General features: G+C 47.1%; 7 non-coding genes across 7 annotated transcripts; 4 read left to right on the top strand and 3 right to left on the bottom strand.

The window, feature by feature from the left end:
• Nucleotides 1–40884: 40884 nt before the first annotated feature.
• TRNAT-CGU (transfer RNA threonine (anticodon CGU)) lies at nucleotides 40885–40957 on the bottom strand. The gene has a single exon. It is a non-coding gene; the product is annotated as a tRNA-Thr (tRNA).
• A 446-nt stretch (nucleotides 40958–41403) lies between these two features.
• Nucleotides 41404–41476, bottom strand: TRNAT-CGU (transfer RNA threonine (anticodon CGU)). The gene has a single exon. It is a non-coding gene; the product is annotated as a tRNA-Thr (tRNA).
• A 427-nt stretch (nucleotides 41477–41903) lies between these two features.
• Nucleotides 41904–41976, bottom strand: TRNAT-CGU (transfer RNA threonine (anticodon CGU)). The gene has a single exon. It is a non-coding gene; the product is annotated as a tRNA-Thr (tRNA).
• Nucleotides 41977–42808: 832 nt separating this feature from the next.
• On the top strand, nucleotides 42809–42881 carry TRNAT-CGU (transfer RNA threonine (anticodon CGU)). Its single transcript has one exon. It is a non-coding gene; the product is annotated as a tRNA-Thr (tRNA).
• A 428-nt stretch (nucleotides 42882–43309) lies between these two features.
• TRNAT-CGU (transfer RNA threonine (anticodon CGU)) lies at nucleotides 43310–43382 on the top strand. Its single transcript has one exon. It is a non-coding gene; the product is annotated as a tRNA-Thr (tRNA).
• A 446-nt stretch (nucleotides 43383–43828) lies between these two features.
• On the top strand, nucleotides 43829–43901 carry TRNAT-CGU (transfer RNA threonine (anticodon CGU)). Its single transcript has one exon. It is a non-coding gene; the product is annotated as a tRNA-Thr (tRNA).
• Nucleotides 43902–44329: 428 nt separating this feature from the next.
• Nucleotides 44330–44402, top strand: TRNAT-CGU (transfer RNA threonine (anticodon CGU)). Its single transcript has one exon. It is a non-coding gene; the product is annotated as a tRNA-Thr (tRNA).
• Nucleotides 44403–72089: the final 27687 nt, after the last annotated feature.

The raw sequence follows: 72089 nt of genomic DNA, 5'->3' as shown, positions 1-72089 counted from the left end.
AAGCTAGCCCGACCGTGCGAGCATAATCGGCGACCGTTTTAGCGCCTGCCTGGAGAGCGGCTTCCATCTCACCAAGATTGCCGGTAGTCACCCAGAGGGTGATATCATCAGCGTAGAAAGCATGGGAGAGGTTAGGAATGCTAGCTAGAGCACGTGCCATCGGAAAAAGGGTGATGTTGAAGAGAAGGGGAGAGAGAACAGAACCCTGGGGGGTACCTCGATTTCCAAGAGGGAAAGTAGGAGAGGAGAGGGCGCCGAATGAGATCTCAGCCGTGCGATGGGCAAGAAAAGTAGAAAGGTAGGCTTGAAAATCAATATGCAGAAGACTAAGGTAATGTTCAACAGCCTCGGGAAGGAACAGCAATTTACATTAGGTAGCGAAGTATTGGAAGTAGTAGGCGAATATGTCTACTTAGGACAGGTAGTAACCGCAGATCCGGACCATGAAAAGGAAATAACAAGAAGAATAAGATTGGGATGGAGCGCATTTGGCAAGCACTCGCAGATTATGTCTAGCAGCTTACCGGTATCGCTAAAGAGGAAAGTATATAACAACTGCATCTTACCTGTACTCACCTATGGCGCTGAAACGTGGAGGCTAACCAAAAGAGTTCTACTTAAGTTGAGGACAACCCAGAGGGCTATGGAACGAAAAATGGTAGGGAGTGGTAAGACGCCCGACTACTGTGCCGGAGTTCCCGGGTTCGAACCCGACCACGGCGGCTGCGTTTCGATGAAGGCGAAACGAAGAGGCGTCGTGTGCTGTGCGATGTCAGCGCACGTTAAAGATCCCCAGGTGGTCGAAATTACTCCGTAGCCCTCCACTACGGCTCCTCTTTCTCTCTTTCCACTTTCATTCCCACCTTCCTCCCTTCCCTTACGGCGCGGTTCGGGTGTCCACAGAGCAAGTGTGACAGTTACTGCGCCTTTCCCTTCCTGTGAACCAATTTATTATTATTAACATTAAGAGATAGGAAGCGTGCAGAGTGGGTCAGAGAAATAACTCAAGTTACCGACATTCTAGTGGACATTAAGAAGAAGAAATGGACATGGGCAGGACATTTAGTGCGAAGAGAGGATAACCGATGGTTGCTGAGGGTCACAAACTGGATTCCAAGGGAAGGAAAGCGTAGCAGGGGGCGGCAGAAAGTTAGGTGGGCGGATGAGATTAAGAAGTTCGCAGGGGTCAAGTGGATGCAGCTAGCACAGAACCGGGTTAAGTGGAGAAATATGGGAGAGGCCTTCGCCATGCAGTGGGTATAGTCAGGCTGATGATGATGATGATATATTTAGAAATTGATAGAAACATTGTCAATTCAAAGCATCTGATAAATGAGTTCAGTCTTCGCTCACACAGGAATTCAACTTATTTATTACAGGCATACACGATGCTTCGACATTAATAAATATGTTGTCATTTGTGTAAACAGTGTTTTATAGTTTGTGGCTTCACGTGTCTGGAACCACGCGACTATAAAATGGCCTGGAAACCATAAATACGAGATGTTAGAAAATGTTACACACAGTGCTGCTTGATGCGGAATATGCCGAAAAGAATCATAGTTCTGCGCGGGCCTACGTACATGCACGAGGATCCATTGTAAAATAAGCATCATCCATCTAGAAATCCCTGTTAAAGCTATGGAAGCAGTAGCAGACAAGCACCGTCTGCCAACTGTCTAGAGTGGCCTGCTCCGACAAGATTACCGCCAAATGCCATTTGATGAAGCTAGCATGCGGCTGGGGTACAAAGAACCAAAATAAGGCAGGTTACCCAGGTGCGTAGGTGCAGTGTTCACCCCAGCCAACTGACGAGGTCATCTAATGTTGCCACCTGTGTGTTCTACTCAAAACCGAAATGGATTCAAAAGCAAACGGAATTTGAAAGCAAAACCACAGCGTATTTCAGACCCCTTTTCAGTAAAATAGGGCATTTTTGGGCACCGACGTCGGAAATTGGCATTTATAGGCACTGACACCCAAAATAGGCATTTATAGGCACTATAAAAAGAGTATTAAACATATTGTCAATACCTAATTCGTGCTCAGATGTAAAAAATGGTGCGCCTACGAAGCGTTGAAAAAAAAAAAAAAAAAATAGGCACCTGCCTAAAATCCGGTCTCTAGTCATGACTATCTTTCGTTCGGTTACACCAGCAAAGGCACCAAAGGCTACGCGGCTCGACCACAGAACTGGTGTATGAGAGCTACGCTCTAATGAGACGGCCGAGAATAATAGCTAATAGAGATTGTTTGGGGTGCTTGGCGGAGATTCATAAGATGGAAACATCACAAGCGCTAGTGTACTTCGTGCACTGTGTGCACTTAGTACAGTCAAGCGCGATTTGAAGGTTATCGCGCGAGCGTCGACCAGCCTTGCACTCTAGGCACCTGGCGGCCGGGTTTGGAACAGGAAAAATCATGATTTCGCACTCTTCTCTCCCTCGTTCGCTGTTCCATGCAACAACCATCACCCCCGCGACATACTCACCGCCCTTTCTCTCTATTCTAAGCTTCCCATTTGTTGCGATAAAGTGTCCAATTTCAGATAATAACGAAGAATAGGTCGTGCTCACAACGATAACTGCCTGTTCGTGGAACCAAACGAAAAAAAAAATGAAAGTGATGTCCCAGCAGGGAGTGACGGCTACTAAAGGAACAGCACAAAGAGTGAGGGAAGCTGGCTTGATACCTCCCTCGCCTCGGCAGAGAATTCTGGGCCATGGCGCTGTTCATGTACCCGATCGACACTCGCGCGATAACCTTCAAATCGCGCTCGACTGTACACTTCGTCCTTCGTGCTTCTAAGCACCGGTGGTGCTTCCTTCTTGTGCTCTGTCTTGTGTCTAGTGCGCTTTTTTTTTTTCATTATGTAATTGCAAGCTCGACATCAACTTTTCAAGTACCGAGCCCTGTGTTAGAGTGTAAATGCGAAAAAGAAAATAACGTTGCAGCAACCACGTAAATAAATACCACCAGCCCGAGTAGGTAAGTAATTCAAAAAATATACGACACAAAAATGGCAGAAAAGCCAGGACCCGTTAAACACAGATATGACATGAATAAAGCAAAAGAACGACCAACTTAACCGAACGCCCCAAAAACATACCTGTCTGCGCGTGAACTCCGAAGATACATCTCTGTACACGAGACCCTTCTGAAGAATGAAGTGAAGAAGCTTTCCTAAGATAACATTTTCCAGCGTGCAATGCCTTCGAATTTCAACAAGCGTAAATTGCGGATGATCGCAGCTCTGATTTATTTCAAGCTTACGTGAAGCGAGACCGCGAAGGAACGCTTTCGCATCGGTTCCTTGCTAGGACGCAGTGAATACCGCGCACTTCCCAGAAGCACTCGCGAAATGCTTCTGCCGTCGCGTAAGCAGCTGATGGGGTGCAAGATCGAAGAAGTATAACTATTGACGCTGATGATGAATTTATATGAGGTTAGGCCAGCTTTAGCCAAAGAGCGCGCGCGCACCAAAAACTTCACGACTACGCAAGCCAGCGTCAAAAAACAATTTCTTAAGCATTTCACTTGTGTATAAACAGATCCCGGGGCCAGGGGGAACACTGTCATACGTAACACTAGTGGGATATCATGCGACAGTGGGAATCGAACCACGCACCTACCCCGCGCGCGAGGCAGATGCTCAAATCCCCAAGCCCATTGCGACGATAAAACTCGATAATTACTTTCCCCTGCCCCCTTTGTTGCCATGTGCAAGAAAACACGAGGTGACACCAGTCTTTCTTCACTGAGATAACATAATTTGGACGGGCTACGACAAGATACTCTAACGATCTTCTATATGGTGCTTAGCAGACATAGCAGAGCTATGTAGATGATAAATGACAGCTCTAGACATAAGATTTGTCTAATTTATCTGCCAATAAGCGTTCCCTACACTCTGCTGCAAATGAAGTACATGCGATGGGACACAAGCGCCAAAGGCGAACGCTCAGACGAGCACTGCCGAAGGAGCGCGCGCGCAACACATGCAGGTGCTTCCTTCGGAGAAGTATCGGGTAATCTACTGACGTGGAAAAGGGTGGCGGTAAAGTAAAGTACGCGAGGGAAAGCGAGGAGTAAAAGGCAAAGAGGTTGAAAGAAACCTAAAAAACCCGACGCATCAGAGCTTCCTCGCCAGCCCTGCTTGGACGAGTGTCGAGACCGCAGAGCCGAGTCCCAGAGACAGAGATAGGATAGAGCCCGAACTTATAATTCTTTCATCGCCCATCGCAGCGGCCCAAGTATCGGCCGCTCGCTCGCACCTAGCGCACTCCGCAACCACGCTCGAGCTGGCGGGAAGACGTCGTCACAGCGAGCATGCTCCCCCATGGCATTCGCGCATCACGGCCATCCGCTCACGGCTTGTTTCTTTTCAATCGAAGGGCGCCACATCCAGAGCGGAGGCCAGAGGGAGAAGGAGGTGTCGGTGAGAAACGAGCCGCATTTCGCATTCATAGACGCCGGTATGCAAATTGCTCGCGCGCGCGAGCGCTCAGCTATATGAGCCGAATAACACGCACACGCGCCTGCACACGCGCCGGCACACAAGCGTGGCTAGGCAAAACCGCGGCGAGAAGCTCGACGCACGCGGCAACGGGTATAGGCGAGAGGATCGCTTTAGTTCCCCACTCCATCCGTCGCTCAACCCTATCGTTTCTCGTTTTGTTTGTTTCGTCTTTTCGCTCTGACGAACGCTTCTGAGATTTCCATGACGCAAAGACAGGGCAGGGCGGCTTGTTTTGAGGAAAGCGCACAATCGACTAGGAAGGAAGGGTAACACGGAAAACGGAAGCACAAGTTAAAAAAGAGGGGGGGGGGGGGGGGGGGGACAGATTCCTCCCGGGAGGTCGACTCTTCTATGTCAGAGCACACGCACCCATTCCCTAAAGAAATGCAAAAAAAAAAAAGGGAAGAATGAAATTTACAGGCCGGTTACTTCAATGCCTGCAAAACACGGCAGGCAATCGAGAAAAGCTGCTTTTGAGGCGGTAAGTGCGATACCGTTAATTCGTTAATATATTTCCCTTCTCCTGTAAAAGTATATGAAGTCACAGTGTTCGGCCCAATCAGTGCGGCGCACAACGGCGCCTTTAAAGTGACGTCACAGTATCTTGTCGAAAAAAGTGTAGCGCATTGTTACCCTGCCGATGCCGCCCAATCAAGAATCTTCCTCTTAATCAGCAGCTCTCGCTGCGTAAACGAGGGGTTCTAAACTTAATGCGCAAAGGCCATTTTGAGAAACAGCAGGTGAGCATTCTTCCTATCCGTCATGCGGTGTCGGTTCGTCACTGCTGCTGGACGGCCGCAACGGGGGTAATTGTTAAATGTGTCCGCAAGCAGGGCATTCGAGAAACGCGCAGATTATATACAAGCGATGACGCGATGCAAGTAGATAGAGACTCGCATCATCTCATAATAGGCTATCCGATATCGGCTTTTCGCCGTGCAGCCAGAAAGGAAACACGAAAGCACTGACAGAGAAGATTACGCTGTTTCCGCGCCACGCGCGAAAAATGAATGACCAGCGATAATCGGAGAATAAATCTATGTTCGTACTTTCCGCTCCACGAGCGCACGTGCGTTCCCTCTAGGGCTGGTACCTTTCATAACCAAAACGGCGGTAGTGTCTACCTCTCTTCCATGAATTCTTATCAACCACCGACCAAAGGCGCATCACTAAAAAAACACGCCCACAAAAGTTCCGGACGCTATCAGCATATATGTAGTTTCAAGGATATAACTCAATCTGAAACAACCACTGCAACAACTCACGACTAAAACTATAGCGTTACGAACGTGAAAGCTATCATCTAGCCAGATTCAATTAGCCACGGAGTATACAGCACACAAAAGGTTATCTCGGGTTGCAGGCATGCGGTTGATGCGGTATCAGGAGGAAGGCCTGGCCCATCATGCCTTCGAGTTAATATAGCGATCACAGAGCATCTCTCCCTTTCTCACAAGGCCGTCGCACATCACAGCCTGGCCGACCACGTGCAGTACACAGCCTGGGGGCTCTTTGTGGCCCAAGGATAAACAGCAAGAAATAATGAGCCATTAGAGCGGCGACTGCAGTTCCGAGTTGCACCTGCGCGTGTTTTAAGAGCCCTGGGCTGGAGCCGAGGGCTTACACAAAGCGACTGAAGCGAGGCCCGCAGAGCGCTGGTAGAACGGCAGCCAAAACAGGCCAGCGATGGCGGTCCGCGCGTTTCGACGTAATTAGCTTTGTTCTAGATAGGCGTTCGCCAATTGCGCCTGCCACGTCCGCCGCTGGACGAGGTGGGGAGGGGGAGGTGAATCAGCGCTAGCACCGACGCCTAACTTGGCGAGCTACCGTTGGATGAAAAAAAAAAAAAAAAAGATAGGATTCAGCAGGGAAGAAGAAAGACGCACGTTGCGGGTCTGCTAGAAATGAAGGCCCGCTTGCAATTCATGGCAGGCGTGCACCAAGACGTACCAATTACCGCCCCATTCCCGGCTGCGCAGCAGGCAGCCGCTAACTCGACCAAGTTTGAGACCGAAGCGCATACCGAACGGGCTGCGGGGCGAAAGCTGCGTCTAGAAAGTTAGGCGGTAGTCCATTAGGCTATGCTCTTGAATAGACGCTGTTTCACGGAGTAACGCCTCTTAGGAGTAACCCGCTGTTTTTTTTTTTTAAATTTTTTATTTTTTAGCGCGCGCCCGGGGTTGGTGCAAATAATTTGGTCCCGAACTGTTGAGTGCCTGATGCGCGTACATATAGGAGAATTATTTGGTGGTTCCGTGAGGTTGCCAAGAAAGGAAAAGCGCGATAACTGTCTCATTCTGGGCAGACACCTAGAACAGAGCCGTAAGGCGGGCGACGAACGGCGTCAAGAAGGGGAAGACAGCAAACAAGTGCCGAGACAAGCAACGTCTTTCGCTCGACCCTCGGAGCTGTCCATCCCAGTGCATAATATAGATGCTCCTTTCGAACTATTCTGAAAGGGTCTAGGCATTCGCAATATAAGGGTCTTCCGGGCCCTGCCATGTTGCTCGTTGGAACGTTGCGTGCGCCTTGAACTGGCACGGTGGAAACGGCAGTACGTCAAAAAGGTCCAGACAGGAGAACGATCAACGTCTCTACCGCCAGTGGCAAGGCCCGTGGAGCACGCGCGGATGGCCTACATCCACATCTGCACGAGAATAAATAATTTCACCAACAATTTACCAGCCACGGCACGCACCTCCGGGGTGGCGCAGTGGTTACGGCGCTCGTCTACTGTTCCCAAGGACGCGGGATCGTATCCCGGCCTCGGCGGCCGCTTTTCGATGAAGGCGAAAAGCAAGGCGCCCGTGTGCTGTGCGATGTCAGTGCACGTTAAAGAACCCCAGGTGGTCGAAATTTCCGGAGTCCTCCACTACGGCGTCTCTCGTAGCCCGAGTCGCTTTGGGACGTTAAACCACACAAACCACAAACCGTACCTCAGCTGAGTTAACATGAAGAGCAGTGAATGAGAACGCGTGTTTGAGAGAGAGAGAAAAAAAGAAAGAGAGTGAATGATGAGTGAGTAAGTGAGTGAGAGAAAAACATGCCCTCCACCACACGAAAACCGTTCCTTTCCGTAGAATCCCACTACGACTCCTCTTTCTCTCATTCCACTTTCACTCCCATCTAACCCCTTCCCTCACGGCGCGGTTCAGGTGTCCACAGAAATAAGTGTTACAGATACTGCACCTTTTCCTTCCTGTGAACCAATTATTATTATTATGACTCGCCAAACCCACCAATGAAAACAATCGTCCCCAAAGAACACAAAAAGTATATTGACAGCGTGCGAAAATCGCAGTGCGCGTACTGCTCCGCGATGACGTTCCACACTTTAAACAGCTGCGGAGCTGTAGCGCTCCATCCTGGGAGAAGAGCTGCGGTTCGTTCTTTCGACGCGCGGTCAATAATTACGCTGGCACCGCGAGCTGTGGCACTTGTTCGATAACCTACTTCGGCAGCTCGGTTTCCTGGGAATGGAGGGGAAGAAGGTTCAGGAAAAAAAAAAAAAAAAAACCGCACTCGCTGGCCTCAGACGGCGGCTCGCTTAAGCTAAACAATGTGATTCTTTAGTTCACAAGACACGAGGTCAGCTTAGGTCGCAAAGAGCAGATTGGTTGGAGGGAGTTAATGCTGTGACTTTTTGCTGTGTGACGATAGATAATGGGATACGAGGCCACTTTGGCGTCCATGCATGCTCTAGTTGCCTAACCAAGTAGTTCAGTTCTGGGGCCGTCTTCATTAATGCATTTAAATAATAAACGAGTCCAGATTATAACTCTGCGGTAACCACAGTCCGCACTCAAGTTACGATGGGTTTTACGGTGCATGAAAAACTAAAGCCGTCTAATGCTAGGCATAACGCTGTACGTTCGCGGTACCATGTTTTGATTTTATTGCAGCAACACTAATGTACTTAATTCAGATTATGGATTCTTTGCAACGTCAGCTTCTCATATCAAGACGAGAAAAAGCCAGACGTTCCACGGAGAGCATGTTCCATGTTCTGTGTGCCATTAATTATTGCAAAAGAAGCACTCTTAATGAAACGTGAGTTAATTACAGCGACCTCTCTCGCCGAGGCATAGTCAGGGCTAAGTAAGCAATTTAGAAGCAAAAAAAAGAAAAATAAGCAGCAAGGATTACACATCCTAAATATATTACCCAGACGTAAATTTAGGTAGATTTATACACTTTAGGAACACCCATGCAAAACTGAAAAAAAAAAAAAAGTAGCAAGAATACACCCTAAAAAAAAAAGAGGAAAAAACGCTCGAAGAAAAAATAGAGAGAGACGGCTAGGTCATGTAAACGAAAGATAATTGAATGCTTAAGGTGGGAGTATGATATTATGAAAGGAAGCAGCAGTGAAGAATCCAGAATATGCACACTTGAACTAAACAAACTAACAAAAATGCGAGAAAAAATAAACCTTACGACACCGTAATTAACATAAATAAGTCACTACACTTGACAGGAAAAACAGAGAAGGGTCAAAACAAGCCATACATGCTCGGTGATATCCCTTGAACATTTCCGAATAAAAAGGTCACAGTCTCGTCTTATAGAAACGATGCATGTTAGAACGATCCTTGTCGAGCAAAATGACCAAACAAATGAGACAAATAGAACGAAGCCTATGCTTACATCCCCTGCCCCCCTCCTTCTATTCCTGAATTCGTAAGGGTAGCATTTAATCCTGCGCCTAGTCAAGCCGGGTTATATTATAGAGTCATGGGCAATGACACCGCCTCGTCTCCCTACTCGTTTTGTTAAGATGAACTAGACCGGGCTTGAGAAGCACTAGAACGTGAATTATCCTCGGACCGGAACACAAATACGGTTCGGTGACGAATCACGATAAGCGCTTCCGCGTCCGTCCTCATATTTGAGCGGCACTCCTGCCCGCGAGGCGGAAGACAAGGAAATTCCATTTCGCCCGTCGAAAGCAAGCACCCGGCGCCAGTTCTCCATCAGACGACGGTCGCTGAACTGGAAACGACCGAGCCGAGATCGAGGCCCAGTAGTAGCGTTTCCAATATTTCTCGAATTACTCGCGCGCCTCGCAATAAAACTGCGCGGAGTACTGAAGGAACAGTACGCTAACCCCTGAAGGAGCATGTTTGGTCCATTACATCGAGGCACAAAGAGTAAAAGAAATAGCCGATGTAAAATTTTGTTTGCAGGCACGTCAGAAGGTCTGTTTAAAGAAGCGGGCGGTGGGGCTACAACTATTACCTCGGTAAAAAAATTATTTGCCATTACCTGGGAATGTCAAAGTTTACAGACATCAAATGAGACATTAATCACCAAGACAGTTTTGAATATTTTGCTGCCAGTAGATTCAAACTCAGAAAATCCCTATCGGTAAACGACGGGAGAGTCATATAGCATAGCGCGACCACCGGTCTGCTGCTGTGATCAGCTACCACGCTTTCCACTGCGCGTGCGCAGGTCATCCCGAGTGCGCCAGATGGCGCTACATGCTAGACGGCGGCGCGTATGCTCTACACGCCGGGATCAATCAGCGCTTGCGCCGTGGCGGCGCGCGGCACCTTCTAATGGCAGTGAAATGTAAACACTGGGGTTAGAGACCTCAATTTGGCGTCGACGCATGAGTTTTACTTCTGGAATGGAATTAGGTGATGGAGACATCTATATATTGTTTATCGTGTTTCTCTTTTTTCCGACAAAAATTCTATTTTCGGCGAGGATGGGCTCTTGTGATTAGAACGCGGAGTCCTTTCGGTGTCAGGTCAAATTCAATTTGTCTTCAGCATGTTTGACGAGACTTGACCAAAATGAGGACGACACAGACAAGTACACTTGGGAGCGACCGGTATTGCCAAATAATGCTCAGCTAGAATGTTTGGGCAGTATAATCAATCCCAAATGAAAAAAAAAAAAATACGGCTGCGGACGGAGCGGGGTCAGATGACGAAATGTAGTCAGGGTAATTGCCAGGACTGGAGCTACTTTTTTTTTATGGCAGTGTTAAGAAAGATATCTGCATCCTAGAGTGGATTTAAATCCATTATAGTAGCTTACAGCTTCAATAAAAGATGCAAAGCTGCTTGTAATCACGGCGATTATAATAGCACAATAACGTATGATGTGTGACATGAAGTAATAATATCTTTACGCAGATTTTTCTGGACACGCGCACTACTCGCCTTTGCTAAAGAAAATTATTTTTAAGGCGCATTCAGTTTAGTTCAGTTTATAGGATTTAACGTCCCAGGCTATGAGGGATGCCGTCGCTGAGGGCTCTGAAAATTTCGTCCAACTGGGATATTTAGCGAGCACTGATATCGCACAGTACACCAACGCATTGCTTTTCGCCTTCGTCGAAAAGCGGCTGTCGCTGCCGGAATTCGACACCGCGTCCTTGGGTTCAACGATCGAGCGCCCTAACCACAGAGCCACCGCGGCGGACCTGGCGCGTCTGATGCGGCGGCCTAGATCAAAAAGTTTTTTTTTTTTCCAAATCTGTTCGCTGTTTTTCTCTGTGATGTGGAGAAATGCTCAGAGAAAGTACCTCTGCAGGTGCAGACAAACGCAAGAAAGCTGCACATTCCAGCTCCTGGATGTGCGTGCGTTGTTCTTTGGGACAAAGCGAGGTTAAGCACGAAGTGAACTTCAGTACGTGTTCCGAAAAAAATCTTTTCAGTTCGTAAAGCAAGCATACGCGGCAACCGAGGCATTCGCGACGTATACACTGTTTTGCAAAGCCTCCCCCGAATTTTCCCGTTCACTGCGCAATCTCTCTCCGAACGCTGTCCACCCAGTAGCAGTGAGCAATATCGATCATCATCATCATCAGCCTGACTATGCCCACTGCAGGGCGAGGTCCTCTCCCATATTTCTCCAATTAACCCGGTTCTGCGCTAGTTGCATTCACTTGACCCCTGCAAACTTCTTAACCTCATCCGCCCACCTAACTTTCTGCCGCCCCCTGCTACGCTTTCCTTCCCTTGGAATCCATTTTGTTACCCCAAGCGACCATCGGTTATCCTCTCTTCGCGCTACATGTCCTGCACATGCCAATTTCTTCTTCTTGATTTCCACTAGAATGTCGGTAACTTGAGTTATTTCTCTGACCCAATCTGCACGCTTCCTATCTCTTAATGTTACCCTTACCATTTTTCTTTCCATGGCCCTCTGCGTTGTCCTCAACTTAAGTAGAACCCTCTTGGTTAGTGTCCACGTTTCCAGGGCAATATCAGAGTAACACCAGATGTGATCAAAACGCACATGACCCAGGGAGTCGTGTGCAGTTGGATTATACAGACCGAAAACAGGAGGCGCCACGCGAACGGCTTGAAATGGGAGAGGCAGGGCGCGTCAAACACGCGATGACGCCAGGTGGTGACCTGATGTGGTGCTAAATGACGTCACCGGATCGCTCCACCTCACCAGCTGCGTGATACGAGGACGCGTGCAATGCAGTTGCCTGGAATATCGTTCGCGAAGTGCGGCATTGCTCGAACCACCCAGGACAGCTAAGACTACACCTTTAATCTGCCGCACATCTAACGTTTCGCGTCAAGTGGTCTATTGCATCAAAATCAACTTTTCTCAGCAAAAAGAAAAGAAAAAAAAAACACAGAGAGAGAGAGAGAGAGAGAGAGAGAGAGAGAGAGAGAGAGAGAGAGAGAGAGAGAGAGAGAGAGAGAGAGAGAGAGAGAGAGAGAGAGAGAGAGAGAGAGAGAGAGAGAGAGAAATCTGTCAAGATACAAGCCCCGCATAACAAAATGAAAAACACTACTAGACTTGCAACATGCTGAGCATTTCTCGCTCGGTGCCGTAATTCGTTAAGATACGATTCTGTTTCTGACGCCGGAATTAAAAAGAAAATACAGCAAAGTGGACCAAAACTTGCACTTCTGAGATCAATGCTTCAAAGCACATATGACGCAAGTTTATCGTTCAAAAAATCCAACTATGAGCGCTGCTTTCCTTTTACGAGATGCGTCGGACATGCGCGTCTCAGACAGGTGTTCGGAAAAAGAGGAGTTTGATCAGGTTGGTTTAGAAGTTAAGCTGGGGACTTCACCCGAGTATACTTAAGAAATATGCAGTCCAGAACACGAAGAGGCACCACCCTCGAGCCGTCAAGCGAGCAAAAATATAAATAGATGCTTAGATCTACGTAGCTTGGCAGAAGGTCGATACGATCCTGCCAATGACTTCAGCCGTTCCGAAAAACGCATCGCTCTAGAGTGACGAATATTGTTAAACTAGACTAGGCAACAAGACGATCGGTGAAAGCGCCCCGGGCTGTTACTGCACGCATCAAACGAGTCCTTTCTGGCGGCATTTTTCTTTTCTTTTTTGAGCCTGTTCGCATTTCGGATGCTTTCAACTCGAAAGAGTTAAACATCACGCTGGAAGCATAACCCTGTGCTCAAGTTGCCGTTGTACCCTGAAAATCCGAGCTAGTTTAGAGAGTCGTGACGCCTCAACCACTTGACCTTGTGCGGGTAATTCAAACACTACATCGATCATGGAGTACAATACAGCGATGACGTAGGCAAAAAAATTCCTCATTCGTCGACAGCGATGTGACGTCATTCGACCACCGCTACGTAGCACCCCTGAAGAAAGAACAACGACTGCGCTGAAAAGAAATTATATTATATTATATTATATTATATTATATTATATTATATTATATTATATTATATTATATTATATTATATTATATTATATTATATTAAGAAATATATATATATATATATATATATATTATGGAATGGAAGTAGTTTAAGCCCAATCTAACCAATCCCGCAACCTGTCATATACTGTCACACCAGCATCAAGCTCTCACTTTGCCCACGCATCCAAATTGTGGGAGACATATACATGCATCTAGTAAAAACATACGCTGCGTGAGATAGTTTGAGAGTGTTATGCTAGCACTTAATAGCGCCTAGTTAGCGGAAAATGCATAATGGCAAGTATAAGTATTTTATGTGGTAAAAAAGTCAGAGTCCGTGCAATGCGAAATTGTTATTTAAAAAGGACGCGAGGCCAGCTAATGGACTAACATCATCGCGTGATGCGCTTATGATTCAATGATTAACGAGCAAGTGGCACGTGATAGCACAACAGGAAGACCGACGGCATCGACCGCAACGCATCTCAAGGTTCTTCCATTTGTGAAGTAATTACCAATTGTTAACGCCGAACCAACGCTGGGCAGAATCAGCGAAATTTTCCTTTTCAAAAGCATTCATTCACTCTCTTATCCAAGTATTTTCAAATCGCTATAATAACTTGGTTCCCATTTACTAAAGAACACATTCACAAACTAGAGCGAGTGCAAAGGAAGGCAGTAAGATTCATCTTTAATAAATACAAACTGACAGACTCTCCTACTGAGCTACTCAAGAACACTAACATTTTGACTCTCGAAAGCAGAGCCAAATTAGCGCGTTCAAAGTTTTTCTATCAGCTAATTCGCAAGCAGATAAACATAGATACTTCGAGGTACCTTAGCTATGATATATCAAGGACCACAAGACATAAGGATTCACAAACACTCACCGAACAATCATTTCGTACTGACTGCTTCAACTTCTCATATTTTTCGCGAGCCATAAGAGAACGGAATAGCCTGGATCGATAAGTTCTTAACAGTCCTTCCCCTGATTGCTTTGTTTCAGTACTGGTGAATCATTTATAAGAAAACTCATTACAAAAAATGCCATTGTTATTTTGCTTTCCCCAGAGTTTGGTCATGCGATCTAGTTATCTTTTCCTGTTTTTATCAAACTGTATAACTAATACGAACATATGCATCTGTGAACCCATTCTCCCTTTTCGCGCTTTATTACCCCGTTGCTCAAACCGATACACGTTTGCTGCTACCATTTACATGTTGTCGAACCTGGCCCACTCCATTGTGTTTTTAAATGTGCCCTCCCTGCAGTTTTATATGTGCCCTTCCTGCAATAATCTCGGACGGGATTCACAGTACCTGCAAATAAAAAAAAAAATATTTCCTATCAAACATTATATTGCCCATAAACAACGCTTAGTCGCCATCCTCTGCATCTTCACAATAGGCCAAATTACTACTAGCTCCTTCTGCCTTAAACGCAGAGCGGAGGAGGTGGAAGATGAAGTGATCGGCGTTAGAAATGGGACAAGCGGCCTCGTGATGACAGGCACGGAACGACCGCAAAAACGCCGGACGCTCCAACCTCCAGGCGTCATTCGTTTCACAGTGCGCCGTCCCGTTCAGCCACGCAGCAGCGAATACATGCCGACTAGAATAAAAAGAAGGTGCTGAGAGGAGGTGGTCGCGATAAGAGGCAGTAAGCAAACTGGGACGAGACGATGTCCCCGCCACGTCCGTACACGGGCACAAAAAGCAGCCCGTCGCTTCGCATGCGAAAGAAAAACAGATCAATACGTGCTCGGCACACGCAAACCGCAGCACACGCGCGACATACGTTCACGAACACGGAAGCGACGAACCTTTCCACGCGTCAAATTCGCGTCGGCGTCGCGCCATCGAGTCATGAAAGAAGCGCGGCGCGAAATGGTCCTAACGGCCGCTCGGCTCTGCCTCTTTCGGCGTGTACGTGGATTCGCGTTGGAGCAAAAAGCGAGATAGCATTCTAGCAAGGAGTGTAAACGACGTGTCTGAAGGAGACACGTACGTAGGATCGAAACTTTTGCAACGGTGTTGCTAACGTCGTGAGAATCCCGCTTGATTCCGAGCATCCAAACAAACACCAAAAATTTTCGTTTCTGCTCAAAAAAGAGAGAGAGAGAGAGAGAGAGAGAGAGAGAGAGAGAGAGAGAGAGAGAGAGAGAGAGAGAGAGAGAGCGTAATATATTACCATACTTAAACCTAGCAGGACTTGGGAAAGCTTTTTGCGCACAGCTAGAAGTTGATGAAGACGACGCGCTTCTGTCTCAGGAGCGACAGAAGACTCGCGCACGGCGCAATTGTGTATGTTGGAGAGTCTGTACACGAGGCGACCGGCTGCGGTAGCGGCTACAACGTCCAGTGCTAGTTTTCAGTGTGAAATTCATGAGCTTGAATTCCCCTCGCTCCAACGACTTTTTTTTTTTTTTTTTTTAATGTCAAAGCGCGTTAGAGAACGCGTACAAGCGTGAGACGATATCGCTAGGCTTGACCGATCACATGGTGTGAAAGCACTCTTTAAATTACCCGCCATTCAACAAGTAGACGGTGACGTTACGGCGTGGCGGGCCAATCGGGAGTCAGGCGCAAGAAAGATCGGTGGTCGTCTCCGACGTCCGTAGGAGTTATTATCGCACTAAAGCGACAATGTGGCACACCGCTTACACAAACTGCACTCCCGAACATATATCTCTCTTAGAGCAAGATTATTTTAGTTGTCACGTGCATGAACGAAAACATGGAGACATCTGATTTAGAACGTATATAATTAGGTTTGGTTTAAGGGATTTATCCGATTTTTAAGGCCCCAAGCGACTTCGGATAAGCTAGACGCCGTAGTGAAGACCTCCGGAAATTTCAACCCACCTGGAGTTCTTTAACGTGCACTGACATCGCACAGCACACGGGCTGCCTTGCTTTGCGGCTCCACCAAAAGGCGGCCGCAGCGGTCCGGATTCGATCGCGCGTCCTTAAGTACAGCAGTCTAGCGCCCTAACCACTGTGCCACCACGGCGGGACAGAACATATATCCTTAAAACGCTAACCTGTTACTTGATGATCACACACAGGCGGAGGTCGCGAACTCCGAGATTGAGAGAGTTCGTCAAGTCACTAACAACAAAAAAGTAATCATGGGGAAAAACCAATTTAAAAGCTAAATACGAAAATTCCTAAGTCAGCAGGAGACTGCACAACAATTTACCGCTAAAACTTCAACGAATTAAAATTTTTGGAATAATATCATGCTTTTTTTTTTCGCTTCGTGGAGAAAAAAAAGGGGACTATATATACAGCGATGATGAAAGGTTGAGATTGTCGCCTGGGCATTGTTGAACTAGCACAATCGTGAAGGTTTCAATACACGCTTACAGTATCGAAGCTCTACATGTGCTTGCGGTTACAGCTCGCAAGCTGAGGATGCCGTAATAGGTATATATATATATATATATATATATATATATATATATATATATATATATATATATATATATATATATATATATATATATATATATATATATATATATAAAATAATGCGATGCGGGGCGCAATGAGAAGACAGAGAGAAACAAATCTCTGAACTACTGCGATACTTGTTGATGGTCTCATGGGTTGTCACTATTTCCAGGGCGGAACTTGCGAAGAAGTATCTCGCACCCTCAAATGAAAAACGTTAATCGAAAAAAACTAAAAAGCAAGTAACGAAGAATTCTGCCACACCTCAGTAGCAGAAGGCAGACGCGACATAATCATCAGCATATGACACACATAACCCGTAATATTCAGAATATCAGCGACATCGAGACTGAAATGACGATCTATACAGTGACCTCTTTGATTTCCTGCGCCTCTTCCTCACTATCCCTTTATTTCTGCTGCCCCAATTGAAGTGATTCAGATATCAGAGAGCAGATACCGGGGCTGGCAAACATATTTTCCTTCCTTTTGTATATATAATAATATACCCACCACCCCTACTATTACAGACAGAGACTCTAATTAATGAACCGCTCCGCCGAGGTGGCGCACTGGTTAGAGCGTTCGAGTCCGGAACTCCCTTAAGGATTCGGGAAAGAATCTCGGCCGCGGCGGCCGCTTTTCGGTTGAGGCGAAAAGCTAGGCGCCCGTGTGTTGTGCGATGTCAGTGGCCGGCAAAAACCCCAGCTGGTCGAAATTCCCAGAGCACTCCACTATGCCCTCTCTCAGACTGAGTCGCTTTGTGGCGCCAAAAAAAAACAAATCAACGAAACATTCTCTCCGCCTTTTTCACTTGGCTCAATATCAGGAAGAAGAAGAAAAAAAAAATATCCGCGCGCATCTCAAGCAAGCATGCGCGTACTGATAAACTAAGCTAATGGAAAAACGAATGCGCCACTCGCGAAATAGCAATAAGCCGCAACACCAAAGACACGCAGTTGTGACTGCAGAACATCCGACTGAAAGGAGAATTGTAATGCACTGAGAATCACTAACATGCTCTGGAAATGAATCAACATGAATCAAATTGGCAACGTCAGTACGAAAAATATGACTGGCTGCCTCTGTCTCCCAAGGTGTTCTGACTGCTCACTGCCCGAAGGACTCGCTGAGCCCAGAGAAGTTCCGCATATAGCAATCTGAGAAAAAAAAAAAAAAAAGAGAAAAAAAAAAACATTTTTAAAGCGAGGAGCTATCTTTGACAATCTCACCTCAGCCGTTTCCTCGGAGAAGACAGTCCCAGGGGCTGAAGAGCAAGCTCAGGGACGAGATGCACTCAACTCCAAACAGTTTGACACAGTCGTCGGTAGCGAGGATCAGCGAAGCACACAGAGTTTCACGAATCCCACGAGGGAGCCGCAAACGAACGACCAGGACACTGTTTCCGTTATGCGACGACAAATCCCGGGGTAGACGTCACTCGAGACCGTAAAGCACGCAAAACGCTAAGCACCAATGTATACACAGCAGTCCACCAGCACACACACCTCACAAGAAACGGGGTAACAAAGATGGTCCGGACCAGAGACGCCGTTTCGAGAAGCTTCCACGATAAGCACTCGAAAGTGGTCCCGAAAAAAAAATTGTCTCCACAGTTCACAAGAAAGAATCCTTCTACTGGCGCGAAACTCAATACGACAAGCCAGGGACGACGATCTGGACGTAAGATTCGCCGCAGCTCGCACGAAAGATCACCGTTGTCGTTGTCTGCGCGAACTCGATGCAGCCTTCAAAGACGACCGGCCGAACAACTCACCAGCGCTCACTGGCCCGACAGGGCTCCCTTTCGTGCAACAGAAAACAGCACGACTCCGGTGAAAGCGGACATCTGCACGTACGGCAGTTTCCACGAGGCCAAGCTAAAACGATTGCACGTCTATCCTGTGAGCTGCACATTTGGAAGAGCCGAGTTTCAGCTCGTCAATCACCCAACCTAAAAAAATGTCCGCAAGGAAGGACGATTGAAACAGGACATTATGTTCGTCGTCCGCGAACTCTTGAAATAAGATACTTCCCACATAGACAGAAACTAGAACTGGCAGTACACGCATTTTTTTTTTTCACACAAAAAATGCCTTAGCCTAACTCGCAACGAAACTTCGCTGCGTTGTCAAAAATTCATAATAACTACCGTTTCGCTTTCCCCTACTAGTTAATAATTACGCCCTGACGCGGACCCACAGGTAAAGAGCTAGGAGACAGTTTCCTACCTTGTTGCTAATATGCTGGGGGGGGGGGGGGGGGGGGGGGGGGGGGGGGTGCCGCAACTGCTAACAAACAATGAACTGTGTTAAGCGGAGGCCCGTAATTGCGCGTGTAAACACGATGCGCGAATCGTTACAAGTCCCAACGATGCAACGCGCCCGCGATGAGGAAACAAAAATTAAAAAACAAACAAAAAAAAAAACCCGCGCACCACGACGGTCGCGTATTCCACTCGAAGCTTCCACCGCTAACAACACACACCGCTGAAACCGCGCGCGAAAAAAAACGGTCTACTCCTCTACCGCGAAATCGTGCGCTTATCCCCGGAACAAAGCTGCTTGCACACAATGCCCTACACGAGCGAGCGATAAAAGCGAAGTTCGGGCACTTAAGTTCTGCTTTGAAAACTATGCGAAAATGCGACGATGCTTTCAATGGAAACACCGGGAGCAACACAGCCACGCGCTGACAGCACTCCGCAAGCTCGGAAACCACCGTTCCCCGAGGGATTTATCGAGAACGTTCACACTTTCGTTGCGGCAGCGCATCACAGGCAAAAAAAAAAAAAAAAAAAAGAAATGCAGCGCAAAGTAGCTGCTGCACTAGCTCGAACGGGTTCCCTGAAAGCGGTAACAAACAAAGAGAACTAAACCAAACGTAGTAGCTGGTAGACTGTTTCAGTCACAAGCTTAGCAACAGGGTGTGTGTTTCAGAGCACACTCTCAAACGAATCTGGATAAACTGAGCGCATCGCTCACCTAATGGCGGAGACAGTTGGGTCGGCCACAAAGTGCAGACGACGCTTAGAGTTCAAAGCTTCTGCGCAATAAAACTTTTGTAAACCGCGAAAATGACGGCCCTGTGGTGCGGATAATTTGTAACGCGTAACTAATTGCTTAGACTGTGATAACCAAGTGTAACTAAATATAACTAGCTTGTAACTAATGCTCTACATTTTCATTCTTGACCACGCAAAAGTGTAAAAGCCGGGGAGAATACAATGAAGCAAATATCAGTGACAGCAAATGCTGCGCTGAAAAAAAAAAATCACCCCATTATCGCAACAATCGCATGAACAGAACACATTTGTCTGGGCTTGCCGGTCACCTAATGGCTAAGCTGGCAATTCAAGCTTCACAAACCGACGGCATCGGCACTCTAGTGAATTGCGGCGAGCACAAAATGTACACCCATTTTACTCGCCTTCTCACTACACTCGAAGGAGTCCTCTTTGGGCAACGGTTTGGAAGTCCGCAGATAAGCGGCGTTATGTCTCGCCCACTGCTGCCCACAACCTGTGAGCAGACGAACGGCTGGCTGGTTATCAGGCCGGCTTCGAGACTTCCTGCACCATTGACGAATCAAGGACACGATCACTCCCGAATCACAAGGGTAGCCAGCAAACAAACTAGAGCCCACGGTGAAGTTACTGGCCCAGACGGAACAGCAAGTATACACTTGGGCGGACTCCGAATTGGGGAGCGTCGTGGCGGGAGCAGCGCGCTAGCAGACGACGCTGACAGAAAAAGCGCCGAGGGCCGCGCGCGGACGACGACGGGCGCGTCGACGCTGGGACCGGAAACCGGAAGCCGTGCCGACGAGCGGCCCGCCTCCTGGCGGAGCTTAGTGGAAACGTCGTCCGCTGCTCGGCAAGCCCAGTGTGCGCGCCAGAGACGAGAATTCGGAGATGGAGTAGGGAGATGGAGAACTCGCCCGCAGGCGCAAAGATCGCGAAACTCCAAAATGACAGAATAAAAAAAAAAAAATGTAAACACGATGCCACACCGCATGACCAGAAGAACGCAGTAGTTGCGAATACGCCCTCTTTATATTCAGCAGAATAAGCGAACTGGTCGAGCGACGCTGCTTCAAAAGTGCTATGCCGTGCAGATAAAGAATATCGGGATAGTGGCGGTGCGGTCTTACACTATATCATTATTAGGCTGTCACGATGACATTTTACCCAAACCCTTCTACTTGAAGAAACACCAATTTAGAAACACGAGGCTTCAGTGCGGTACGTGTAAACAAACATCGCAGTTTTATTGTGTTGTCCAGCGTAAACAAAGAACGACGGCAGTATGCAGAAAATATTTGCCAGAAACAGAAAATAGAGGAAGTACCTCGAGGGTAGAATGGCTGAACTAAAAAAGCAAAAGTGGGTAGGGGTAAGCATGCGCGTTCCACCCCAGGGACTGGTGTGAACTCAACCCAACCGCTATCACCCAGAACGCCTATCAACACCACCCAGAGAATAACGAAAGGACCCGACAAGTGGGTATTCGCAAGTGGCATCACATTTAAAAAAGTGCAGACATCAGAGAAGCAACGATGCAGACGGAGAAAATTGCAAGCCCAAAGACACGAAAATCAACCCACAGGCTAACCAGAGGGCAAATGTACTCTGCAAAGCCGAAAGTAAAAGAAAGAAAAAAATATCTGAAAGCACTGGGGTGAGTAGTGCCTGTTGTCATTATGCAAATATGAAGCGCGTGTGCGCGCCAACTCACTCGTTTTACAAGTTATTTTTTTTATTCGCGCTTGTTTGTTGCTCACCTCAGCTGTCTTTCACTAGACGTCGCTTTTTACGCCATTTTTACCAGCCACCTTTCTTCCCTCAACAATGTTTTCTTCTTCTTCTTTTTTTCTTTTTTTTTTCAGCGAGGAACCTAGGGGAATTCCTTAGGGGGAAAAAAGTTCAGAGCTGAAGAGCAATCTTCTTTAAGAAAGACGTCGTGTTCGTCGCGTCACTGTTGACGATTAATTTTCTTGTTTTTTCCAAGCCTTTAGTCCGGGGTACACGATAGAGGTACCCCGGCTAATGAGCACACGACAAGGTGGAGAAGTAAAAGAACAACAACAAAAAAACTGAGCCACGCTTTTCTCAGGGCGTTTTTGTTCTCCTCGTCCTCCTCACCTTGTCTCATTGTTCCTTCTCGAACGCAATCATCTCTCCCAGAGTAATAAAGTGAAAAAGGAAAAAAAAATCGGAGGCGCTAACAGATGAACGGGTGTACGTGGCTCGGGGGCCTTCGGCCAGGAATTGTTGGTGGCGGGAAAAAGCATGGCGAAGGCATCAAAGGCAAAACAAACAAAAATATTGTGTCCGGGAAAGTAATAGGCACCGGTCTCGGAAACCCCGTGCCTCGCGGATTAAAAATTCTCTTCTCCCAGTTGAACGGCGCCCGGCACTGTGCGAACAGGCTTTGCCGTTGTTCCCGTGGGCACTGAGAAGTTGGTCCCACTCAATTTTCTGACCATCTTGTAGAGTAAAAAACAAATAGCTAGAAGATGGACAAAAAGGAAAGAAAAGAGAACGTTTTTCGCGTGCTAGAAGATATAAAAAAAGAAAAAAAAAGTTTTTCGCGCCTGGGAAGATAACCACCAGGATGACTTCACTTTTCTGTCAAAATAAACAAACCGAAGAGGCGGTGGCTTTACCACGAAGACTAAACTATAGGCTTAGATGCCACAATTGAGGCTACGGGTTTGACTTGACCAGGGGCCGTATTCCCTAAGTTCTCATCTTCCATTTTCGGGCGGCAGCGGCAGACGAAAGGAGAGAGCGGGCATGTCAGAGAAATCACGAGATAACGCTAAACTCAAAAAGAACGTCTACCCACTAGACATCGCCATGGGAGCCAGGGGCGCATTGTAATGAAATCTGAATAGCTATAGGAGAGTTTTTCCGCCCGCAACTCACACCAAACTCACTATAATGGGTCGCATTATTCCTGGGGTCATAGCGTTAAAAACAGAGGTCAACGTTATATACTCTATTAACGTGTCTATATTCCATTTACGTTTATACATATAAGGTGCTTAATTGTATGGTGGTTCGGTGTTTTAACGGTATCGGCACACTTTAGTTAGTGCTTTCAGGTTTAGTTCACCCGTAAAAAAGTACAAGAAAAACAAGCGGGCATGGGTCCACAGTAAACCTGAGTTTTGAAGCGTGAACTTTTTTTTCCCGTCACGAGCACCGCACAACAAGCAAACATGCGGTGAAGCGCGCGTAATTTAAAACGGAAAAACCATACCAGCGGTTGATCCAGCACGTCACTGTTGCTACTGAATCAGCTTCGAACTGCAGAAATTCCCAGGTCCAAATATATTGTCCCCACATATCTAAGACAGTTTTTCAAAGCAGCCGTGGTGGTCGCGGCTACGGTGTGGACGATGGCTAGGACGCACGTATACATTTCTTCACCGTTGCTTCCGTCTCCTCTCCATGCACCTCCAAACTGCACACAGCAGCAACAGTGGCCCGGTTCGCACCAGCGGCATGGACAGGCCCGCGTTGCTGCATTTTCGCTTTCTTGCGGTCGCTTAATGCAGGCTAGTCCCGATATACTAAATCGTGCTATATAGAATTACTGGCTACATCGAACAGGCAAACTTTCCGCTTGAAGATACTGTATAAATGTACAAGCTAACCCACTGCATATATCGAACAGAAATATATCCGGCCATTTCATATATCGAACTGCACGCCGCACCTTGGGATGCAGCTTGTATTCCCGTAACAGCCCCCTTCGATTCTTTACCGCGCGTGACGACTGGTTGGTTAAGCTGTCTTGGAGACCGGCGCATGACGAGGTGACGGTGGAACGTGCTCCTGTGTAGTCATTTACGACGCCCCATTGCTGCGTGCCGTGAATTCAGATTTCAGTTGGGAAGACGAAACACACGTTTTTTTGTTTTTTTTTTTAGGCAATATATTATTTACCGCGTACACTGGCAACAGAATTAGACATTTTATGCTAACAATTGACTTGTTAAGAAGCGGTTTCTATACGCAGCAGCCTAGAGCCAGCAACGCCCGGCGAGCGTAGCGCGCTGTTAAAAAAACCTGCGTGAGACACGCCGTTGCAAGAAGCGCTAAGCTGCCGTGGGTATGATGTATTTTCTGCGCGACAAATAAGCCTACCTAATGCTATTGTATATATCGAATTATTTCGCTACTCCCTTTGGCACCGATATAACCAGGTAACACTAAGATATGTCCACCTGTTCACGTATGTAGTTTCACGCAGCAGGGCTTTGAAAATGAGGGCTGTCGGTGACTCGGAGACCGGGACGCGATGGTCCTTCACAAAGCGGCTCTTACTGACATGTTGTTGTTGCTGTGGCTGTAGGACGAAGGAAAAGATGATGCATGGGCCTGCTAGTGGCTCTGTAGCTGAGTCACCTCCGCTGCCTCGTACAGACAGAAGAGAGAAAGTAGAGAAAAAAGAAAACGAAGAGGGAGAGAAAGACGCGCGCAGCAACAGCCGTCGTCCACCACCTAAGCAGCGGCGGGTGCAATGACGGCCTACAACAGATAAAAGTTCGGTGGCTGGCTAGTCCCCGCCGCAAGCGACGTTGACCTACCATCCCAGCCCTGTAGGGCCAGGAACAGCCCCCCCGCTGACATCACAGGTCGCCAGAGAGCGAATGTCCTCCGAGCGAAGCACGCGCAAGAGGGCACCAGGTGAAGCGCCAGTGCCCCAGCCGCCAAGTTCATCCGGCAGCGCACGTAATTAATCCAATCAGGGCGAGACGAACCTGCCTTGGGGCGTACCACGCTCCTCCCTTTAACCCATACTCTCTTATAATAGGGTTGTCACGCACTCTGCGCATAACCGAGTCAACTCCTGATATTATTTTTTTTTTTCGTCGTCTCACGCCTGGTCCCAAGGGAGCGCCGGCTGATGCGATATGGTCTGGAAACAGCCAGCATCGTGAAACTAGCAACACAGGGTGTGCTATTAACAGTCAAGATAGTAAACACAGCGTCCGGCTCACACCGGAGAGTGCGCTAAGTATATTTGCACCGGACGTGCGTGACGCCTAGAGGCTTCACGTAAAAATGTACTCCACAGATACTCAGTACTCCAGATATTGTGATAAGGGCACGCATTACACTAAGGCAACACTACGCCTTGGCGTAAAATTAAGAAGTGAAAGTAGTCGCTGACAATTAGTCTTTCATGGGGAAAGCTGGAGAGTGTAAGAGAGTGTAAGGGCCCCGGAGAGTCGAACGAGCAAGCTGCACCGGGTGCGAAATTCATGGAAGAAGCTGCAATCACTCGAGGAAAGGCCGATCGCAGGAGCCGACCATAGATGTTCGTGACTGCGCGAAGCCGTGAAGCTCGATTGCAGAGGGAAGCGAAATGCAGTAGCAAGAGGGCAATAGTTGTCTTCCAGGGTTGGAAAATGGTCACAGCCTCCCCATTACTATATTTCCAAAAGGAAAAAAGAAAAATAGGCCACGCCATACGGGTTATGACATAGACAAACGTTGTACTATTGCGCAGCTCATATATAACCACACTATCCGCATGCGCAGCGCATTTCCCGCTGGTAAGCGATGATGCTGCCCTCCAGAACCGACAGCCGCGTCCGTTGCAGTGCAAGCAGCCGCACGAGCATCCGCGGGACACAATTTAACATGGGCGCTTTATACCTTATACGCTTGTTGGTACTGACTGAGCGGATCACTCCTTCACTTTTTGTCTCCCATCCTTCATTGTTCTGCTCACCTCTCTTGCTCACCCTCCCCATCAGTTCCTTTTGCAGCCGTGAACCTATTTGTCATGACGGTCTCGGTGTCACGAAGGAGAGGAACAAGAGGAGTGGTGGTAGAGAGAATAGAGAGAGAGAGGAGGAGGGGGGGGGGGGGAGATCTAATAAAGAAAATCCTTTTCTCATGTTTTCGCGGGACGAACTTTGATACGCGATGGTGCGAGTGTCATGACCGCGGACGGATGTTACAGTGCGAACGGAGATCCATGCGACATCGCCCGCCGAGCGGGGGAAAAAAAATGACTTTCCACCCCCTTCTCTCCCCTTCCGTTTAAGCCGCGATAGAATTTATATATAAAAACTGTAACGAAAGTGAAAACAAGATTGCAAGCAAGACAAACAACGAAAAGAGAAGAAAGGGAAGGGAAAAAAAAAAGTACGAGGCAGAATCTTTGAGACAAACCAATTAGGTAAATGGACACTGAACCACGCCACTTGACGACATGGATGTTCAGGTTCGTTGCCGACCCCCTTCCCCTCCCTTTTCCGCCCGTTCTTTTTTTTTTTCTTTCTCAGCGAACACTGCTTTATTTACACCATTCTTTTCTTTTGTTTTCTTTCTCGGTTGTGTGCATCCTTGTTCCACGCACCTATCTTCCTTAAATAACACCTGATTAATGGTTTCGCTGCCCTTCGCTCTGACGTTTAGAAGAAAAGAAAGTCGTTTTAATAGTTGCCTTTGTAACGCGCGTTAATTCCATAGTCATCACACCGCTGCAATCGGTCTTGCTGTAGTTATGAATGATTTAAGGTCTAAAAGCATTTTTATCAAATAAAAAGCTACTTGTCTGCTGAAGTCGACGCAGTGAGCCACGTCAACACACACACACACACACACACACACACACACACACACACACACACACACACACACACACACACACACACACACACACACACACACACACACACACACACACACACACACACACACACACACACACAAAAAAAAAAAAAAAGGTTTCCCTCCCAAATTTTTACACGGGACACCATCTCATAAAATATACTAAGACAGCGCCATTAGAGCTCATTCCTATATGAAATCAGGGGAAAGCAGCGGGTCTTTTATAGCGCCTAACGCCGTCAGCGCGAGAAGAATCGAACAAAGGTTATCTTTTTCAACAGAAAAAAAAAAAAAAACAGTCCTCTGAGTCACCAAGGCAAATAAACAAAGAAACCAAAGAGGAGACAAACGAAAACACTGGCAACATCTCAAGCTCACAATGAATACCTGGCTGCCGAAGTAGTAGAGCTTTTTATAAAGTGGATTCCGAGCGAGAAAGCCACGGACATCACATAATCCGTCAAATTCGACGTTGGACTCTAGTATTTGATCCACGAAAAAGAAAGAGAGAGAGAGAGAGATCGAAAGGACTGTCGCACTCATTCACACGCGCACGCACGCACACACACACACACACACACGCACACACACACACACACACACACACACACACACACACACACACACACACACACACACACACACACACACACACACACACACACACACACACACACAAACGCGAAGAAAACGTGAAAAAAAAGTAGTTGGCCGCAACGACCGGTATCAAAGTAGGTAAAAAAAAAAACTGAAATGGGGGAAAAAAAGAAAAAGAAAGAAGGGAAAAGAAGGTAGCTGTGGCAACGACAGGCAGAGGACGGTTTAACCCGGCTTACGAAGTCGCCGCGGCCCAGCGGCGCGAACAAGCGTCGAATACAAGCTTACGCACGCGCGCGCCTCTGCTAGCATGACATGATGCGGAAAAGAGGGAAAGTAAACGTCGCAATATGGGGAGAAAGACGTGCAAGCACGCGGTGATCAGCTTATATCACGTTCTCCCTAGGCCGGCAGTCGTATACTGGAGCGGAGCCACGGAATGAGGGCAAGGGGGCGTCATAATCAGCCCTTGCGCTTCTGTGAAGCCCTGCCTTCCTATCTCCCTTCTCGTCTCTCAGGTTCTTTCCCTGCCCCCGAAAAGGGAAACACAAAGAAACAGCACACGAAAAATGAAAAGACAGAAAGCTAACAAACCTTCCAAACGAAGCACGGGATTGGAGGGAGGAAGAGTAGAAGAAAAAGCCCGGGAAGGAAAGTAAGGAGGCAAAACGGGAGAATAGGGAAAATAACGGCAAAGGCCGGAAATTGCCGTCATTCCTCGTCATTCCGCAAGGAAGGCATCGAACGCGAGCTGCGGGAACGACAGGAGCTACGCACGAAACGTCTTTCTTTTTTTTTTCTCCCCTCCTTCTCGACGTTTCGCGTCCCGCGCATACCCTTACACTTCGCGCTCTTGCTTGGCCTCCCTCCTTGCTGGCTCCCCAATCTTCATCGTGCCACATCTCCCCAATACTAAGCCATTTCTCTTTCTTTCACAACACACGTGCAGCCCGGAAAAAAGCAGTCGTGCGATACGCGTTACCTGGTTCATATAAGGAGTCCTATACGGCCAGGCTCTTGGCTTCGGAATTTTGTTTTTTATTTGTTTCATCTCTATGTACCTTTAACCTTCAGAACCCATGCACTGAAGACACTGACTCATTCCACTGTGCCGTTCTACTTCTCTTCGCAGACGCCTCGCTTTGAATCAGGGGTTCGATAGTAAGGCAGGATAAAAGTAGAAATAACCAATCAAAAAAGAAAAGGGGGAAACCCGGAAGACCGTCCAGAATACGCAGTGATGAATGAAATTCAAATCTGATGCTTTCTGACCTTCGGCGAACGAAGAAATACGGAGCCAAGAGAATACATTCGTCCTTGAAGAAAGGAAGTCCCGGAAAATAACTTTTTTGCTTGCCTATATACCTTCATTTCCTTTGGCCTCTGTCGCGCATTCGCATATTTCAGTTCCAAAGGTCGAAAGCGCTAGTTTGACGCCAAGCAAATGCCTGGCTGAAAGAAATACATCATCTGGTTGCGCTCAATGTGACCTTACCACTGCCGGCGAAATCTCCGTGGCAACGAACGTGCTGAGTCATTAAAACAAATAAAAAAAAAAACCCTGTAAACGGTTAAAAAGAGCAGGGTGGATGTTCGGGCGAGTTGGTTCATCTTCACAGAAAAACAGCGCTTTTCAGACAAGGACAACACAAGAGTGGACAGCACGTGTGCTGACTTTCAGCTCTGTTTTATTCGATGCATTACAGGCTTTTAAAATGCTGAGAACGATAACTGTAATATTGCCAAGCGCTGTTTAAATTGCCAGCTATCTGGTTGCCACCCCATTTTCAAAGACTGCAAAATCATAAGCAGAAATAAAGAACAACTGACACGCGAGATTGTAGAAGCCAAAAAAATAACAGAAATGAAAGAAGATTGTGTAAGCGATCCATCGATATCACTCTCGCCGAAGGAGATAGAGTCCTCGGAAAAATAGGCGTTAAGTTGTGCGATATGTGGTGACGTACTTCGCGATAGCATGTTATAGTAATGTGTTTTGTCTATGCTCCTACAATGTATAAAAACTTATAATGCATCGAATAAAACAGAGTTGAAAGTTAGCGCACGTGCTGTCCACTCTTGTGTCGTCCTTGTCTGAAAAGCGCTATTTATCCGTGAAGGTTAAAAAGAACACCTCATAACTTCCTGAAAGGGTAAACTCCTGCGTGCCTCCTGTTCGCCAAGGCTGTACTCAAATGCATTCACCTGGTTTCGAATACTTTATTCAAAGCAAAGCAAAGCTAGAACGCCCAACAGCTCCTTGCATGAGTTCGTGCTTTCCACACAAAAGCGTAGCCGGTTAATGAAGTGAAAAGTCCGCGATTAGCTTGGACACCAAAAAGATTCATCAATGACTGAATTAGATTTTATTTATTTTTTCTTAAATTTAGCGCCGTCTGGTGAGTGGGCGAAAATTTGGTCGCGACATAGAGAGCTGGCTCGAAACCGTAGATGGAGGTGGAAAATGCGTCCCTGACAACTGTCGCCATCTGTCGTCTGCATCGGTGACTAGCATTAACTGCGCGTGTGCCCTATAACTTGGTTCTTTTGGGTCAGTAGATCTCGGGAGCGGCTAATGGGAAGAAGTGCGCATGTGCGAAGAAGGCGGATACGTGCACAAGTAAATTCTAGTCTTAAATGTGTACGTTGACGAAAAGGTGGTGGAAGGAGCCACTTCATTTTGGTCGCTATGGGCGTCTCAGACGCCCACAGCTTGCCGCGACGAATGTCAGTCTGTCTTGGAAAAGTGAAAAGACGTCTAAGCATGGATTTAAATTTCTCACCTCATTTTAAAGCAAATAATGTTCTCTTCACCCTTTCTTTATTTTTCATTTTCGTACGGCACGAAGCTGAATCCTCACAACCTCCAGTGCGCCCAGCCATAAAATCCCGCACGAGAAGCATTCGCATCTATCCTTCTTTACTAAACGCGGACATGGCAACTATCTCAGACTGCGGCTTCTACAAGAAAAAAAAAAAAAAGAGCAAAATGACCAAAATGCTGAAAGTCAGCCGATGAACTGCTATTAGTTGGAACAAGGTTTTACTTCGGTTTCCTTTCTTAAAAAGAAGTGCCCATTAGCACGGCCGCGCTCTTCTCTCGGTTTTACATTTTTTAGTGTAGGGCCGCTGTCACGAGGAAGTTTTCTTTTTTTTTTTTCCCCTAGGAATCGGTTTCGTCTGGTAAATATCACTTTACGTAGTTTTACCTTGATGAAAAACAATGTAGCAAGTAGTTTTTGGAGTAGATCTACAACTTTTGAATTGAACCTTTTTCTCTCAAGATATTTTAAAATTCCCCGTATTTTTTCAAACCTTTGTTAAATTTAGCTGCAGAACCTTGAATATTGTATTGAAAGCTGTAAAGTTCGCTATAATATGCTGAAGGGCGATATGTTATCTTGGTGAACAAAAAATACAGCAGCTTAGCATAGGCGACACCGAACAGCTCTTAACTAATTTAACTGGGCTAGGGCTCCCCGTATTTTTTTAAAACCTTGGTTACATTTAGTTGGGGATCATTGCATATTGCATTCAAAGCTGTCTAAAGTTCGCGATAATATGCTAAAGGGCGATCACATATTCATGCACTGTTGTTGCTTACCCGGAAAAACCATATAAAATACAACTCTACTAATCGTTGACAAGTTAAACTCAGAGCTAAGTCGTGGTTTTATGTTTCTCTTCGGTGCGGATTTCCTCTTCCCTTTATGAGGATTACAGTCCAAACACTCCCCTTTCCCCTTCTCCATTTTGACTCCCATTTTTATTTCGCCCTTATACAGATATTTGCCGCTATAAGCTGGGAGTTCTTGCCAGTGATTTCCCTTCATTCGCATTAGTCGGTCTGAATCGTTTTACGTAGCATTGGATGAAATTTCTTTTATGCTTTTTGCTAACATGCATTCTTTCAAATTAAAAAGAATTGGGGCCCCCACTACTCAAGCTATTCACTAATCGGCATTCCATGTCCTTTCAGTGCCCGCCATATGCAGCTTGCATTTGTGTTTTAAGGTTTTCGTGTGACCGATTGATAACCAGCTAATGTACTAGGGGAAACGAAAACAAATGAAATAAAACTGACGATAACACAATAAGCTAAAAAAATGATAACAGACGGTGTGTTTACGCCATTTACCGCACTGATATATAGATTCGCTTTACCAGGCGCCCGTGAACTGCAGCACGCTCTACAGTCCTAATCCCAGTGAAGTGTCAAAAAGGACGTGAGCGCTGCGCTGCGAATCGCAGTGCTGTGCCACCCATTTAATTTTACGCTCTCTCCTCTGTCGCCTCCTCTTCATATGTCGAGGAAACAAGTTTCCATCACCCGTTGTTTTTCGTCCCGTGCGCTTTATCGCCAGCCGCGTGGAAAGCGACCCCCGACGCTGCTTGGAGAGTCGCATGACGTCCCGTTTTACGGGCTCTTTCCGTAACTACATCGCTTTCCAGCGTGAAAGGGCAGAGGAGAGAACCAACTAGGGCTAAACGCTCGACTCCTTATTTGTAGGTGGGGGGGGGGGGGGGGGGGGGGGGGGGACTGAAAGCGCTCGTCTTCGGCCAATCACGAAATGCAAACACGAGAAAGCGGGAAACGGAACAGGGCGCGCCGCTGGCAGTATAGGCGGCTGTAAACACGTGCACGATGAAAGAAAAGAAAAATGAAAAAGGAAAGAAAACAGAGGGAAAATTGAGGGAACGACAGAATGAGTCTCTGACGAAACGAAAAGAATGAAAACAGGCACGTTACCCCGCTGTGTGTGAAGAGCCGTAAAGACGCGGGGGTGATGCAAAAAATCTACAGACCGCGCTCGGCCGGTTCCGTTTAAGGCCACCGAATAAAGCCGCGACATAGTGTAATCCCTCGCGTCTTTAGGCGCGCGATTTTCGAGCTCATCCTGCTTTGAGGGACGTCCTTCCGTAAGCGACCTCCGAGCAAAACCGAGGCGCGGCGGCTTCGGCCAATTTCGATCCTTCAAATAGGGCGAAGGAGCTTATGAAACGAGCAACAAAGAATTTCAGCTTTTAAATGACACTGTTTTTTTTTTTTTTCAACGGCACAATGAAGAGCGTTGACGAAACAGCACCGCGCGACATACCCGTTACATAAGGTGAGGCAACATTTCCCAGTTATTCCAACCCTGAAAGGCCGAACACCAGGCAAGGGAAATCGTAACTGTATCCCCGGTGTGTTGAAGCAGCGGCGGGAATTGAAGCTTGCACTAATACGGCAAGGCATTCCAGCATTTCAGGCTTGACGAACTACTTCGACCAGATGAGGCAATGCGGCTGCCGCGGTTGGGGTAGGAGTGAACGGCTGCAAAAGCGCGTGATCAGTACCGAACCGTCACGGCCAGTAAGTGGCCGAAGACAACCGAGTCATTCGTTTTGGTTTTCGGTATTTCAACTGACCGTAGTCTTCTGCGCACGGCTGGACAGTGCCGTGGGACAATCGTAACCCCCCCCCCTCCCCCCTCCCCTCCCCCCATGTTTTATTCGAAGCCAGCACGGAGGACCACCATGAACATGAAATTGGACGAACTGCGAGGAAGAGGAAAGACAAAGAAACCGGAAGCAACAGCCAAGGACGAAGATTTCTCGCTGTCCAAGATCGACGCGCTAGGCAGCAAAGAAACAGTCCAAATGTACGGTGACGAAGAAGTCTTCCCCACTACGCCCACGAGCCGAGAGTCTCACGAACGGCGTCGCCCTTCTGTTTCGAGCGGAGTCGAGGAGAATCAAAGTGGTGGAGAAACTCCGAGATACTCGGGCTGAAAAAGGGCGAGGGAGAGTATTGGAACCGAGAAAAAACAAAAGATACACGGACACGCAACCTTGATAAAAGTAGAAAGCAACAAACCCAGCGAAGAATCGGGTAAAACAAATGTAAAACGAGCAATAAGTATCGAGAAGGGCGATGGACTACGGAGGTGGTGATGGGGGAATGGCTGCTAAGCGAACCGAAGGCGTGTCAAAGACTGTGCGGAGATGCCGGAGTGAGCGCGCGAGAGAGGCGGGGAGCACCAGCAGGAATCAGAGACGGAAAGTTTCGGGCGACGGCTGCGAAGCCGCGCCGAAAGAGACACGTCGGCGCTGCCACCAACTGCACACGGCCGCCGCACATACCGCGCAAAGCACAAGTGTGTACAAACATCGCAGGAAGAAAAGAGAGAAAGAGATGCGAGTAGCGAGACGAAGCGCAATTTCATCCGCTAAGGAAAGAAAGATACAGAGATGGATAAGGCAGATGAAGCAAGACGAAAAGCGAAGCGAGTGACAGTGACATCTATACACTGCTCAGGGCACAGAGTGTAGTAGTAGTGGTGGCCGCGCGCGGACGGCGCAGATGTCCATTCGAGACGGGAGGAGGGGAAGGGGGGGGGGAGGAGAAAGAGAGAGAGAAGAGACAGAAAAGGGCTTCGAAGGAGACAAGAAAAATGCGCGCCGGAAGAAACGGACAGGAGAGAAGACAGGGCAGTGCATTTTCCCCGGACAGTGTCTCGGAGGCCGGAATCAAAGAGGCCTCGGAGTGACCCCAAAAACTCTGCGGCAGGCACACAGGGGCTCCGAGAGATATGGCGAAAAGGGATGGCATCTCTCAGCCATCGTCTTCGGGCAGCAAACGAGAAAGAGCAGCAAAAAGGAACCCCCGCTACTCGTGCTCCTTCCCTCGATTGTGGAGCCAACGGTGGTGCTGCACCCCGGAGCGGCTCGGACATTCGGGAAGAGAAAATGGGGAGACAGCTAAGGACGTCGAAGGAGTCACGGCGATACAACATACACGATGTCGAGAAGGAGAGGAACTCGTATTTCACGACCAGGGATCGGAGTTAGGCGGGTCGGAAGAAGGTGGGAGAGCCAATGTCCATACCAGGCCCTTCTCCGCCGAGTCATATGGCACGCTAACGACACCACGTGGACGGGCATGAGTGATGCTGCGTGTCGCGCACTCTCAGTTACCAAAGGAAAATAAATGATCATAGAAAGTATAAAATGAAGCTCGTCGGATCATTCCGGTCATGAAATGCATTGAAACACGAGACCATTGCAATTTCTTTTAGGCATAATACTAGGCCACCTTTCAGCGCGGGCGAAATTCTAAAAGGGCTCGAAAGAAGACCTCTTTGCATTGGAGATTTATGAATATAGCTTATTTCCCTACCGAAAGAACCGTATCAGTCACAATAATCTCATACAGATTTCTCATACAAAACTCATACAAATCTCATATATTTCTCATACGTTGTATGATATTTGCATGAAATGATATGAGTTTTAGAAGAGTTTAGTACGAGAAAACTGTATGACGTTATTGTGACTCATAAGGCTTTTTCGCTAGGGTTATATGAGCAATACTGGACAGCCATGATGTCTGCCGACGACGGAAGCTTAAAGAGGCAGTGAATTTCCCCGCACTAGAAGCCGGGATCGTGTGGTCTTTGCCGACTAACGCAAACTGGGAACTTCGGAGACGAGAACGAAGGGCTCTTCGCGAGAATGGCCCCCATTGATGAATAAGGCAGAGGGGCGAGGAAGGAGCGCGCAAGTGCGCAGTATTGCCTTTTGTTTTTCGCAATCAAGGTGTCATCAGAATCGGCTTCATTTTTAGGCCTGGCGATGCCTTTCGACGACGTTCGTGAATATATACGCAGAACGACTGGAAAGTGCTATTATGGATGGCGAGAAACGCAACAGCATCTTGCGTTTGTCGCAATACTCGATCGATTGCAAAATTCAGCGACAAAAACTACCACACACACACACACACACACACACACACACACACACACACACACACACACACACACACACACACACACACATACATACATACATACATACATACATACATACATACATACATACATACATACATACATACATACATACATACATATATATATATATATATATATATTGTAGGGGTGTGTTTATTCGGTGAACCCAGGTGATTCCAGCCGCTCAGGGGAGACTCGCAGCGAAGCGTCAGGCGTGGCGAAAGAGCAAGGCAGCGAACAACTTCTTCGTCCTTGAGAGCGGCAGCACGCGACGCATGTCAGTGGTTATATCGATGAAGATTACCACACTACAGTTTCCCCCCGGGCAGAGAAGGAGCCATCCTGGCGACTCATGGTGCCGAAAGGACAGACGGATCGTAGTAGGGCTTGATTCGGTCCACATGAACTATTTCGCGTCCACGGCGACGCAAGTCCGCAGATGGCGTAACCGGCTCAACTACGTAGTTCACAGGAGATGTTTTTTGAAGGACTCGGTATGGACCGTGATACCGAGCAAGAAGCTTCTTTGACAGGCCGGCGGTTGTGGCAGGAACCCAGAGCCACACCAGGGAGTTGGGCGCATATGAAGGCGCCTCACCAGTGTCACGATGGTGTTTTTGTTGCCACTGATTTTCCTTTGTAAGCGAACGAGCGAGCTGACGGCATTCTTCTGCGTACTGGGCGGCGTCCGAGAGTGGCGTCGATTCAGAAACATCAGGGCGGTAGGGAAAAAGCGCGTCCATTGTGCAGGTTGGCTCGCGCCCGTAAAGAAGAAAAAAGGGAGAAAATCCGGTGGTGGTCTGTATCGCAGTGTTGTACGCGTAGGTTACGAAGGGAAGAACGTGGTCCCAGTTGGAATGAGCGTCGTTGACGTACATGGCCAGCATGTCACTCAGAGTACGGTTGAAGCGTTCTGTCAGGCCATTCGTCTGAGGGTGGTAAGAAGTAGCGGTGCGATGAATGATGCGACATTCTTTCAGTAGGGCCTCGAGAGCGTCGCACAAGAAAACGCGTCCGCGGTCACTGAGCAGTTCCTTCGGAGTCCCGTGGCGAAGAATCAAGTTGTTGAGAATGAACAAAGCAACGTCTCTTGCAGAGGCAGAGGGTAACGGTGATGTTTCAGTGTAGCGAGTCAGATGGTCTACTGCCACAATAATCCACCGGTTTCCAGCAGGAGTAGTCGGAAGAGGGCCATAGAGATCTATGCCAACGCGGTCAAACGGACGAGCAGGGCAGGGTAACGGCTGCAACGAAACAGAGGACTTCTGAGGAGTTTTTCGGCGTTGACAAGATTCGCAAGCGCGCACGAAATGTCTTACGAAGCGGTACATTCCACGCCAGTAAAATCGCAGACGTAGGCGCGTGTAGGTTTTCAATACGCCACCGTGAGCACATTGTGGGTCACCATGGTACGCAGCACAAATGTCGGCACGGAGATGACGCGGGATGACTAGAAGCCACTTCCGTCCATCAAGCAAATAATTGCGGCGATAGAGAAGACCGTCACGAATGGAGAAGTGGTGGGCTTGGCGGACGAGCGCTTTGGATGAATGACCGGGAGTAGGACTTGAGAGAAAATCCAAAAGTGCATTGATCCAGGGGTCATTCCGCTGCTCGGTAGCCATGTCGATAGTTGTAAGAGTCGACAAATCGTAGGCACAGACGTGGTCAGACGAATTATCTCTAGGCAATGGCGAGCGGGAAAGAGCATCCGCGTCCGTATGCTTTAGGCCTGATCGATAAATGACATGAATGTCAAACTCCTGGAGACGAAGAGCCCAGCGAGCAAGGCGACCGGATGGGTCTTTCAGAGAGGCAAGCCAGCACAAAGCGTGGTGATCGGTCACAACGTAAAACGGTCGATCATACACATAAGGACGAAATTTTCCGATAGCCCAAATAATGGCCAAACATTCCCTTTCTGTGACTGAATAATTAGATTCTGCCTTTGTCAATGTTCGGCTGGCGTATGCCACAACATACTCGCTGTAACCAGGCTTACGTTGGGTAAGGACGGCACCAAGCCCAATACCGCTGGCATCAGTGTGGATCTCCGTAGGCGCAGCCGGATCAAAGTGGCGTAGAATGGGCGGCGAAACCAAAAGGCGGCGTAAAGTGTCGAAGGCTTTATCGCAGGCTGGAGTCCAGGCGGAAAGGTCGGAGCTGCCGGCAAGGAGCTGGGTCAGAGGAGCGATGATAGAGGCGAAGTTCAAGATGAAACGTCGAAAGTAGGAGCAGAGGCCGATAAAGCTCCGAAGCTGCTTCAGGGAGGTTGGCTTCGGGAACTCTGCAACTGCGCGAAGTTTGGTGGGGTCGGGAAGAATGCCGTCCTTAGAAACTACGTGGCCTAAAATTGTGAGTTTTCGGGCGGCAAAGTGGCACTTCTTCAAATATATATATATATATATATATATATATATATATATATATATATATATATATATATATATATATATATATATATATATATATATATATATATATATGATAGGTACCGCCTCTGCTCCGAATATGGGGATAAACTGGAGTGTGCAACAAGCTCAGGTGAAAATATTGCACTATTGCACGCTCTGCAACAGCGTGAATGATTAAACGATGACTGATTAGACTCACTAGTTATTTTGCGGTTTGATTGAGTTGATATTTTTTCTTTGCTTCTTATTTCTGTGGTTTGGTTTGCTTTGTGGGGTTTAACGTCTCAAAGCGACTCAGGCTATGAGAGACGCCGTAGTGGAGGACTCCGGAAATTTTGACCACCTGAGCTTCTTTAACGTACACTGACATCGTTAAAGAACTCCTTCCTCCCAAGTTTCCCTAGGTACGGATCTTCAGTGACACTATGGGCTACGCCACACATCTATAGCTAAAGGCACCTGGTCATTTTCGACCATCCGATGGCTGCTGCCATCGAACCCGCAACCATAGGCTGAGAGTATACAATCTACCACCAACAAAGTCAGAGCAGCGGTCCCGGCACGAGCGAAATTCTTGCGACATCGCGAGCCACCCTCGTCATCGTGTAGACGTTTCGTTATCAAGTTCAAGGGAATTCGCCTTTCCTTTATAACGCTCTTATCATCGGCGCGTTCACACAGAATGTGTCGTTACAAACAGCTGAAAACGAGAAAAAGAGTAAATGCAAGCTGTGCCCCACCAGGCGGGAGAATGGCGCGCTGCGCAACAACTACAGGATGCGGGGAGCAAAAAGAGACCTCACTTTCAGATGCGACCTTGAGTGTACGCTGGACCGGGGCGTATGTTAAAATGGTGCCTGGGAGCAAAATATTGTACCAGGTGTTTCTCGACCCCTTCTGCAGCCCTCCCTTTACTCTTTTTCCCGTGAGCCAGTTCTAAAATACAGAGCAGATATTTCCTTTCAAGTGTGACGCAAAGATGGAAATCTCTCCCGGGAGCTTGAGCATCTTTGAGCGCCAAGGTTGAATGGAGAAAGCGAGATCAACACTTGGCCCAGTAGGGTATATCGCTCCTACCCGGTATATTTTTCTTCCGTGCACTTTTTTCTTTTTTTTTTTTTTGCGGTTTATTTCCATTGCGAGCGATATCAAAGAAAGGCTCAGCCTTTCTCGAGACGTCGCACTATGTGTTTTTCCTCTTTTGTTCTTTAGATTTAATCGAAGTTTCTGGACGGAAAAGTCCATGGAAACGCCAGGACTCGGATGGCACGCACTTTTCTCTGCCTGACCTTTGGCTGTTCCGCGCACTGGCAAAGTCATCATATCCAGGCACACCAATTTCAGAGAATCTATACGATTTCAAAATAACTCCCATTGTGATATGCTGAATACACACGGAGAGTTCAAATAACTCAGTGTACAGACTATCTCTTCAGACTGTTTAAGTGTAACACTTCACAATAATTCTTTAAAGAAAAGTTGCAAATGCTCTTTACACGATCAGTGGAGGTGTGAGGGTTAACTGCCACATGCACTTCTAGTTAGGTGAATGCAGAAAGAGGACAATAAACATCGTATAATAACGCATGAAAAACAAGATCCGCAAAATGACTAAAACAAAAAGTCCCTAACTTCCCGATAATCGAAATATATAGAATGCGCCGCTTAAACAAACAAGTAGTTTAGCAATGAGTAACTAACGTGTTCTAGAGACTGCGGTTTAGACACATCAAACGTCTGACTCCAAGCAAAAGAAACTGGAAGACGATATTACAAATATTACATTAGAAATTAAAAAAAAAAGTGTCGCCTCCCGCCGGTTTCAAATGGACAATGCCTTGGCAGCGCAATAAAGACGAAGCTTCCATGATACACTATTGAAGAAGTACTGTCCAGTTACTGCGGTTCGTCCATTATAGCCATTGAAAGGTAATATATGAATATACAAAAATGTCGCCACTATATATTTGATGATGGTGGAAAGCTGTAGAATCGATGAAGCTCAGTGATAACTTCTTCGTTCAATATCATTTAACGCTTGGTTCCTTCTATTTCTTCATTTATTCCAGAAGCGCTGCTAGCATTCGCAGAAACCCACAGACAGGGTTGGGACGCCCGTACGCCGTAGAAAAACGGGGAAAAGTTATAAGGGACACTCAAGCCCCAACTTTGAGGGTAAGAAGAGGCTTTCGTATGGCGGATCCTCGTCGGCTTAACTTAACTTTACAACCTCTCATAGACTGGTTAGCATACAAAGCTACCCCAATATGTGGAAGACCACCTAACGGGGAAAAGTTATAAGGGACACTTAAGCCCTACCTTTGACGGTAAGAGGAGGCTTTCGTATGGCGGATCCTCGTCGGCTTAACTTTACTACTTCTCATAGACTGGTTAGCATACAAAATGTGTAGACCACCTGACATAGATAAAAGTCCTAAAAACGGGCTTGTGTCACGGGATCAAACCTTACCCTCCCATCGCAAAGGAGCTTTCCGAGTTGGTAGCTTCTGCCAACTCAATGTCACGTGGTAGATGTTATACAAGCCCCTGACCGATCAGTTCCCGACCTTGTCACCTGCCAACTACTCTCTCTCTCTCTCTCTTTATATATATATATATATATAAACGGACAACGCCCACAGAGCTGGACTTTGTGGAGACCGGGGCGTTTAGCAGTACCGCGTTAAAAAGACAAAGGGAGAACAAAGCAACAAAATAAAAACAGAAAAGAAAACGGATATCGCCAGTCATCGAAAGTGCCCGTATTCAGGTAGCGAAACAGCTTAAATGAGTCTAGCATGCATTCGATGCTTCTTCACCGCGTGAAAAATGAAACGATCAAGGATTAAAAAAAAAAAAAAAAAAAGCGATTAAATGGGACTTCCCAAGCCGGAAAGCGGGAAAAGGCTTCAGAATGACAACGCGGAAGACGAAATTGAATTTTGATGCCGAAGACTCGACAGTGAAAGATGCAGATGAACGAACGAGAGCCCTAGGTTTTATGCTCCCTGTGGCATACAATATATACAAACTAAAGAAATAAATACACCACATCTTCCAAGGCTCCCCTTGACTTCACCGACAGCTGGTTTTCTTCATATTTACGCTTGAAAAGTAGGGAGGAAATATTATGATAAGGCACGTGTGGTGTGCCAGCGCACCAGTATAACGGCAACCGAAATTCTCGTCGGCGTTGTCAAATTTCCGACCCGAGTTTGTTTAAAAAATATAAAATTACATTTTCTTTTCTTTTTGTTTACAGCCGCTCACAGCCAGTCAAATCACGCAAAGCTTACAAATATACACGCCTTCTGAACAGACATGCCATCAAAATCAACTCGCTACAACGGGCTTATTTCCATCCGGTTAAACTAGGCGCGTGACTGTCAGATCAGTTTGTCTCGTTTAAACCGAAATCGCAATCAACCGCTAGAAGGCAGAACAAGCTTCAATGTACACACACACACACACACACACACACACACACACACACACACACACACACACACACACACACACACACACACACACACACACACACACACACACACACACACACACACACACACACACACACACACACACACACACACACATATATATATATATATATATATATATATATATATATATATATATATATATATATATATATATATATAAAGGAAAGAAGCCAACAGTCGGCGAGGCCAAGGAAAGCGTTGGGGATGGTACTTTTATGTCTTTTTTTTTTTAATGTTTACTTGGATAAGCACAGAAATTAGTAATGTAGTCTGTTTATGGGAAAGATAATTAGACACAAAGTAGAAGAAAAAACAACGTGCCGATGGTGGGATCCGAACCCACGACCTCCGAATAACGCGTCCGGTGCTCTACCAACTGAGCTACATCGGCCGCTGTCCCCCCTGCTACTTTCTTGGGTATTTATGTTGTCTGTATACGAACCTTGAGAGTGTTCACCAGCGCCACTTTCAGCCATAGCGGCGGACGTGGGACGTCCTTTGTTACCACCAGCGTCACGTAGAACGTGATCAAGAGCGAGGGCGAAAGCTGTGCTAGAACCCTCTTACGCTACCTATGGCTTCAAGACTGCCAGAACCGAGACCCCCGTAAGCTACAAGCAGATAAATCAACGGGAAGTGAGGGTGCTCGTTATAATACATGAAGGAAAGAAGCCAACAGTCGGCGAGGCCAAGGAAAGCGTTGGGGATGGTACTTTTATGTCTTTTTTTTTTTAATGTTTACTTGGATAAGCACAGAAATTAGTAATGTAGTCTGTTTATGGGAAAGATAATTAGACACAAAGTAGAAGAAAAAACAAAGTAGAAGAAAAAACAACGTGCCGATGGTGGGATCCGAACCCACGACCTCCGAATAACGCGTCCGGTGCTCTACCAACTGAGCTACATCGGCCGCTGTCGCCCCTGCTACTTTCTTGGGTATTTATGTTGTCTGTATACGAACCTTGAGAGTGTTCACCAGCGCCACCCTCAGCCATAGCGGCGGACGTGGGACGTCCTTTGTTACCACCAGCGTCACGTAGAACGTGATCAAGAGCGAGGGCGAAAGCTGTGCTAGAACCCTCTTACGCTACCTATGGCTTCAAGACTGCCAGAACCGAGACCCCCGTAAGCTACAAGCAGATAAATCAAGGGGAAGTGAGGGTGCTCGTTATAATACATGAAGGAAAGAAGCTACAGTCGGCGAGGCCAAGGAAAGCGTTGGGGATGGTACTTTTATGTCTTTTTTTTTTAATGTTTACTTGGATAAGCACAGAAATTAGTAATGTAGTCTGTTTATGGGAAAGATAATTAGACACAAAGTAGAAGAAAAAACAACGTGCCGATGGTGGGATCCGAACCCACGACCTCCGAATAACGCGTCCGGTGCTCTACCAACTGAGCTACATCGGCCGCTGTCCCCCCTGCTACTTTCTTGGGTATTTATGTTGTCTGTATACGAACCTTGAGAGTGTTCACCAGCGCCACCCTCAGCCATAGCGGCGGACGTGGGACGTCCTTTGTTACCACCAGCGTCACGTAGAACGTGATCAAGAGCGAGGGCGAAAGCTGTGCTAGAACCCTCTTACGCTACCTATGGCTTCAAGACTGCCAGAACCGAGACCCCCGTAAGCTACAAGCAGATAAATCAAGGGGAAGTGAGGGTGCTCGTTATAATACATGAAGGAAAGAAGCCAACAGTCGGCGAGGCCAAGGAAAGCGTTGGGGATGGTACTTTTATGTCTTTTTTTTTTTAATGTTTACTTGGATAAGCACAGAAATTAGTAATGTAGTCTGTTTATGGGAAAGATAATTAGACACAAAGTAGAAGAAAAAACAACGTGCCGATGGTGGGATCCGAACCCACGACCTCCGAATTACCAGGAGTATCCAAGTAAACATTAAAAAAAAAAAGACATAAAAGTGCCATCCCCAACGCTTTCCTTGGCCTCGCCGACTGTTGGCTTCTTTCCTTCATGTATTATAACGAGCACCCTCACTTCCCCTTGATTTATCTGCTTGTAGCTTACGGGGGTCTCGGTTCTGGCAGTCTTGAAGCCATAGGTAGCGTAAGAGGGTTCTAGCACAGCTTTCGCCCTCGCTCTTGATCACGTTCTACGTGACGCTGGTGGTAACAAAGGACGTCCCACGTCCGCCGCTATGGCTGAGGGTGGCGCTGGTGAACACTCTCAAGGTTCGTATACAGACAACATAAATACCCAAGAAAGTAGCAGGGGGGACAGCGGCCGATGTAGCTCAGTTGGTAGAGCACCGGACGCGTTATTCGGAGGTCGTGGGTTCGGATCCCACCATCGGCACGTTGTTTTTTCTTCTACTTTGTGTCTAATTATCTTTCCCATAAACAGACTACATTACTAATTTCTGTGCTTATCCAAGTAAACATTAAAAAAAAAAGACATAAAAGTACCATCCCCAACGCTTTCCTTGGCCTCGCCGACTGTTGGCTTCTTTCCTTCATGTATTATAACGAGCACCCTCACTTCCCCTTGATTTATCTGCTTGTAGCTTACGGGGGTCTCGGTTCTGGCAGTCTTGAAGCCATAGGTAGCGTAAGAGGGTTCTAGCACAGCTTTCGCCCTCGCTCTTGATCACGTTCTACGTGACGCTGGTGGTAACAAAGGACGTCCCACGTCCGCCGCTATGGCTGAGGGTGGCGCTGGTGAACACTCTCAAGGTTCGTATACAGACAACATAAATACCCAAGAAAGTAGCAGGGGCGACAGCGGCCGATGTAGCTCAGTTGGTAGAGCACCGGACGCGTTATTCGGAGGTCGTGGGTTCGGATCCCACCATCGGCACGTTGTTTTTTCTTCTACTTTGTTTTTTCTTCTACTTTGTGTCTAATTATCTTTCCCATAAACAGACTACATTACTAATTTCTGTGCTTATCCAAGTAAACATTAAAAAAAAAAAGACATAAAAGTACCATCCCCAACGCTTTCCTTGGCCTCGCCGACTGTTGGCTTCTTTCCTTCATGTATTATAACGAGCACCCTCACTTCCCCTTGATTTATCTGCTTGTAGCTTACGGGGGTCTCGGTTCTGGCAGTCTTGAAGCCATAGGTAGCGTAAGAGGGTTCTAGCACAGCTTTCGCCCTCGCTCTTGATCACGTTCTACGTGACGCTGGTGGTAACAAAGGACGTCCCACGTCCGCCGCTATGGCTGAGGGTGGCGCTGGTGAACACTCTCAAGGTTCGTACACAGACAACATAAATACCCAAGAAAGTAGCAGGGGGGACAGCGGCCGATGTAGCTCAGTTGGTAGAGCACCGGACGCGTTATTCGGAGGTCGTGGGTTCGGATCCCACCATCGGCACGTTGTTTTTTCTTCTACTTTGTGTCTAATTATCTTTCCCATAAACAGACTACATTACTAATTTCTGTGCTTATCCAAGTAAACATTAAAAAAAAAAGACATAAAAGTACCATCCCCAACGCTTTCCTTGGCCTCGCCGACTGTTGGCTTCTTTCCTTCATGTATTATAACGAGCACCCTCACTTCCCCTTGATTTATCTGCTTGTAGCTTACGGGGGTCTCGGTTCTGGCAGTCTTGAAGCCATAGGTAGCGTAAGAGGGTTCTAGCACAGCTTTCGCCCTCGCTCTTGATCACGTTCTACGTGACGCTGGTGGTAACAAAGGACGTCCCACGTCCGCCGCTATGGCTGAGGGTGGCGCTGGTGAACACTCTCAAGGTTCGTATACAGACAACATAAATACCCAAGAAAGTATCAGGGGGGACAGCGGCCGATGTAGCTCAGTTGGTAGAGCACCGGACGCGTTATTCGGAGGTCGTGGGTTCGGATCCCACCATCGGCACGTTGTTTTTTCTTCTACTTTGTGTCTAATTATCTTTCTCATAAACAGACTACATTACTAATTTCTGTGCTTATCCAAGTAAACACTAAAAAAAAAAAAAGACATAAAAGTACCATCCCCAACTTTCCTTGGCCTCGCCGACTGTTGGCTTCTTTCCTTCATGTATTATAACGAGCACCCTCACTTCCCCTTGATATATATATATATATATATATATATATATATATATATATATATTATATATATATATATATATATATTGCCACCTGGGGGTTTGAGGTACCGCCCGAGAGACGAAGCAGTTGAAGACTCTCGTGCCCTTCTTCTAGCTAGGACTGTTGACTCTTGACTGTGTGTTTTGACTGCATGCTTATAACGTAGACTGACACACGCTTAAAAACATAATTAAAGTTTTACTGCCGTTTTGACTGCCCCGCCGGGGTGGTGCAGTGGTAAGACGCCCGACTGCTGTGCCCGAGTACCCGGGCTCGAATCCGACCTCGGCTGCTCCGTCGATGGAGGCGAAACGAAGAGGCGTCCGCGTGCTGTGGGATTTCAGCGCACGTTAAAGATCCCCAGGTGGTCGAAATTACTCCCTAGCCTTCTACTACGGTCCCCCTTTCTCTCTTTCCACTTTAACTCCCACCTTCCTCCCATCCCTTACGGCGCGGATCAGGTGTCCACAGAAACGAGTGTGACATATACTGTGCCTGTCCTTTCCTGGGAACCAATTATTATTATTATTTGGACTGGGGATCACTTTTCATAAGAGAGGCATATTACAGATCCAGATCACTATTTATAGGGGTTGGAGATGCCTCCAACCCCTATAAATGCTCTTCTGGATCTGTAATATGTCGCTCTGATGAAGACTGGTCCCCAGTCGAGACGTCAGTAAAATCTTGTTATGGTTTTAGGCGCACTCTGTTCCTTCTAATACCGCAGACGACAGTACTTGAATGCAGCGACACTGCACCGAACTATAGGCCTGCAGAAGGAGATTTAGACAGACAGAGAGAGAAAGGGCAAAGAAGTGAGACCGAAAGCCGACGTCTACTCGAAGGCACGGGCGTCGGTTCTGCTTATACAGCGAGTGGTGAAACTTTCAGGGCCCCGGCTCGAGAACCGAGCGTAGACGGCATGCGCAAGCGAGGACCTGGGAGAGGCTCAAGAAGATGGGTATAGGGCGTGCTTGGAAGAACGCAAGCAGAGCCGACTCGGAGTCTGTGTTTTGCATACATTGGACAGCGGATGGGGGGCACACTGGAGTGATCCCGCTCCTCAATTCACCGGCCCGGCGCAGAACACCTGCGCATGCGCTAAGGCGAGCGCGTCAAGAGAACACGGAGCAGCGGCATTCTAGGAACAGACTTTTCAAAGAAAAACAAAAACAAAAACGAAGATTTGTGTACGCAACGGAAATGGTTCGTGCATTGGCGTCCGCGCGGGCGCTTTATGTCCACGTGGAGAGCACCGCACGCCACTCCGTCACCTTTATTTAACGCCTCTCACGAATGGGCGCGAAGCGAGAAGCCCCGGCCCACTCTATATACGCGGACCAATCTGAGCGAATGTTTGGTGGGGAAAACAGCAAGACTGCGCATCGCGGCGATTCACAAACACGCGGTACAGGAAAGGCAGCGAAGACACGGCACTAACGACGAAATTTTAAAAGGCAGAAAGACTGCAAAAAAAAAAAAAAAAAAAAAAGAAAGAACTGGAAAAAGAGAAAATTCTATGCGATTACTGGTGCAGAAAAGCTGAAAGCAAGAAATGCCAAGAATATGGAACTTCCCCGGTGCCCAACGGGAAACTGTTTATTGTTATCAATTTTTTCATGAACGACAGGAACACTGTCGGCGTGCCGCACGCCGTAGTAGAAGGTTAATTATATGTGACTCCAACCACTTGGAGTACTTCCTTGCTGCTGACCAATATATCGGTACACGAGCTCTTTTTTTTTTTTTTTTTCGATTTCTGGGCGCTAGACGGCGCACATCCTCGAGGTTCAGAGCTTGATCGTGAGGATACAATGTTTCACCACATTATATCTTCAAGGTGTATACAGTGAGGGGGCTAGTGATGCATGAACTTGAAAAGAAAACCGTGCAAAGGACGGAACACAGGAAGATGTGGATAGGACGGACGAGGACTTTGCGAAGTTAACTTGCGAACTTGGAACGAAAATTGCGCAGAGGACGGAACACAGGGTGGACAGGAAGTCCTCGTCCGTCCTCTGCGCGATTTTCGTTCCAAGTTCGCAAATTACCTTCCCAATTAGGATACGTTTTCTCGTCGTCTGGTATGTGAAACCAAGAGCCAGAAGGCTAGGAAGAGGCACTGTCGAAGTGGCGGCACACTCTATCAGCGCACTGCACACACACACAAAAAAAAAAAGAAATAAAAAAATGACAAGTTGCAATTTTTCAGCTGGATTCAAACTTTCAGTTAAATCCAATTAAAGTTCGGGGCCCTAATCTTCCCCCTCACCGCCAAGAAAATATCAGTGATAAGTCAGACAGATGTAAAAAAAAAAAAAAAAAAAAAAAAAAAGAAACCGTTTTCGAAACTTGCAGTTCGTCCAAGGCGCCCCAGGTCAGCGCCCAGCGCTTTAGGACAAGCGTTGGCCTAACGGAGCGCCATTTTTCCTCAACTGGGGAAAAAAAAAAGAAAAAAAGAAAAAAGAAATGAATAAACAAACTCTGCTAGTGTATTAAGCCTCTTCCGGTTGAACGCTACACCCTGAGTAGCTACATACGCCCCTCGGTCTTTCAACTGCAGCAGGGAAAGCGGCGAGCTCGTTTGGCGACCATTTCCGTGCTGGGACGAGAAGAGGCAGAGTACAAGCCTCGATGATGGGCAACGCCGGAGGGCGCATCGAACATCAGTCCGGGATGCTGGACGCACGCTCGGAAACATGCTTCTCGCATTTACAGTTTACAAATGGCCCCCCAGGGCAAGGGAGAGGATAGGAGAAAGAGGGAGAGATAGCGAGAGGAGAGTAATATGAAAGAGAGAGAGAACCGCGCGGCCAGAGAGAGAGAGAGAAAGAGACGGTGGTGATGGAGCTGGGCGGTTGGCGTTGGCGACGATGATCGACGGTGGAACAAAACGGCGGAGACAGACATACGCACGCGCACACGGCAGCGTCAATTCGGGGAAAAAAGAAATGCGGTTGGCACAACCGGAGGGTGGAGAAACAGGATGACGAAAAGAAGAAAGCTCGCTTGTTTTTTTTTTTTTTTTTTTTTTCTTTTCGCCGCAAATGGGTTCCCGAATATGCCACGTCGTAAAAGATCAGAGCCAGCCCCTAACTTTTCAGCGGCTGGCATGCATAGACGTAATAAAGAAAGAGTACACACCGTATGTATCGGTTCGCGACAGAAGGACTAGCCTGCCGCGCACAGAAAACTATTGGATCCCTCGTACAGATTTATAACAGGTGAAGATTACTCACATAAGGACAACAGGACAAAGCGAGCTACACCTGTATGTGTGACCTTGCGTAAACTTGCCCAACAAAGACCATCGAGTACTTTGCAAATCATACAGGGATAATTCTGCTGCGAAGCCAATGAAGTTCAATAAACCAAGCTGGCATGCGCGGATTCCGCCTTACGTCGATCCTATTGCAAAAATTTAGGAATTAAAAAGGGCGGGAAATTTTTCCACAGCTTCCGCGGGGTACCGAAGTAACGAATCTAGCGAGATAAGCACGCAATCATATAAGAATGCAAACCTCTCGAGCTAACAACGGTACTGTACACCAGATCAGTATATATATATATATATATATATATATATATATATATATATATATATATATATATATATATATATATATATATCTTTATATATAAAACGCATTTGAAACTGCGTCACATGTATCTAACAAGCTCTCTCAAATCGATTTCGCCGTGTGAAACCTCATAACCCCAGTATGGAGTAAGCACACTAGCGAGTAAGAAACAGCCTAGGTAGCTTCAAACCCACGTATAGAAAGAGAAAATAAAAAAACGTGCTATAACAATGCCAGCGGATAATGCAATAATGGAATCATGTAATAACAAAATAATAAGCGCGAACTTTTGTGCGCGCTGGCGAAAATTGAGCCGTAGCTCAAGGTTAATCGCGGTTTCTAACTTCTGAAAACTAATATGGTTATAACTAACGACAGGATGCAAATCTCTGATTGGAACCAGGTGTCTAACTATTATGGTTGAAAAAACATCTTTCTAAATACATTTCTGCCTCTTCGGGAATTCATAAACAGATATTACTGCGCTGCAAAAGCCGTCTTTACGCCCTGAGAAGGCTATCTTTAAAAATTGGCGTAGGGTTCCCCTGAAAACCTGGTAAGCAAGAACTTGGTTTGCTTTGGTTTGGTTCGTGGGGCTTAACGTCCCAAAGTAAGTTAGGGTACGAGAGACGGCGTAGTGGAAGGCTCCGGAAATTTCGACCACCTGGGCTTCTTTAACCATCCCTTACATCGCACAGCACACGGGCGCCTTGTAAGAACATGTACACAAGAAAAGACAGCTTTAAATGAATGAATGATCTAGAAACAGCACTTTATCTGTGCCTTAAGGGTATGAAGTGATAGCGATATTCGGTTATCTGGAATGCTTCGGCACTAACGAATTGAACGAAGACGAGCTCTCAATACTGGGACCGCAGTCTCAGAACGGAGGCATGTTTCCTTGAGCCGTGTTTCCTTCCTCGTCCGTGTCTTAGCAGCGCTGTTTTATCGCGATCAATGACCAACAAGCCCGTTCATCCACACACGTTTTTATTTTTTTAAAAGGAATAAATTTTTTTATTAATATAGATAGTTTAAGTCACGTGGCGACTTTTAATTCGAGTTGCATATCATGCTTTATTCCCGTTCGTTTCACCCGAGACACCTCGTCTCATGTAACGGTTATGGAGCGTTGAAATTCCGGCGCAAGGTAATGCACCTGTGACGTCATGACCCTGTCTGCCGATCAGAAGTTTCACCACATAGCAACGACGGAAAAACAAAGGGTGCTTTTCTGAGATTATCGCATAAAGTCGTGGCTTACCCTCGATATAGAGAAGCGTTCTGTGAGCGACTCCTGTCAAAAGAAACAGAGTAATCTGTCAAAGCACGTAAAAAAATGCAGTGATCTTAGAGAAGTAAGTGACCAAAATTTTAAAGCTTTAAGACTTTGTACTGCCTTAAAGAATGGCAGCCTTCCACGTCAATTGTTAAGTGCGCCAACGAAAAGGCAGCACTGCAAAAGGGTAAAAGAAATAGATGTACTACAAGAGCGGTAGTCAGAAGAAGACCGACTTTAACTTTCTGGATAGGCTTTAAAGAGCAGTAAAAATCTTCCTCCGCCCGCGACACGCCGCCAATGTCCCCTTTCTCACACGCCTCGGGAAAGCGGTCTTAACAAAATGGGCCGATTAGGCGCGGAACCGTATAAGCCTCACACTGACACGCGATTCCTAGCCACTGGCAGGCAACGATAAATTTGGAGCAAAGCATGTCGCGTTAGGAAGGACGAGGTTATCTTTTAAGTGGTACGTAAGAGGTTTCGAGGCGGGAAAAGAAAGAAAAGATCGCAGCGCGTCAGTTGGGACATCTGAAGTTGCAGAGCATTAGACGGCCTATACCCACAAGCCAAGTTAGTTGTCTAAAGAAGCGAGATCCCACAAATTGCACAGCAGCACAGATGACACAGCAAGAAGACTACAGTTTTAGGTTTGGCTTCTGCGTACACCTCTTTGTTTTTTTCATTCTTCTTCTATATATCGATGGATGAAAAAACGTTATTCCGTCAGAAGACGCATCAAGACGCATTGCTGTTTCTTGGCCAACTGCTAATCCGAGGCGGATAAATCCTCCGCTCCAGTTTGTAATGATCGGTGATGTCTTGAAAGGACACCAGCCCATCTCTAGTGGACCTATTCGGAACCGCGGGCTCACCTACTCGGCTGGCGAAGCCTGGAGCATTCATATGAGCCGCCTCGTTCCCATGGTTCCCAGAACGTGCCGGTACCCAGATAATTTCCACCTCCCTAGGCCATCGTCCCGTGGCCCGGTTAGGCACTTGTGCCGCTGTAACAGATATTCTGCCCCCACGCCAAATTTAGGATGGCTATTTTTGAGTCGCTGAACATTTGGTCAGGCTTAGTGTGAGAAACAGCTGCATCCTCTGCAGTTTTGGGGGAGAGGGTTCCGATTGATAAAGAGGTGACCGAGCGTCATCGTCCGTCAATGCACACCACGACTGCAAAATGTGTCCTTGACATTATACTCTGCGACGTCTATCTACATATGTGGCCCCATTGTATACATTCCATACTCAGCATGTAAAGCTCCGGACCATATCTTCCCATCCTGCGGCCCTCATGATGTACTGGATGTACATTACTGCGCAAAGGCTTTATATGCAAGCCTTTATGCACTTCCCGCCTCACCCGAACTTTCGTTTCCCCGGCTGGAACCTCAACCTCGAAGCCAATCCTCTACAATATGCCCCTTTCCGCTTTTGTTTTCGAAAGCTTATACCGAGTTGCATCACCAGGTTGCCCAGCCGGTAGCGTTTCATTACAGCAACGCTACCGGCAGGACAGTTTCACGTTACAACGTCCAGAAATGTCGCCATGCGAGAGATCGAGTAGCGCGGCACGCCACGACAACGAACCTGTCCTACTGTCCCCTATGAAGGATTTCTGGCCCTTCAGCGATCCGATTCCTTCCTCCATTGTCCTGCCAACGTCTCCATTTTCTCTTCTCCCGCGCAGTATTCGATGGGTTCCCGCTGTTCCTACCGCACACGGCTACAAAGGATCAAAGGGGTCCGGTCCGTGCGCAGATCCCGAGCGGACGCTTCGAAGAACAAAAGCTGCGCAATCAATCACCCTGACCGCGGATCGGCGTGTCCAATGGGCCGACAGGAAGACGGGTCAATGCGTTTTCCCTGTAACGACCTCCACGCGCGCTTTCCAGTGGGGGCATATCTCCGGGTTCGAAGGTCACGGGATCACGAAGCACGTGTGGCGACGAGCGAGAAGAGAAGGACGATGAGGAGCGGGAACCCTTTTGTTGCGCATGCGAGAAAACGGTCTCATCATCCTCGCTGCATCGCGACGACCGGCACAAAAGGCAAGAGCGCCGGGAAAGAGGCCATCCGACATTTTCATCCCGCCCGGCGACCCTCAGAATGCAATTGCTCTCTGCCGCCGCCCGCGTATAGAGTACGAGCCCGACAGGGCACCACCTCTTGCATCTGCCGGACCAAACACGCGGGAGGAGGCAGACCTAAAGAAAATCCAGCTGAACACCAGCGGAATGGCCGTTTGGTACCTAAAAATGGTACCGGTATCGGTAAAAGCACGCACAAAGGTGGTGAGACTGTGGAAGGACTTTTATTTATTTATTTATTTATTTATTTATTTATTTATTTATTTATTTATTTATTTATTTATTTATTTATTTATTTATTTATTTATTTATTTATTTATTTATTTATTTGCTTACCCTCAGGGCCCAAGGGCATTACAGAGGGGAGTGGGGGTCGAATTAAAGAAAGTAAAACACAATACAGCAAAAAAATAAATAAATAACACAAAACTAAATGGTATTTATACAGTAAATGATAACGACTGCGCAACAAGATATAAAAATACAAAATCAGCAGCAACACAACCAAGCAGTAGATGTTGAACAAACAAAAGCACGAAAAACACAGCAAAAATATGTTAAACATTGAAGCAAAAAAGGTTAGTAACAGCTGTACGAAAAGCAATGACATCTGTGATTTCAGCAATGGCACGAGGAAGGCGATTCTAACTGTTAGAAGTGTTTGGAACGAAGGAGTCATGGCAGTAGTTGGCGCGACATAATGGAATTCCCACTTTCTGACAGTGATCAATACTTGATGAAGTGTAGGACGGTTGCATTAGACGTTTCTGTCTGAGATATGTATTATAGTGAAAAATCTTATGAAACAAACATAGCCGAAATATTTTTCTGCGTTCCGTTAGAAGAGGCAATGAGAGGGAAGATTTCATGGCAGTCACGCTAGAAGTGCGATAATAGCTAGACAATATAAAGCGAGATGCTGCACGCTTTCTAGTTCAGTAATGAGTGAAACGACGCCTGGGTCCCAGACAGAAGCTGCATACTTCAGATTTGGACGAACCAAAGTGTTGTAATAATGCGTCGGCATAACGGAACTTCGCAGATGCGCAACTGTCGAGAAAAAAATACGTTGCTCGTCTACTCGAAAACTAGGCGAGGTATCTATCTGCATAACGTCTAAGTCTACAAAACGACCACACCAAGCAAATCTATATAAACTAGATATACTGTCCGCAAAAGTTTTTCAACTAGTAGTATGAGTCGTTTTTCATTACTATTACTGAGGGTGATAGTTGGATGAGGTCTGACTTCATAAACTCTGAAGCTACACGCGATGCAATTAGCGTCAGAAACGAATGTTTACGCACATTTTGCACAAGATGACTACAGCGTCATTTAAGAAGGGATAGCACTGGAATGTGCGACAAATTGTATCACACAGGATCGGAGGGATGTAATACGAATAAGATTGGGTATGATAATAATAATAATAATAATAATAATAATAATAATAATAATAATAATAATAATAATAATAATAATAATAATAATAATAATAATAATAATAATAATAATAATAATAATAATAATAATAATAATAATAATAATAATAATAATAATTGGTTCACAGGAAGGGAAGTATCTTTCACTTCTTTCTGTGCACACCTGAACCACGCCGTAAAGGAAGGGAGGAAGGTGGGAGTGAAGGTGGAGAGAGAGAAAGAGGAGCCGCAGTGAAGGGCTACGGATTGATTTCGTCCACCCGGAGGTCTTTAACTAAAATCGAATTCTGAGCGCAACACAGAATCTTACAGCGAACCCAATAGGAAGAGGCTTACGTCGTATGCGCGCACACCCAGCGCTCTGAACAAAGTACGAAGGCCTGCGCAACCAACCACTCCGGGCAGGAGTGCCGCCGTCCATGTGCTGATACAACGACGTCGTGGTAGGTGCCAGACTGTACGTGCCCCTACAACGAAGGCGGCAGTCCTGTTTGGAAAGTGGGCTCGGCGCATGCAGCCTAGGCCCATCCGAATCTCGTTAAGAACTTGGCGTGCGTAGAACGGGGCGGGGAATGTCGGGGAACAGACCCGCCGCCGAAGCACTTACCGCTGTAAACATAGGACCGAGAACAAGGAGAATCGAGAAAGATTGGAAGAGAACAAGAAAAAAAAGACAAAAGCAAGAAAGCCATAAAAAGAAAACAGCTCCGCTTCGATCGATATATACTTTCGCGGCAGATTTCAATCTGCTTTCCTGCAAGAAGAAATCGCGAAGTCGATAAATATACCGCAGCAAACGATAGTGACTCGCCGAAGTCGTGATGCAGGCTCGTCCTATAACCGGGACACAACCACAGCTTGGTGACTAGGAGGACGAAGGGGTATAGTTTGCGGCAATGCATTGGATGTTTAAACGATTCCACCAAAGCGCCGTTTATACTGGAGAGCTGATTTGATTTTGCGATTTCCCCCGAGATAGACTATTTAAATATTTACTATAAACGCCGTATCACCAAGTCACCAAACAGAAGCGTCTATACGAATTCTCCCGAGAGCCGTTTCTAACAACGATTTACACCGAAGTTCCGAACATAACTCGCCAGCAGCAAACCTCCTGCCAGTTCGAGACCCAACCATAAATGTATAAAAGCTAAGCAAAACGAAGTCCACGTCCCGTCCACCACTCGCGCGCACATGGCCCTAGTTGAATGAACCATGCGTCCTATTAGCGCGCGGCCAGACTACTAATCCATAATTCAACGCAGATCATTCTGGTCACCAAGAGGAGGTCCGAGTTGTTTTGTTCCACTTTGTTAATAAGCAATCGGGGCCGACAAGCCCTCGAAACGAGGGCGAAGCGCATCACTCGGGTCCAGCAGCACAGAATCGCACAGGGCGGTCACGACAGACAAGGGAACAGCGAAAGTCGATTAGGTCCGGGCGACGAGTGGATGTGGGCCCTGAGTAAGCAACCAGCAAAATAGCCGGTGCAGCCGGAAACTTGTCCTCGCTGAGAAGACGCTCAGTTAAAGAGAGCAAGGAAACACGATGGCGGGATCTAATAAAATGAGTCCTGCCACTGATGACGCGTTGTGATCTGTAATGCCCCCAACTTTTTTTTTTCTTTTTTTTTTTTTTACTGTGCAATTCGTCGGGTGGGTCCGGTAGTAAATGTTTTAACGCACAGGGGGCTGCGTTACGTTCTGGCAGGCTCCGCGTATGGGAAAAGAAGCTCAATAAAGAAAATTCGGAGAGCACTGTGGAATCTACACTGCAGAAATGCGAAAGCCTAAACGCTGCTGGTGCACACGGTGCATCACGTCTGCTCTCATTATCATTATCAATTAAATGGCCCGTCATTATCATTGCTAATGTCACCCCTGTCGTTACCACTAACTACAGCGTCACTGTCATCGCTACTAGCATCCTCGCGGTAGACAAGGAGAATTATGGCGTGCGTTTCACGATACCGTACGTGGCGCAGTTGGCTAAACCGCTCGGCTGGGGATTCAATCTATTCGCGATGGAGAAAGGATTTATTCATTTATAGCTATCTTCCTCACGGTAGACAAGGAGAGTTATGATGTGCGTTTCGGTTGATGACGTCATTTCATTCACAGCTATAGTGGGACAGGACGCCGACACACCATGAGTATGAGTCGTTAAAGGCTTTCGTCTTAATAAAAAGCACGACGAATGCGGGACACACAAAAGCAAGATGCGAGACAAATGTTCACTGTGACCGCGGTACGGCTCCAATTGCACAACAGTCTATTCTGCCCAAAAGTGCGTCACTAAAACCCTTATCAGCATCTTTACACGAGCAGTGAAATGGCCCGTGGCAGGATAAACAACCCATCTATTTATGACAGAAAATGACCATGATAACATATACACCTCTTCGTATGCTTCACAATCATTATGTGGAATGGCAATGCCGTACAGATTAGGAGCTCAAACGCGGATGAGTTTCTCACTTCGTACTCAGTAAAGGATGAAGCTCTATCAATATCATACGATCATCATGACCTTCATCATGAATATGCCAGTTGAGTCTACTGCAGGAACATAATCCTTTCCTCCGCAGTTGCATTCATTCATTTATGTCTTGCATCCAGGTCGCGGGCGGCAAAGTAGCGATTCTCTCCTGTCCATTTAGCTCCCGCCTACGTCCACTGCCTTCTTTTCCTGCTCTTAATATCGACTCTTACACTCCAGCAGATAATGGGTAGCACTTCGCATCAGCTGAGGAGACGTTGGATGATTATTGGCAGCTGCGGCGACAAAAAGGTGTAGTAAGTGTGTTCAACGCACACACCGTTTATATGGGTCTGGTAAACTGAGCGAGAGGAAAGAGCCTGAAGAAACAACGAGAATCAATACGGCACCGGCGCTGCGGTCCGTTCTTGGAGGTAAAGGTACGCAAGCCTGACAGTCCCTTCAAGGCTGAGGGACAAACTGTGTAACTCAAAAGCTCGTGGTAATTCCTGCAGACGTGAAAGACTCAGTTCCATTGGCATTGCGTAAGGTAAAGTATCTTTTCTAAGAACAATTCAGAGGTGATCGGATCAATTTGTTATCACCAATATCTCTGGAGCTCCGAGAAGACTACAAGAAAAACGCGAAGGTGGAACAGAGTAAAGAGGCAGAAAAAAAAATGCTTTATAAACAAGAAAAGTTTCGCTTCATTTCAAAGCGAGCGTTACGTAATTGAATCCCGAGATCGAATACAGAGCCACGCAGAGGTAACGATCATGAAACAAGTGGAGAAAAGCACACGTCTCTGTCTCAATCATGTCAACATAATACATGTCGAAATCAGTGAACCAGCGTCAGAAAAAAAAAAAAAAAAGCGAAAAAGCGAAAAAGCAAAAGGAAACAACTGGGCCAGCTAGAGCGGATACTTTAAATTTCCATATCCTCTCTACCGTTTCCCAAGTCCTCATTAAACACTGCTCGTGTCCACAGACGCGAAGACGTCTTGAGTAAAAATAACAACAGAAAGACAAATGTAGGTGCTTCTGCTCGTCTCTTCGCCCGAAGGAAAAACTAAGAAAAACAACAAAACAACGCAAACCAGATGAGAGATGATCCTTAGCTATGCGCAAGTAGAGCCCGAACCTCGCTCAAATTCTGTTTCTTCTTCTTTTTTTTTTTTTAATATACATAATTCGCTGTCTCCGTTTTGCCGTCCGAGAAGGAGACCTAATGAATATTTCTGGTGCTGCTCTTTTTCGGTAATGTGCTCCAACAAGCGTACATCTTGTCTGGATAGGAGGTTCTCGTTCGGCGCAGAAAACGTGCAAGCGTGTACGTGCGCGCCTTCGGCGGAGTTCTGCAAGGGTATTCTTCATTATTATTGCGTATGTGTTTGAAGAGACGAACGAGGCTGCGAGAGGTCCGGCCACCTGGAGCGCATATATAGAAAAACACACGCACGCACAAAGAAGAGCGGATGAAACGACGCAGCTATGTACGAAAAAATAAGAAAAAACATATATGCAATGATCCAAGCACGCTCCCTCTGGAGAGCTTGCGCTAAACATAAGCCTCGGGCGACTAAACTACTGATCCTCTCTCTAGCAAGAAAGAGAACAGAAATGGATAGACGAACAAACAAAGAGAATGCGTTCTGCACCATCTCCTTGCACACGAATTAACATGGCTGCCCCTCCCTCCAGCACAACACGGACAGAAGGAAGAAATGAAGATAAACGTTTTCATACGCCAGTGGTTACCTACCTTTCAAAGATACGAATTACCTTCCCCCTCTTCGGTTAACCATCACTATCACGACACTATTTCAACGCCTTCACTATAGCTATTCCTGCGCGATTAGGAACACCCATGCTCTCCCCTCCCTTTCTCTCATTGTGAAACCCTTTTACCGGGCTATCTGAGGTGTTTACAATAAATTAAATCCATTTCTAGTGCAACAATTATACTGAAGTAAAAAAAAAGTAGCATTAGCATAGTTTGATTCTTTGGAATCGATACCTTATGTTAAAATTGGAACAGCTTAAAGCCGTTAGTTGAAATTTTATGAAATTTTATTAGCGGTGATTGTCTTACGTGTTTCGAACAGCAGCTAAACGACGAGTGATTTCTGATAAAAGTAGGTTATTTGCTTGCTTTATTTTCACAATCTACATTGCTCATCTTCCGCGCGAATTCAATTTTCGTTTTCACCTTCCAAGCTGTAGCGCACAAAAGACGAGGGACTCAGAACGAGAGGACACAAACAGCGCTAACTTCCAACAAATTTATTTGGAAAAATGGCACCTCTATAAATACACAGTACATCGTCGTGATCTCACAAGACATGCACGGAATCAGCGGGAACGAAAGTAATCTATTTCCTTTTTTTTTTTTTTCTTGAAAGATTAACAGGGGGGGGGGGGGGGGGTACTCACGCATGCGCTTCCTAATCTGGCTACCTTTTCCGCTTCGATTATTTCTCGGGTGCGCCTATCCCTACTTTTCCCAACAACAAAACCCTTGTCAAGGAGCGGCATACAATCTTTGCAGGTGTTACAATGTGCTACTAGTTGTCCATCTCTATCATCATTATTTTGAACATTGCGATTATGCTCACGAAGGCGATCATTTTAAGCAGCGACCCGTTTGGCCTACATACTGTTGTCCGCACGAGAGTGGAATCTGATAAACGACTCATTCTTTGCAATCTACAAAAGGCACCTGATGTTTATTTTTACATGCAACTGGCGGGTTTTGTTTTCGACTGTTCAGTTTGCATAGCCTGCCTAACTTCTCTGGGGCTGAAAAAAAAAAAAACAACTGAAACGTCTACCCATTTTGCTATTCGTTTCAAATTATGAGACACAGTATGCATGTAAGGGATCACGGCCACTTTTTTGCTTGGCTCTTCATTTTTGCTATCACAATGTCTTCATGGCAAGCGAACACGGACGATACAGCGCTATCAGCTTTTGTCTAAAAAAGCTGAAAGCGCTGATAGGACGACACGTTACATATTGTTAGGGCATCTGAACGTGTGCACTGTCGTGACGCTGGGGCTATGTCGACCCGGCCTTCACTTGGTAGCGTGCAGAGACTCGGGGTTGAAGCAGGATTGAATCTTCGAAGTTGGTGAAATATATACAAGCAGGTTTAATGGCACTTTGAGAAACTTATTTACAAGATTATTTACACGAAAAAAAAGGGTACATCAGCAAAATGGCAAGCGTTAAGAGTTCATAGCGAGAAGCGACTGGATGAGCCGTTTACCCAGGGCTCAGAGCGACATTTCGTGCTCTGCAGCGTCCTTAAAACCCCCTATGTCCAGCCCCTCTCTGAAGATGCTGACCAACCAAATCCAGGGCACGCCCCTCAGATATCGGCATCCAATCGAACACATCACTGCACTGATGGTCTGAAGCACTGACTGGCCCGGCATTGTTTCGTTGAGCCTGGTCACCTGTTGGCGGGAAAAGCTTGGGAACGGCGAGGAGGTACATTTCTATTCTTCAGCCAAGAATCGATAGGCAGCTGGTTCCGGCAAGTGGATTTACTTCTCAGAAACCCAAGTACACGTGCGCGCCGCATAGGGCTCCCAACATTGTCCCTTTTCGACAATTGCAAATCTTTCCTGCATTCCCGGGAAATCACTTAATGGCCGTATGAGTCATGCTCCTTTCTTGTCCTGCACGTCAGCGGACATGTCACTCTGTCGTCTCCTTTGGATAGGAGGCATTCATCACTGGAGGATAGCACTTCTCGACTGGAAGGGTGAACAAAAGAAAGAAAGCACTTCCTGCTATTTCCCGCAGGGGGACGTTTCTTTGTGTTTTTCCAGACGTTCTCTTGACAGGGTCAATTTGGCATTTGCAGGTTGTCCACAAAGCAAAACAGGCTTACAAAACAGGATTCCTGGAAACAGGCTCACTTAGAGCCATTGGACCATCACCACATATTCACAATACTTTTCCATGCCCACAGGCGAACAATAGAGCGCGCAAATGCGGATGCACGGTCGTAACAGCCTCCTCCCCCGCCAGAAGAGTCTCGGAGGGCAGCAGTCCCAGCTGCTGCATGAAGAGACGACTTAATGGCCTGCACGTGAACGCTTGAAGCTCGCTGTTGCTTGTCGCGTTGTCTTGATTGTTGTAGGCCAAATTGCTCGAGCTGTCTGAAACTCAACCACATGTCGAAGCAAGCACTCGGCTCCCGTCTGAAGAGACCAGGTTAAAAGAAAACTGCCATTGTTGTTCGAGAAAAGCCCACTCTCAAGACGTTCAGGACCCACGTATTCCTAGAAAACCAAACGTGCTGCTTTACATAGCCACACATATACAAGCGCACGAAAAAAAAAAACCTGATTATCAATTTGGATACATGGTGAGGAACATCTCGGACCGCTTAGAAAGAGCGGCTAAGCGCGTCCGCATTCCCATTTAACTTCCCCTTTTTGTATCTTATTTCAAAATTGTACTGCTGTAAAATCAAGCTCCACCTAAGAAGGCGACTGTTCTTCGATGTCGCAGTTTGCAGCCAAGCCAGGGGACAATGGTCCGTCTCTACGGTGAATTTGGCCCCTCCAAGATAGCACTGCAATTTTTGAATAGCCCATACAATGCAAGCGCATTCTTTCTCTGACCCGCAATAAGCCCTCTCTCTAGTACTCAGTTTTCTGCTCAAGTAGAGCACGGGGTGCTCATTACCGTCGTCATCTCTCTGGCAGAGAACAGCACCTAGCCCTCGATCACTGGCATCACACTGGACCGTGAATTCCCGGTCATAGTCTGGAGCTCGCAATACAGGACGGCTAATCAGCACAGCCTTCAGGTTTACGAAGGAGGCTTCCTTTTGTTCGTCCCAGACTACATTTGTCGGTTCTGTCTTGCGGAGAGCGTCGGTCAGAGGGCTAGCCAAAGCTGAATAGTTAGGGATGTAGTGATTGTAGTACCCAGTCAGACCTAGGAATGCTCGAATTTCCGTCTTCGTGCTCGGCCGCGGATAGTCTGCTACCGCAGAAATCTTAATCTCGCTGGGTTTCCGGAAACCCTGACCTACATTGTGACCCAAGTAGTCCACGGTCGCCCTTGCCAGGCAACATTTCTCGGCCTTTACGGTTAGTCCAGCTTGACGCAAAAGGCTCAGTACAGCTCTTAGATGTACCATATGGTCCGCCCATGAGTCGGAAAAAACCGCAATGTCATCTAAGTAAGGCACTGCGAATGTTTCACACCCCTTTAAAACCCTATCCATGAGTCGGGAAAAACAAAATGGAGCATTTTTGAGCCCGAAACTCATCATTGTTGGCTGGTAGCTGCCCGTCGGAGTGACGGAAGCCGCGTATCTGCTGGCGCGTTCAGTGAGCGGTACTTGCCAGTAACCTCGAGTAAGGTCCAGCGTAGTCACATATGCCGCTCTACTGACCTGTTCTACTCTCTCCTCGATATTCGGAATAGGATACACTTGATCCCTGGTGAGAGAATTTAGCTTTCGGTAGTCTACCACAGGCCTAGGGTCTTTACCTGGAGCTTCTACTAAGATCATAGGCGAAGCATAATCGCTTTCCGAGGGTTTTATTACTCCTAATTCCAGCATGCGAGTTACTTCCCTATCCAGAATTTCTCTTTGCCTTGGAGAAAATCGGTAGCACCTTGATCGCACTGGCACGTCTGAAGTCAGCTCAATATCGTGCTCAGTCAAATCAGTCCTGCCTGGCCTGTCCACGAAGCAGGCCTCAAACTCTGTTATTATTTCGCCCAGATCGGACAGCTGGGATTTCTTTAGTTCTCCTCTCTGCTCCGTCTTTTTGAGAAGCTCCTGAGCGTTGCTTCCTTTTCCGCTGAGGCAAATCAAGTTGTCCCCCATCTCCTCGGGAAGGTTTAACGTTAGATTTACCTCGGCTTGCTCCATAGCTAAGTCCTCTCGGGTTCCACTTAAAAGTCTCGTGAGATTACTAGACACTGGCGGCAAGAGGTTACTCTCTAGAACGTCCTCATTCCGTGTCTTATCAAGCTCACTTTCTAGTTGACTTATCTGAGATGCCTCGCTCTCAAAGTTTTCTGACCCGCTATCTTCTACATCGACCACTGTTTTAACTGCCGTTTCCTCCACTGTGGAATTTTCTGGTATGAGCAGTGTAGCTAGTTCTCGCGCCTTTGAACGTGTTAAGGCTTGCACAACTCTGTCTCTGAACAGGATGCCCCTCTTTCGCAGTAGCCTGTCCGATTTGTTGGAAAACAAATACGGATAGCTTTTAGGAAGCTTTCCTGAAACAGCAGCCTCGGTTGTTAACTCGCCGAAAGGGCCCTCGATGACCACGTTCGCGATTGGCAAGCACACACTCTGTTCCTCCACTACCTGGCGGATCCATGCACACTGTCCTGTATAGTCGGAAGGCGACACATACGCCGGATGGACAACATCCATCGTTGCGGCCGAATCGCGCAGTACCTTGCAAGGCTTCCCGTTGACTACTAGGTCATGCAGGTAGGGTTCCAAAAGCTGCATATTTTCATCGCAGTCACTGACATACGAGAAAACAATCTTTTCTTTCCGGCAGTTGACGGCAATGTGACCCTGCTCATTACACCTAAAGCATGTGAGCGGCTTCCTAGCCTCAAACTTTTTCTTTGTGTTCTGCGCGTTGGTCACTTCCCCACTTTTCTCACTGCCGTCCTTTCTAGGGCGTTTGCCTGAAGAAGCCTTCCTTTCTTCGTTTGCAAATCTAGCAAAGTGCCTTTCCTGACGGTTTTTCACACTGAACTTGGGATTGCGGGGCCTATCCACTGCTGGGTTGCTGAATTGTCGGCGCGAAGCATACTCCTCAATAAGTTCGGCAGCTTCAGTTGCCGACTTAATTTCGCCTCGGTCCTGTAACCAATTTCTTTCTTTTTCTGGGAGGCAGTTATAAAACTGCTCCAAAAGAATTCGCTCGACTACAGCGTCCCTATCACTGTAGGAATCAGTGCTCTTTAGCCACTCGCCCAAATTAACTCTTAAATTGTACAGGAATTCAGGGTAACTCTCGTCCCTGGACTTAGTAGCGTTCCGAAAACGTTGTCTGAACGCCTCGGCGCTAAGCCTATACTTTCTCAGAAGGCAAGCTTTGACCTTCTCGTAGTTGTCCGCGTCCTCCTTGCTTAGCCGCGCGACAACCTCCGCTGCCTCGCAGGGCAGAACCGTCAATAATCTCTGAGACCAAGTGTCTCGCTGGAAGGACAGTTTTTCGCAAGTTCGCTCAAAGTTAGCCAGATACAGACCGATATCCCCTGATATCACATATGGCTGCATGTACTTTGACATCTTGAAATCTGCCTCCTTGTTGAGACGAGGTACCGCTAGCTGGGGACAATCGCCCGACCTCTTGCTCAACTCTAGTTCTAATTTCCGGAGCTCAATTTCTAGCTTCTTTTCCTCTCTTTCCCGCTCTTTCTGCTGTCTGAGCTGTTCCTTTTTTTGCCCGATGAGGTTCCATGCTTCACTGAGCTCCTCATCATCGGTTCCCAGATCAGTGATTGCCTTTATAATCAAGGGTTTTCGTGCCAAACCACTTGTATCAATTCCCAATTCCTCACACAATAGCAACAGGTCCGGTTTCTGCAGCTTTTGTAGGTCCATGATCGCTCCGAGTGTCGGCTACTTCCAAAACAACTGTGCAAACTACCAAACCTAAAGGCGTTTCCACACTCTCTTTACCAGTTCTAAAATCTAACCCTGTTCTAGAACCTGGTCCACATCAGAAGAAAGCCAAGCACTCACCCACACATGCGATCGATGTTCCGAGCTGCTCTCTTGTTGGCCGATTGTTGCGCCTGCTTGTTGCTTGAGATGCCACCTCCGATCACAAGATGTGGCTTGTAGATTCTGATCCACGTCGAATCACCAGATGTTGTAACTTGTAGATCCAGATCCCACCTCCAGTCATCAGATGTTGTGGCTTGTAGATTCAGATCCCAACGCTGGACACCAGTTGTCGTGACGCTGGGGCTATGTCGACCCGGCCTTCACTTGGTAGCGTGCAGAGACTCGGGGTTGAAGCAGGATTGAATCTTCGAAGTTGGTGAAATATATACAAGCAGGTTTAATGGCACTTTGAGAAACTTATTTACAAGATTATTTACACGAAAAAAAAGGGTACATCAGCAAAATGGCAAGCGTTAAGAGTTCATAGCGAGAAGCGACTGGATGAGCCGTTTACCCAGGGCTCAGAGCGACATTTCGTGCTCTGCAGCGTCCTTAAAACCCCCTATGTCCAGCCCCTCTCTGAAGATGCTGACCAACCAAATCCAGGGCACGCCCCTCAGATATCGGCATCCAATCGAACACATCACTGCACTGATGGTCTGAAGCACTGACTGGCCCGGCATTGTTTCGTTGAGCCTGGTCACCTGTTGGCGGGAAAAGCTTGGGAACGGCGAGGAGGTACATTTCTATTCTTCAGCCAAGAATCGATAGGCAGCTGGTTCCGGCAAGTGGATTTACTTCTCAGAAACCCAAGTACACGTGCGCGCCGCATAGGGCTCCCAACATTGTCCCTTTTCGACAATTGCAAATCTTTCCTGCATTCCCGGGAAATCACTTAATGGCCGTATGAGTCATGCTCCTTTCTTGTCCTGCACGTCAGCGGACATGTCACTCTGTCGTCTCCTTTGGATAGGAGGCATTCATCACTGGAGGATAGCACTTCTCGACTGGAAGGGTGAACAAAAGAAAGAAAGCACTTCCTGCTATTTCCCGCAGGGGGACGTTTCTTTGTGTTTTTCCAGACGTTCTCTTGATAGGGTCAATTTGGCATTTGCAGGTTGTCCACAAAGCAAAACAGGCTTACAAAACAGGATTCCTGGAAACAGGCTCACTTAGAGCCATTGGACCATCACCACATATTCACAATACTTTTCCATGCCCACAGGCGAACAATAGAGCGCGCAAATGCGGATGCACGGTCGTAACAGCACACTGCGCCCGACGTTCGCTAGCTCTTCCCTATCTTATTTCACTTTATCTTACTGGTCCCTACCAAACTTACCCGGCCCCATTTTCTGTCTGCGTTGTCCCATTCCGTCTTTGTCTTCCCTGTGTGCTTTATTGTCATCATGCTACGCATCCTATTCTATCCGACCTTATCCTAGCCTACCGTACTCTATCCTGCCAAAGTCCCAATTTCTAACGGTTCCCTAACCTGTTCTATACTACAGTCCCCAATTCTCCCCAAAGCAAACCAATACGACCCTATCCAAAGTAACCTGTCCTGACCTGCTCTAATGAGACCTAACCAAACTTTACCTCATTGGCAACTTTTAGCGAGGAGGACAAGACAAAAAAAAAAGCAATCTGGCCCTATGAAGATCGACGCTTTAAGTGGGATACGATCCGAGCTCGATTGCCAAGACAGGCCGCGGGCCTGTCTTGGCGTCAAATACGCAAACGCAAGCGACAGACGAGAGAGAAGCGAGTGAATAAGAAGAAACAAGGCCTTCGCTTCGAACTCAATCGCGGCCGTTTAGCCACCCGCAAATTCAGACCACGTCGAAGCACTTTCTCTTGTTTTGAAGCACGGTCCCTTGACGCCGTGCTCCATAATCCTCACCTCGACAGAAAAGCGACCCATTCCAATTACACATACACACACACAAACACACACACACACACACACACACACACACACACACACACACACACACACACACACACACACACACACACACACACACACACACACACACACACACACACACACACACACACACACACACACACACACACACACACACACACACACACACACACACACACACACACACACACACACACACACACACACACACATGCTGCATAATAAAGAGTCTCCGAACACATGGCTCTCGAAGAGCCGCGGATTAGTCGCCATTTCCCGTGCTCTGAATGAAAAAGTGCACTTTTTGCTCCTCTCCCTCCCTCTCCCCCCCCCCCCTCTCTCTCTCTCTCTCTCTCTCTCTCTCTCGGGAAAGAGATCAAAGGGCACGAAGCCTGAAAAATCGCCACGACATGCTCAGAAAGAGAAGCTTGGCGAACGGATTTATCAAGGTCCTTTAGAACTAGGCAGCATCAGCGCAAGCCGTCTCCCATAGCGGCTGTCAAGAAGAGATATGTTTTCTTTTAGGCGACCACAAATTGCACGCACTTGGTTGCTGAAGGCCAATCACAACATTCCCATCGTTTCAGATTGTAGGTATATCGGTGCTGACAAAAGTAAACGTAGCACGCTAGTTCTTTCTAAAAATTTTCACGTGCTGCATAATTGAAATTGGCAGTCATGGTATGTGCGAGCTGTTAGTATAGGCCCCGGTAGTAGATGCCCGTGTGCTTTCACTTGGACAAATATCTTCTTATCTCCAGTACAAAAGGAGGTATTCTTGATTTCGACAGAAAAGAGTGCTTCGTTTACTTGTGTCCGCACCTGTAACTACACAAATCGCACGCGACATGGCCAAGCGATGGGATCGGCTCCTGCCAGTGTATGCCGCAAGTGTGCGCTGCAGGTACTATGAGAGTAGATCCCGCTTTTCTTTAGACATTATATAAAACAAAAAGCAAATGCTGTAGGCAATTCACATACCTTCCAATAGTGCAGACGCAGTGCAACCGCAACGAAGATGAAGGAACCAAGGTGCTTACCTGCGAAAGAAAAAGTTAAAAGAGAAAGAAATTAACACACGTTAAATTGTAAGACATGGAAGGGCCGCCATAAAAGCAGTCCTCCCTCAGCTTCGTGCAGTATGGTTAGCCTATGCTGCTATGCCGCCATATATGTTGACTAGGGGCGCAAGACTCTGGTCCGCAAAGCTTATGCATGCCAAACTCGTAGAACGTAGGAGTGCATATAGTCCGTGAATCCCAAAAGACCCAGAAATGTGAGAACGAGGTTTCACATACCTTGCTTACAGATACCACTAACGTATAACTGCACTTAACTTGAAGCCTCAACACCGCACGCAGAATCAGAAGCCCCAGAGCCATAACTGCGGCCCCGTACAGGGCGCCGTACTGGCTCTGTTACGCTCATACAGAATGCAAGGGCAAATAACAGCGCTAAGTTCTCGAAGCTTACCTCATTAGTATGCACGGTATGTGAGTAGCACCTCGGCCTCCTTGCCGGAAAGACTGTTTGCGTTTTTTATTGAACTGGCTACAGATTTTATTTCGATTTGAACGTTATAGCCATTGTCGGAACGTTGATGTCATGCATGCTCCACTGGCAATGCAAGGGGAAGTGTCTGCTTTGGTAAAACGCTGTTGATAGTTCCGTCATCGTATGTCCGACTTCCTTCGTCCTTATTCTATATATACGGCTCGCTTACTGATAAATATGTACAGCCTTTATCAAAAGTTTACAGCCCAGAGGGTTTGCTTTTAACCCGTATAATATGACTTTCGTAATAATCATGGAAGTCCTAGCCATTGGAGAGGGTAGGCGGAAAAATCTTCTTGCCTTCAGCAAGTATGGAAACCTGGGAACGCATTACGAGCCACATAGTCTCGCTCAAAAGTAGACCTCCTGGGCTGTAAACGTTTGATAAAGGCTGTACATTCTCGCCCATAATACATAATATTACAATGCACGCTTCGGCAAGCATGCGTTACCGAGAGAAAATTGAGAAGTACATCAAACATTTGTTAATAAACGCCACCGGTGAGCTCGCGTATATATACCCCTTCCCCCCCCCCCCCCCCCCCCCCACACACACACACACACAAAATAAATTACAAAAAAGAACCAGACACCTTCGTTGTGCGACGCGTGAGAAATTTTCAAACGCCGTATGGTTCCCTGTGATGCCTTGGCCACACGTATGCCGAACTGCCCTGGACTTCGACTCTCACTCAGAATATACAACTCGGGCGTTAATGGAGAAAAGTGTAACCCTAAACATTGCCCCGGCATGTTTCGCGGCACTCGGAACAATAACAGGTCCCGATTCCCAATAAACTCGCCACAAATAAACTCGAATTTTATGCCGTTTAAGAGCAAAAGCAAGGTTCAGCAGACTGTAACTTACTGGACCCTATACCTATTTTTATGACCAATTAAAAATAAAAGGAAACCTCTTCCCGCTCACTACTAAATTGCTTCCCTCAAAAGAACTTTTTTGTTGCATTTTATGAAAAGACCGAAGCTCAGTCTACCACACACACGCGCACGCACACGCACACACACACACACACACACACACACACACACACACACACACACACACACACACACACACACACACACACACACACACACACATACATACATACATACATACATACATACATACATACATACATACATACATACATACATACATACATACATACATACATACATACATACATACATACATACATACATACATACATACATACATACACATGCGCGCGCTTAGTTTGGCGACTTCATGAACTTTTAAAGAAGGCGAGGAATTTGGCAACTTTAAAGAATTCTGTCATGCTGGGAGATGCAAAGAATGCTAACTCGAGTAATTACTGGTCGCGTGTCAAATGTCTTGAGGCGTCCTACTAGGGAGCAGGAGGCAGTCTACGCGAAGAAAGTTTGCGAACACGAACTATGACGGATGAGAGGGGAGTGACGCCAGAGAATAAGGCTGTGGAGAAAGCGCTGTATGCGCCTGCCACGCCCACTTCTTGACGACTATCAGGAGTGAATGCCCAGCCAGCCAAGAGCGGAACGACAATTACGAAAAAGAAGAAGGCACACACAACACGATGCGTCAGGATAACAATGACACGCGTGCACGGTGGAGAATTTAAGAATCTCAGCTAACTGCAGAGGTTACCACGATGAAGGGATTCAAAGCTACACAAAAAACCTGCGATGCACTGAGCAAGATGGGGAGGGGAAAACAAAAAGCCAGAAGCGATGATCACGATTCATACCACGAGGCATGCGTTAGCAACGCACGTACTTATGTTGTTTGTGCAAACTGAGACAACTAAGACTGGACCACTATTAAAGTTGCGTTTAGGAAATATCCTTATATAGCTATGTGCCCAAAGCCTTCCTCTTCTTGAATTTAAGCGGCGATCAGTTTGACTGATGCAAGTCAATAATTATACGGGATACTTTCGTTATACCTGTGACCTTCGTTATATCCGGCTATTTGTTACATCCAAATCTGTCGTTGTATCCTATTATTGTCTCTTCTACTTGCCAAACAAAAAGGAGAGTTCGCTCGCTCCCCAATTGGGCCAATTTTAAGCGTGGTACATGGTGGCACATACCAGAGGCTTAAGAACAACGACACCGCACTTTTCGCGTATGCCAATTCTTCATCCAGCGAATCACAGAGAAGTCCAGCACTCAAGAAGAAAGGAGGAGAGTGACGAGGAAAATACGAAGGGAAATGGCAGCACTGCATACGAATGGAGCTCACTCTCTATCTGCGCGCACCTGATGACAGCACGAGGGCCAGTTAGATGTACGAAACCATTCATTACTGGTAAAGAGACTTTTCAACGTTGCTAAGCATACATGTCCCTCGTTCCAGTTGGAGCGCCAATCCTAATCTGGCATTATTGTAGCGTCTGGATATTTCCACTCTGCGCAAGGTGCGCGGAAAGTCTTCGCCCATGGAAAGGGATGCAAAAGAAAAGTAGGATGCAACACAGCTGGCTCAGGAATATCTGGGCACGCTTCATGTGACGGGTCGGACGGTCACAAAGGTGCTGACAAGCTTAAGCGTAGCTGAATGTCATCCCGTTAAACAAGCTGGCGCAACAGGGTGCGTCAAGGTTTCGCTCAAGGCAGTCAAACCTTTCAACACACGTTGCAATAGCTTTTCTCTATTTCTTTCCATTGTGGAAAGGCAAACCGACAGCAGAAACTGTTGAAAGATATTGTAGAAAATGTGACATCATAGCGCACGACAATTGAAGCGACTAGAACCGCCACACGTGTGGTTTTATTAGTTCTAGGGTTTTCCTCTCTCCGTTAAGCACTCCACCCTCCCTGAAGCCAAAGAAGAAAAAAAAAAGAAAAAAAAAAGCTGACAGCAATCCTCACAAAGTTTTCGGCCGACATAACGGTACACATTGCTGCACTTATCACAGCCACCGAAAATGCGGCCGCCAGCTCCGAGAAACTTCACCGCATAGCCAATGCCTCTCTTAAGTTGTTGCTTGTTATTAGCTTCCAATATTACGTGTGTCGTCGGAACACAGAGCCACGCAATAGTAAAATGCGGCGCACCGCGTTCGGGCGTTTCCAGGCGCCTTTGCTACGTTTATCGAATCAGAAATATTGTCATGCCGCGAGTGCACCGGACAGGGAACAACACTCAACGGTCGGCGCAGCGTCAAATCGAGCGTGGGCTCTATTGCGCAAACTAGCCAGAGTAGCGCCCCACGGGGTGAATTTTTGACAAGCCTCCGTAAAACGCTTTCAGAACACGTCCGGACCGGGCGGCGCCCTGTTCGGAATGCGACCCAGAATAATAATAATATAAAAAAATGGAGAAAAAAAAAGGAAACAAATATCAAGGCGCCGCACACAAACCGAACATCAAACAGACAGACTCAACTTATATATAACCCGGATGGCATATATGGCGAGCCAGAGGCGATACAATATTGACACTGCTTGGCGAGATTCCCCTTTTTTCATCGCACGCATAACAGAAGTGCGTGTCTCAACCAGAACTCTTAGAATTGTGCAGCCACAGCAGTCACCGACTCTCGATTCGCGCCCGAAAAGAAACACGCCTCGAGATTTCTACACGAGTGCAGTGTAAATGCCATGAAGTCTGAAACCACCGACAGAGCATTTTATACTCCTCGAGAAAAAAGAAACTGTGAAGAAGCCGTCGTGCAAACACCGAGATGTCAGGCTTAACTTTAAAAGAAACCGCAGCGCACGAGAAAACACACACCGCTCCCACGATACCATGTGACACCGACAGCAAACACCCCGGTTGCTGTTTAAACGCAGGTCCCGTCTCTCTCTTTTTTTTTTTTTTTCCTTTGCGTTCCGAATTACGGCTGAAATTCGACAGACGTGTTGCGGTCCAGACTCGAGTTCAGGCCAGACCCCCAACGTCTCTGACTACTGCTACTAGGAAGATTTTATAAGCCTGGTGAATATGCAAGTTCATCATCATCATCATCATCATCATCATCATCATCATCATCATCATCATCAGCCTGACTATACCCACTGCAGGGCGAAGGCCTCTCCCATATTTCTCTAATTAACCCGGTTCTGTGCTAGCTGCATCCACGTGACCCCTGCGAACTTCTTAACCTCATCCGCCCACCTAACTTTATGCCACCCCCTGCTACGCTTTCCTTCCCTTGGAATCGTCTGTTACCCTAAGCGACCATCGGTTATCCTCTCTTCGCGCTACGTGTCCTGCCCATATCCATTTCTTCTTCTTAATTTCCGCTAGAATGTCGGCAACTTGAGTTATTTCTCTGACCCGCTCTGCACGCTTCCTATCTCTTAATGTTACCCCTACCATTTTTCATTCAATAGCCCTCTTGGTTAGCCGCCAGGTCTCAGCCCCATAGGTGAGTTATAAGGTAAATAACAGGCAAAAAAAAAAAATATATATATATATATATATATATATATATATATATATATATATATATATATATATATTGTAGGGGTGTGTTTATTCGGTGAACCCAGATGATTCCAGCCGCTCAGGGGAGACTCGCAGCGAAGCGTCAGGCGTGGCGAAAGAGCAAGGCAGCGAACAACTTCTTCGTCCTTGAGAGCGGCAGCACGCGACGCATGTCAGTGGTTATATCGATGAAGATTACCACACTACAGTTTCCCCCCGGGCAGAGAAGGAGCCATCCTGGCGACTCATGGTGCCGAAAGGACAGACGGATCGTAGTAGGGCTTGATTCGGTCCACATGAACTATTTCGCGTCCACGGCGACGCAAGTCCGCAGATGGCATAACGGGCTCAACTACGTAGTTCACAGGAGATGTTTTTTGAAGGACTCGGTATGGACCGTGATACCGAGCAAGAAGCTTCTTTGACAGGCCGGCGGTTGTGGCAGGAACCCAGAGCCACACCAGGGAGTTGGGCGCATATGAAGGCGCCTCACCAGTGTCACGATGGTGTTTTTGTTGCCACTGATTTTCCTTTGTGAGTGAACGAGCGAGCTGACGGCATTCTTCTGCATACTGGGCGGCGTCCGAGAGTGGCGTCGATTCAGAAACATCAGGGCGGTAGGGAAAAAGCGCGTCCATTGTGCAGGTTGGCTCGCGCCCGTAAAGAAGAAAAAAGGGAGAGAATCCAGTGGTGGTCTGTATCGCAGTGTTGTACGCGTAGGTTACGAAGGGAAGAACGTGGTCCCAGTTGGAATGAGCGTCGTTGACGTACATGGCCAGCATGTCACTCAGAGTACGGTTGAAGCGTTCTGTCAGGCCATTCGTCTGAGGGTGGTAAGAAGTAGCAGTGCGATGAATGATGCGACATTCTTTCAGTAGGGCCTCGAGAGCGTCGCACAAGAAAACGCGTCCGCGGTCACTGAGCAGTTCCTTCGGAGTCCCGTGGCGAAGAATCAAGTTGTTGAGAATGAACAAAGCAACGTCTCTTGCAG

This window comes from Amblyomma maculatum, chromosome 8 (assembly GCF_055883805.1).
Source record: "Amblyomma maculatum isolate TAMU_Amacu chromosome 8, ASM5588380v1, whole genome shotgun sequence".
Taxonomy (NCBI): domain Eukaryota; kingdom Metazoa; phylum Arthropoda; class Arachnida; order Ixodida; family Ixodidae; genus Amblyomma; species Amblyomma maculatum.
Note: the sequence above shows the minus strand (reverse complement) of the source record. Positions and strands in the feature narration are given on the sequence as shown.